Below are 72,089 nucleotides of genomic sequence, written 5' to 3'. Positions count from 1 at the left end.
CACAGTGTTGCTTTGTGGATTAAATGCTAAATACTAAGTGAGTATTTGAAAAGCATCTTCTTTCCTTCCTTCCTTCTTTCCTTCCGTCCTTTCTTCTTTCCTTCCTTCCTCCCTTTTTCTTTCTTCCTTCCCTCCCTCCCTCCTTCCTTCTCCTTAACCTTACTTTCCTTTTAAAAAACACTCCAGAAAAAAAAAAAAAAGAAACTCCCCATAAAGGGAGATTATTTGGGCACAGACTCAACAACTTTTAGCAGTGACTTCTCTTCCATGGGACTGGGGCAGCCATGGAACAATCATCTTGGAGGCCTCAGTGAAGGGAATGTGTGCAGGGCTGGTGTGGCCACCCAGAGGATGCAGGGCTGAGATAGGTGGAGGGTGGAGGTTAAGGGAGCAGATCTTTTTTTTTTTTTTTTTTTTTTTTTGTGAGGAGATCAGCCCTGAGCTAACATCCGCCAATCCTCCTCTTTTTTTTGCTGAGGAAGATGGCCCTGGGCTAACATCGGTGCCCATCTTCCTCCACTTTATATGGGACGCCGCCACAGCATGGCTTACCAAGCAGTGCGTCGGTGCGCGCCCGGGATCCGAACCAGCGAACCCCGGGCCGCCGCAGCGGAGCGCGCGCACTTAACCGCTTGCGCCACCGGGCCGGCCCCAGGGAGCAGATCTTTGTTGACCATAAGGAAGAAACTTCTAACCAAAGAGCTTTACAATAAAGGCAATGGAATCTTAGAGGGTGGTGAGTGTCTAGTCCTGGGGTCATCCAGCCAAAGATGGATAGCCATCTATCAGGGTTACAATAGAGGAGACTTAAGTGCAGGGGAGCAGTTTGGACTAAGCTTCCAATATGGCTTTTGGCTTGCAAACTATGATCTCTGATTTGTTATCTAATGCTGGGACAAGGCACTCCCTTCCAGCTGGACTGAGAAAAATATCAGGTACTAAAGGTATTGTTTCCCTATGGCAGTGGTTCTCAAACTCTTCAGTGCATCAGAATCACCTGGAGGACTTGCTAAAAACACAAATTGTTGGGTCACATTTCCAGAGTTTCTGATTCAGCAAGTCTGGGATGGGTCCCCAAATTTGGGTTTCTAACAAGTTTCCAGGGGATGCTGCTGCTGCTGGTCCAGGGACCACACTTTGAGTACTGTTCTCCGATGGATTCACTAATTTTATGAATGATAACTGGTGTATTGTTGAAAAAGCACCAGGCTAGGAGACAGGAGACCTGAGTTCTTGCTACTTGCTACTCTATCTAGCTGTGAGTCTTTGGGAAAGTAACCTCCTGTCCCTGGGCCTCACTTTCCTCATCCCTAAAAAGAGACAAGTTCAACTAGATCATTGGTGTTCATATTTTCAGCACAATGAGCCTCCTTCAATCAACTTTCCTTTATTGTGGGCACCATGTTTTGAGAGATTATTTTTTCCCCAGAAATATAAGGTATAATTAAATAATAGCCTGGCTGTAATTTAATTAAATTAGCCTTATTTTTTGGCAAATACCTGATTTTCTTTGGTCTTTTTGACCAAAGACAGTAGCTCTTGGACGGTAGCCCAGGGACCGCTGGGTCCATTGCCACTGAGTTAAGAGATATTTAAGGTCTCTCCTCATAGCTCAAAGGTGTGACATTCCAGGATATTAAGGACACAGTGCCAAACCTTGAGTTACCTTTTGGGAAGGCGGTGAGCCTGGGCTCCTACTGTTGGGCAACAGATCATTGAGGATGTAGCTGGGAGCTTTCAGGCATCAATGGGAAGTTTGAATGGGTAGCTTGGAAAGCCTCTTCCCCATTCTCAGACTATAATTTTAGGTCCCTATGACCCTCTCCCAGGTCATCTCTTGGGGCCTCACAATTGAGAGTTTGGGGCTGATTCTGACTCAAAGATTTTGGGGTTCATGGCCCAGGCACTTTCTCTAGGAGAGCCATCAGTTTTCAAGAGATTAGTGACTTAAATGGGTTTAGATGTTTCTGGTTAGTGTTGATTTTGATTCTCATTAAGCTGAATGAGTGCAGACAGGTCTTATGTTGATAAGTATATCATCTATGCCTCACACACCCAGAAAGGATGGCTGCTGAAAGGTTGGGCTTCTGCTAGCTGCTGCCAACACTGCCTATACTGCTTGGCAACACCTCTGTACCCACATCTTTGCCAGCTAAGTGAACTGTTAGCTGATGCTAAAAGCATGCGTGAGCTTGATTATTTGCATGTAGTGCCTGGAGCCAAACTGCTCCCCTTCCATTGGTGGGGGAAGGAGGCTTGCTGTTTTGAATATCTTTGTCTCTTTGGGAGCACGTAAAACAAATTTGTCTGTGTGAACTGGACTGATTTTTAGAGGCTTTCCTCATACGCTCAAGCTGATAAGATGATTTTTTATGCAAGTATTTTCTAAGCACTAACTCCTTCCCAGGCTCTCTTTGAGGTCCTGAGAACATCCTGCTTTGTCCCCCTTCCCCTAGTTCCTCACGGTTGGGCAGGGCAGCCAGTCTCTAGACAGACATTAAGGGAAACACAGAAGGCTAAGTGGGGACTGATGAGGAAGAAAATGACCTCCCTGGGGCTCTCAGGAAAGGCTGCTCTCCAGACCAGCTGAATAGCTAAGTTGGAGAATGATGCAGAGTAGAAGCTTGACCCTTCAAATGAGAAAATAAATTGATGTTTTAATGCAGGATCTTTGAAGGATGGAGTGCTCACCAAGCAGAAGGGGGAGGCCTTCCCAGCAGACAGAACATCACATGCCAACGCGCAGGCTTTTTGGATGGGTCACAAGATGGAAGTAGAGATGGAAGGGAGGTGGGGTAGGAAACCAGGAAGATCAAGGCCAGACTGCAGACTTTCTCTTGTGCCATGCTAGAGATCAGTGGTTCTCAAACCTGGGCGTGCATCAGAATCACCTAGAGGTCAAAACTCAGATGGCTAGGCCCCTCCTCGAGAGTTTCTGATTTGGTAGGTCTGGCTGGGGCCTGGAAACGTGCATTTCTAACAAGTGCCCTGGTGATGTTGCGGTCTAGGGGCCACACGTGGAGAATCACTGTTACGGAGTTTGGATCTTTGAGCAATGGGGTGCTTCTGAAAATGTTCTCAGGAGAGTGTCAAAGTCAGACTTGCATTTTGGAAGGAGCTTTCTGACAGAGATTGTGGAGACCATGTTGGAGTGGGTAGTCGGGGGACAAGGCAGTGGCTGAAGCAGTTGAAGCAACAGATGGTGGGCGAGGCCTGAACAGGTGGGTTTAAGGGGTGGACATGAGGGAAGTGGGAGGTGGTGACAGGCTTTCAGCCTGGAATACGGGCTCCATGTCATCAGCCCCCTGTGGGCATTGAGTCCCGTCCTCCTTGCCCGATGAGTCATTCTGCAGGTGGGATCACTGAGGCTCTGACTCATGGACCAGGTCCATCCAGGGCTGCACAAAGGGCACACTGCTGCCTCTCAATGACAGGAGATAGATATTATTTCTAGCCAAATTCTGCAGAATGATCTATTGCGGTTTTCATTTTATCAGCACATTTTATTCAATTTTATTAGGTCATTTAGCAAATAATTTTAATTTTCTGCTTAGATCAGAATTTCAGAAAGTAATGTACTGTTGTACTGTTAATGAGTCCCCTAATAAGCTCCAGGAGAATGTGATTTGCAAATCATTCCCGAACATAACTGTCATTCAGCCCGGTTGCCAATTAGCACACTCCTCAGCTATTCTCCCTGAGAAGGCCCAGAGATTTCTGGAAGATTACTGTATCTGGCTGGGCCTCCCGTGAAGCCTCTGTGGGAGGGGAGGCAGATAAGGGAGTCAGAGCTCATTTCAGTGCTAAGCGGTGGCACCTGCTGTATTCTTGTTCCCTCCGCAGGCAGCTGGTTCATAATCTCAAAACCGAATGGCACCCTGGGTCGCATGGATCAAGTAATTGTAACAGCTTGGCAGGTTAACCATGAAGGCATTCTGGAATTTCAGCTGCAGGAGGGTGGTGGACAGAGAAGGGGATAGGACGCAAAATTTATTGAACGTGGCTTTATGCTGGACGCTGGATTAGAACACTCTGTTAATATTATTTTTAATACAAATAACATATTAATATGGATTTTTTTGTAAACTACTTTTGCAATAAATAATTCACTCCTTACTCAGCTAACAGTTTAGGACAAGGGTTGGCAAACTATGGCCCACAGGCCAAATCTATCCTGCAGACTGTTTTTGTGAATAAAGTTTTACTGAAACACATCCATGCCGTTTCAGGTACGTATTGCCTAAGGCAGTTTTCATGCTACAATGGCAGGTTGAATAGTTGTGACAGAGATCTGATGGCCTGCAAAGCTGAAAATATTTGCTATCAGGACCTTACAGAAGAAGTTCGCTGACTCTTGATTTAGAGTATGGCCTCTCATGCCTTTTTCTATTCATTTATGTACCAGGCATGTTCATAGGCTCTATTTAATTTTGTACTTAATTGAGATTGCACCATATGCATTGTTCTGACACTTGACTTTTTTTTCTCTTGATTATATGTCTTGGGGATCATTCCGTGGCAGAACATTATTTTATTGATTTATATTTTGTGGCTATGTAGTAATCTATGATATAAATATCTTGTAATTTATTTATGCTTTCTTTTTTTTTGTATTTCAGTCAACTATCTTCATTATTTTTTCTAAATAAAATTTTTATTTTGGAATAATTTTATATTTTACAGCAAAGTTGCAAAGATAATACAGAGACTTCCTGTATACTTGTCACTCAGTTTCCCCTGATGTTAACATCTTACATTTCCATGGTATATTTGTCAAACTAAGAAACCAACATGAGTGCTACTTATTAATTTTTAGTTACACCAGTAATGCATAAAAAAATCTCCTCCTTATAAAAATAAAACAGTCTAGATTAGGATAAAGTTCTCTTTGACCTTCCATCCTAATCACAAGAAGTTGACCCCAATTCCTGCCAGCACTCTCTTTTGTATTTACCCTTCAAGACTTTTCTATATGTAGTCACTGCACACAAACACACACAGGTAAGACTGAAAGTATTATACTGTTTTGTGGTTTAAAAATATAAATAACGTCATACCATGCTTATCACTCTTAAACCTTTTTTTTTTTTCCTCTCAAAAGGTCTTGGACATCTATTCACGGTCATGGACAGAGACTGGCCTCATTCTTTTACTTGCTGTGTAGCTTCTCCGTCATATGAACACAACATAGTCTATTGAGTCATTTCCCTATTGATGGCCATTTAGGTTGTTTCTATTTTTCACTGTTATGAACAATGCTGCAATCAGCATCCTTGTACATTCAGCTTTTTTTTGCACGTGTGTAATTATTTTTTTTGAGAGATAGATTCCTGTAATTAAAATCACTGGGTCAATGAGCATGTATGTACATTTTTCAGTAGATAACTACCAAATTGTCATCTAAAAAGCTTTATTATCATATATCTCCACCACAATGTGTGAGAGTGCCTTTTCCTATAATTGTCACCAATGACAATTTGATTTTTTTTGCCAGGTTGAGAAATGCTATATTAATATCAGATAAAGTTGATGTCAGATTAAAGAAAACTACCAGAGACAGAAAGGGATATTATAGAATGATAAAAGGGTCGGTACACTGAGAACACACAGCAGAGGGCACAGCCATGTTGTACAGACATGGCTACAAAGGTATAAAGCACAACAGCAAAACTGTATCTACTAAGGCTAAACATCTGCCTGCTCCATGAGCCAACATTTCCAGTCCTGGGTACGTACCTGAGAGAAATGAGTGCATATGTGCACCATAAACCAATGGCAAGGACAAATATGAGTATGTTCATGGAAGCATTATTCACAATAGCCAGAAACTAGAAAAAACCCAAATGTCTATCAACATAGAATGGATATGTAAACTGTAGAGTATTCATGCACTGGAATACTACACAGCAATGAAAAAGAATGAAATACTGTTACATGCAACAACATGGGTGGATATCAGATGTTATGTTGAATGAAAAAAGCTGGGCCGGCCCCGTGGCTTAGCGGTTAAGTGCGCGCGCTCCGCTGCTGGCGGCCCGGGTTCGGATCCCGGGCGGGCACGGACGCACCGCTTCTCCGGCCATGCTGAGGCCACGTCCCATGTACAGCAACTAGAAGGATGTGCAGCTATGACATACAACTATCTACTGGGGCTTTGGGGGGAAAATAAATAAATAAAATCTTAAAAAAAAAAAAAAAAAAGCTAGTACCAAAGAGTACTTACTGTATGATGCCATTTATATGAAGTTCAAAAACAAGGAGGGCAAATTAATCTGTGGTGTAGAAGTCAGTATAGTGGTTCCTTTGTGATTGGGAATGGGCATGAGAAACCTGGGATAGTATACTATATCTAGAAATATACAATATCTTGATCAGAGTAGTAGTGACATGGGTATACACACACATAAAAATTCATTGACCCTTAAGATTTGTGCCCTTTATGTGTGTACACCTTAATAAAAATGTAAAAAAAATATAATACGTGACAGATTCTGACTTGAACAACATTATTAATTACTTCCTTTATGCCAGACTCTGTTGTCATCTCCTGAGCTGCAGTCTTCCCTCAGCCATAGCACTGGGCACCTGCCTCAATTTCCCTTCTACATTCTAATTCCTTGATGGATCTGAATGTCTCTCTGAACTTCAGCCACACGGCTGGGCTCGGATATCCAGCCCCTGCTAGCGCCCCTTCCTGGGGAGGGTCTCTGTACCTCTGGTCATTTGCTGGGCTCCATTCCTGGTCAGCCCTTCATGGATATCCTGTTTGCTCCTTTTTGACCATGAATATTATCTCTGTTTGAGGTCTGCTGCCAACTGCAGCCCCAGAATTGGGCTCCTTAGCAATCACTAGCTTGCACAGACCACCTGGGCCATTGGCCTCTTTGCTGAGGGCCCCCAACGGAGCTTGCTGTTTCCACTATCTCCGTGCTCAACCTTCTCTGCCTTGGGAACCTCCCGGCCTATTCCCTGCACACACCATTGCAGGATGCCCCTGTAGATGATTCTAAACACCTACGATACTTTGCAGAGCTGCTGTCTCAGTCACAGGCGTCAGCTTGAGTACAGCTGAGAGCTGAGACAGTCCCTCTCATGTCCCCTCTAACTTCCCCTCTAATGAGCCTCACTGATTTTAAAGGTGCTATTTCCTGGGTAGTTAAAGGAAGGCAAGATTTTTATCCAGGGATGTGTCTGAGCATCATCATTGCCAGCAAATCCACCCGGGAGTTTTTGCTGCAAATGTGCCTATTTGTCATTTCACGCCTTGCTTGGAGCACCAACTTTGCTGCCAGCAATGATTAAATCTCTTCTTGCAAAGCCACTGCCGGAACAGATAGCTGGGAAGATGACCCCACTGACAGCCCATTAATATACAAATTCAAAAATGATTCAGCAGTTCGGGGACAAGAGCTCCACGTGGGCCCAAAGTGTTCTCAGGCTTGGCTGTGGCATGGGATGGGAGCCTTGGTCGTTGTCTGGCAACGCCAGGTGCTTTGTTCCTGACACAAGTGGATCTGCAAGCCAGTCATCTCTAACAAAACGCTAACAGGGTCCATTTGTGGGCTAGCCCAGCATCTCTGGGTCAAGGGGCCCAGTTTCCTTGTTCTTTTTTTTTTGTGTGTGTGAGAAAGATCAGCCCTGAGCTAACATCCGATGCCAGTCCTCCTCTTTTTGCTGAGGAAGATTGGCCCTGGGCTAACATCCATGCCCATTTTCCTCTACTTTGTACGGGACGCCGCCACAGCATGGTTTGACAAGCGGTGCGTCGGTGCGCGCCCAGGATCCGAACCTGTGAGCCCCGGGACTTTGCAGCGAAGTGCGCGCACTTAACCACAGCACCACTGGGCCGGCCCCAACCAGTTTCTTTGTTCTTAATTGCTTTTTCTTGCTTTTCATATGGAAAGAGAGTAAGTAGCCGGTTCACTTTGACCAGTTTCCCTTCCTTCACCAACCTGCAATAATTTGCAGTATTTCTGGAACAAAAGTAGCAGAGGGCTCCTCCGGAGTTAATACTGGTGAATCAAGTGTCCAAGAAAGAATGGTTATCAGTTACGCAAGGTAAGAAGTAAGCCTTACACGCTCCCTGGGCTTAGCTGTTCCTTCTTTGGGTGGGCTGGGTGTCAATGAATGCCTGTGTCCTGGCAGTAATCTGTTCCCTGCCACCAAGATCCCAGGGCACTGGGCCTGGCTGCAGGAGACCCGGGTTCCAGTCTCAGCTCTGTCATTTTCCAGTCTTACAAACTTGAACAAGTCACATTTGTAGAGTTGGAACAGCTTCTCTGTGGCTCACTCCCTGTATCGGCTTTGCTGGCCCATCCTATTTCTGCTGGGATGTTTCCAATACTAGAGCACTCACTACGTCTTGAGAGGAGCCTATTTCAGTAGCCAAAATGTCTGGATATCAAACATAAAGTGAAGTTCATTCATTCCTTTATCCATTGGATGTTGACTGTATTTGTATCCACATCTCCAGGTTCGCTGACCTGTGGGTACATGAACTGTCACATCTTCTCCATTGCAGGAAGGCAGTCCCCTGTGGAATCCTCCTAGGGTTGTGACATGTCCACAGATTAGACCTGGTCAGTGTAGCTGTCAGGGCCAGCCAAGCTGGAACTCTGTCTTGGTGCATTGCAGGAGGGGAAGCAGGACCTCTACCCTGCCCTCCCCCAAACTGCCTCAAAGTGCCGGGTCACGTGTAGGAAATGGGGAGAGTGACCCTCTTCCCAATTCCGTGCTGCACCTTGTTGTTTGAGTCTCAAAGAGGCACTGCCTGTGCCCAGTCTCACAACGTGTTCAATGGGAGCATCTCTTTTATCTTCTGACCTTGCTGCTTCTCCCTACAGGTCCTCTGGCCCACACCCAACACACCTTTGCCCATCTCTTCCCTTTGCTCCAACTAAACAAAATTCTTCCCTTCAGTCAGAACAAAGCCACTATACAAGAGACTTGGGCAAGTAGAGTCTTGGAGTGGAGGGAATATTATCTAAGCCCCGCTCACAAGAAACAATCGAGTGCCAGCTCTGGCTTGGCCTGGACACTGTGGTCCTAAGCAGAGTACCTAGTACAGTGTTTAGCATAGTAGGCCCCCAATAGGTCAGAGCCAATATGACAGCCTTAGTCCAATGTGAGATAATATAGATGCTGGGATATGGACAGGATGGAAGGTGGAAGGAAGCCTGAGAACATGAGGCGGGCATGAGATTGGAGCAGCACGGAGGAGGGGGAGGGCTCACATTCTTGGTAGCTCCAGCTTACCTGGTTCCCAGCAAAGGCAGCGGGCGGAGCAATCTGCAAAGATCAGTTCGCTTTCTCTCCACGCAGATCTTCCCTCCAGGAACCATTACAATTTCCAAATCTGAGTCCAGCAAGAATGACGCTCAAGCTTGGGCTGGGATCATCCCAAAAGACTGAAGAAATTGGCTTCACGGAAGATGCGGCACTGCACATCCTCTGGGCATGGGTGGGCCGTGTTGGGGCTTGTTGACTCCAGGTAAGACATCAAACTCTGATGGCCTCGTGCCCTACCTCACTGTATCTCACTCCATCCCTGTTCGAGTTCCTCTTGAAGGACCAGGTCAAGACGCCCAGAGGCACTGACCATAGGGGGCTGGTGCTGGGTTGGAAGGCTGTGGGGATTTTTCAGGGCAGTCTTTAGGTGGGGAGGCCAGAGGGAGAATCTGACGCTTAGACAGAAAGGAAGCAAAGCCTGTGTGGGAGATGGGGTGCAGATCAAGTGACTGGAAGTTCGGCGGAATTGAGAGCAGATTGGGTTGTGGCAGGCACAGCGGATCAGGGCAAGCAGTCCAGGATGAAGGCAGCGAAGGGGACAGGGTGGTGTTGGAGGCCTCCTTTCATGCTTTGTGGGCAGGAGTCTGGCTCAGCCTGAATGGTTATTGGAGCCGTGCTGGGATGAGCACTCTCATTTTATTTCATGCCAATCAGTTGGGTTCAATTCTGTACGTTTCCAAAGACCTGTTGGACACCTCCACATGCATAGCCCATTGCCACTTCAATCTTACATCCCAATAGAATCCAATATTCCCTTTCTCACATTTCCTGTCCTGGGAATGGCACTACCATTCATCTAATCCCCCAAGGCAAGAAACTTTCCTACTCGTGATCTCTTGCTAAGTCTGTTGAAAACCATCTCCTGCCCTCACTGCCTCGCTGTCAGCCAGTTCTAGTGTTGCTCCCCGGGGCACGTCCACAGCCTCCAAGATCCTTCTGCTTCTGCTCTCTTTCTTGCAAATCTACCTTCCACGTGGTCACCTTTCTGTGCCCAAACCTTAAGCATGTCACTTCCTCACCCAGAATGAATCCTTGCTGCCTTCAGGGTCATGTCCAGACCTTGCATGACTCATGAGACCCTTCACGAGTTGCTGAAGCGTCTGGCTCTAACTTCCTCCACTTTCCCATAAGCACTTCTCCTCCTCCTCATTGCTAAAATTTATTCAGCACTTAATATGTGTTGGGTCCTACGATGGGAGCTTTTCATATATTATCTCAGTGATTCCAGGAACCACCCCATTTGTAGGTCTGCCTGTGCTTTGACTACCACATGGAACCACTTCCCTCTTCTCCAGCTATGAGTTCCCCCAACAATCCATGTTTTTTGGGAAGCAATACATTTATACAGACTTATTGGGTTTGAATCCTGATTCTTCCACCTAGGAGCTGAGTTACCTTGGGCATATTATTCAAACTTTCAATGCCTCAGTTTCCTCATCTGTATAATAGAGTAATGATAGTCCCTACCTTGTAGTAGAGCCCACTGCATGGTGTCACTCTGAGGACTGAATGAAAAAATAGCTGTAAAGTGCTTCGCATAGTGAGAGGAATGCCAGAAGTACCCCAAAAATGCCAGGCGTGACTCTATATGTTTCTTATACCTATTCTTCCTCTGGAAGTGTTCTATACCACCTGGACAGTCTGGCTCATTGCTCATTCTTCAAGATCATCCCTTTCCCCCAGAGACCCTGCATGACCCCGTCAGGCTGGGAGAGAAGCCTTCTATAATGGTCTCAGAGTCTCCTGTGCCTACCTCCAACACAGCACTTATCTCCCTGGGGCAATTGTGGTTTTCTGGTCTCTCTGATATTTGAGCTCCTCAAGACAAGCATCTGTCCTTGGTCATTTGAGTGCCCAGGGGCCGAGCATCTGACACAGAACAGACCCTCGGTGAGTGCTTCCCAATAGACAGAAAGAACAAGCAAGCACTTGCACGATCCTGGACGGAGGAGGAATGCCTTCCATGTCGGCTGTTTCATTGAGTGCTGTGTCCTGCAACCTGACGTATGACGGAACTTAGGAAGCCTGTCACACCTCTGACCTCTTGACAAATTTAATGTAGGTTTGTGGCTGTCTTCATCCTGGATCCCCCTCACCCAACGCCCAGCAGTAGAACCACATTTGCATACTGCAGCCATGATCAAGTTAAAAGAACAGTGGAGATGAAAGGAGCCAAAAGCCAGGTCTCTTGGGCAATTTCCCTGGTAACGCAGGAACAGAATTATCCAAGGAGTGACTGACAAATTAGAAGCACTTTGCACCTAATTTTAATGCATTTGGCTCCTTGAGAGGAGGAATATGTTAAACTTAAAATTATTCACCTTGTAGTAGCTTCTGTCTTTCAAATCAAAATCAATCTTCACGTGGGGTACTAAATCTTAGGAAACAAATTGCTTTCTATGGTACATTGCACTCTTTAAATGGCTTTATTTGGAGGGCCAGCTGAGCAAGTTAATTTCAGTGGCACTGCTGGCTGGCAGTTGTAGAGTGGGCACTCTCACATGTAGTTGGAGAGAGCCTGGTCTGGTGCTCATTAACCATCCTTGGATTAAAGAAACAGTGAGAGTAATTGGCATATGCACTGGACCACAGGGTGGAAATTAAAATGGAGTTTCAAGACCCAAGTTGATGTGTTGATATACAAGATTGTGAGTTTGGTCCTTGGAGTGCCCTTTCTCTCTCTCTCTTAGTAGCTCCCAAATATGGCTGCTTTCATAGCTCAGGACCATATTATCTCTCTTGTCAATCACCATGGAAACCTATTCCTGGGAAAGGACCACATAGACTCATTCACATGGAGGTGATCATAACTGATAACAACTTAAAGTATAGTTTTTATCTCAAATGGTATTTTAATATCAAAAGAAGATGAAGTCAAAGGAGTTAATCTCTAATTACAGAATTTTTGGGCAAGAATTGGTGAGTAGGGACTTGCTGCTATCCCCCCACGGGGCTGCCTACTCAAGAATCATAACATTTTTGAGCTGGAAAGAAATATAGAGGTTTTTCTAGTCTAATTTCCCATAGAATGCAGAAATTCCATTACGGAATACTTTAATAGATAGTTACCCATTCTTTGCTTGAATGTCTTCGGTGATGGAGAACTCACTGCATTATAAGGCAGCCCATCCCATTTTGGGTAGTTTTAATTAAAAAAAAATTCCACTTTATTTTCAACTTAAATTGGTCTCCCTGGAACTTCCACCCATTAGGTGTAGCTCTGCATTCTAGAGCAAATGTCTTCTGAATGACAGTTCTTCAAATATTTGAGGGTAGCTCCCATGTAGCTTCCTCATCGCTCACATGTCATCTCCTCTCTGGGTTAAACACTCCCTATTCCTTCAGCTGTCTGTCTCACTACATGTCTTCCAGCTGTCTCTGGGCCCAACCCTTTTTCTTAGGATATAGTCCAGTTTGTTCGTGTCCTCCTTAAAATGCAGTTAATGTAATCTCTCTAAATGTAGCCTGGCTTCGAGGGAGATTCTCTCATCCACGAAGCTCTGAGGCTGAGCCTACCCATTCTGAAGCCGTGCAGACAGCTTTCCGTGGTCTCCCAGGCAGACTCTGTCCTGAGACCTGTTAAATTTGATTTGGTCTATTCTGGCCATCATCCTCTGCCACCCTCTGTCTCTGCTAGCCCTCCCAGCGACTTGCCATCCTCACATTTGACGAGCTTTCTTCCTGCCAGTCTCTCTGATGAGATATGAAAAGCCATTAAGGATAATTTACTCAGTAGCAAGAGGTGGTGGCAGCGGAAGCAGCAATTGAAAAAAAAGCTCCTTCTTTTTAAAAGTTATATATATTTATTTAAACACAAAGAAAATAACAATTATGTATAAAAAGGCCATTTTTGTGCATGTTTTTACAAGACACATTTATCCAATGGGTTCACATATTTTTGCTTTTTCACTTATTATGAATGTTTTCCCATGTTATTAAGCAATCTTCCATAAAACCATTTTAATGTCCCTGTCATATGGCTAAACTAGAAATTAATTAATCCCCTATTGTTGGGCATTCAGGTTGTTTTCTAATTTTTCCCTCTTGTGAACTGTGCTGCTAGGTTTTTGCACTTATCCATGATAAATTTCTAGAAAGAGAATTGTTGAAGGCAATGGGTAGGCAAAACTATTTTTTTTTTTTGAGGAAGATTGGCCCTGAGCTGACATCTGTTGCCAATCTTCCTTCCTCTTTTTTTTTTCTTTTTTTTTCCCCCAAAGCCCCAGTACCTAGTTGTATACCTTAGTTGTAGGTCCTTCTAGTGCCTCTATGTGGGATGCTGCCTCAGCATGGCCTGACGAGCAGTGCGTACGTCCACGGCCAGGATCTGAACTGGTGAACCCCGGGCCGCCAAAGTGGAACGTGTGAACTTAACTGCTACTCCACTGGGCCGGCCCCAACAAAACTTTGTTTGTTTGTTGCCAAATTGCGCTTCAGAAAGATTGTGCCATTTTAAACGTACTATTTTATATTTTAAAAAGCGGGAGCAGAACTAAATGCCTGGCTTAAAATTCTTGCCTTAAATATTCTCTGTTTTTTTTACTTTAATTGTTATAAAATATCCTTATTATTTTATGCTGCCATTTTAATGAATTTTATTTCTTTAAAGAAAAACAAAAAGGCCTGTGGGGGCTTCAGAAACAGACACTTAATTACATATGTAATTCACAATGATAAGATATTTTCAAACGTTAGGCCCTAGATTCTAGGGGCTTTGAGGAAGTAACTTGGAAGATTCACTTTATCTAAATAACACCAATATATCTGGCCAATTTTACCCAACGCAGGTGCTAATTTCTGGCTGTATTTGTAGTAGAATCAGCTTGGATAGTTTTTGGATTCTTGAGCTACAGCATAGTTAAGTGAATCCTCCAAACTGGAATCTGATTTTTTATTATTTTTGCAAAAGATATGGAATATACCGATTCCAACTAAATATAGTTGGTCCAATGTCTCAAAGAATGAATGTAAGGCAATCAGACATCTGCTGACTGTCAAAGGCACTGATGCTTGTAAAGTTCCAAAGTCAATTGCTAAAGTGTAAATCACTTCTTTACACATATACAAAACTATAAACTTCCATGGGGAAACAAACCTTTATTTTAGCCATGAAACTCGGAAGACGTTTCTAATTTGTTGTCCATCTGACCACGGAGGGGCCGTATAGCAGCTGAGACAGCAGTTGGCTGCATGTAACAGAAACCTGGCTACAGTGGTTTAACCAAGCTGGAGTTCATTTCTTGCACATACTAAGAAGTCCTGAGCTGGTGCAGCTGCTCAAAGAGATTACCGAAAACCCAAACACCATCTAACTGCTTTGTCCACCATCTTTGTTATGAAATTTTTATCCTCTGGGTTGAAAGATGTCAAGAAGAAAGGGAGAAGCTAAAGCTGTGTACAAGCTAATTATGTCCCTTTTGGTTAGAAAAATGATAATCCGTTTCCATCTTATTGCCTCAAACAGGGTCTACATGGCAACCCCCTAGCTGCAAGGGAGTCTGGAAATGTGAAATGTGAGTATTTTCCAATCAAGGTTATTATTAAGGATGAAAGGGGAGAATATGTTGGAAAAGCATTAGCTTGAGGACTTGAAGTCTTAATTTCCTGAGTTTTAATTTCAGCTCCACCTCTTGCAGGCTCTGCACATGTGGATGAGGCCGGTTTCCTTTGGCTTTAGTTGTATCATCTGTGAAATGAGGAGGTTGAAGAAAGTGGTCTCCAGGGCAACAGTGTCCTAGAGCTGGTTCATACTGACTCATGGGAGCTGGTTGTGTCTTCTGAACCATGGGTTCAGTGACATCATGTTGGTAGCCTGAAATTGGCCTCAGTGGGAGTATTTACACCATAGAAAGGGCAAATGCTGCAAATCAGGGTCTTCCCACCCACCTCCTCCCAAGCAGGTTGTTAAACATTTACTGCTGTCTGAGAGGCCTTCCAGTGTTAACAGCTTCTGAAACTATTATTTCAATTCTATAGATCAGAGTCTCAAAGGGCAGTGAGACCTCACCTCAGCAACCTCTAAACCTCATCCACTCATTTTTCTCTTCTGTCTCTATGGGTCTCTCTCATGTAATCTTTTCACTTCCTTCCATCCTTCCTTTCTGACTTTTTCTCTTTTCCTCAGCTCTTTCTTTCAGCACCCATGTTATGAAATTGAGAAAATGTATTTGCTGTGATTATACGCCAGACTTTTGTGTTTTCTCATTGTAAAATGAGATTGACATGTTTTTAAATCTAAATATTTAAAATACAAACCCATTCCTTTCCTTCCATGATTACACCTAAAGCTTATTTTTACTTAAGTACAACTCTGAATCCCTTTTTCTCTTCAGAGCTTTTTTTCAATCATCAAAAGTTACTTTTAATGATCTGCTAATCAACAACTCAATTAAGTACTTTTTCAATTTTGTTGAAAGCATAGAATTGGAAACTGTGACTTAGCAAAGAATTGGATACCATATCGTTAGAGTCATTCACTTTTTTTATTGTGGATTTTTTAAGTTAAATTTTTTATTTTGAGATAATTATAGATTCACATTCAATTGCAAGAAACGATACAGTGTTGTAAGAATAATACACGGGTAACATCTTGCAAAACTATAGTACAATATCATAACAAAGATATTGACATTCGTACATCCTAGTGCATTTTTAATTTTCAACCAAATATTTAAGATTCCATGGCTTGGTTTTGGATATGAAGGGGAGGGGTATGCCTTCCACTATTAGTGCCTAACCACTATTAAGGTTAAAGAAACAGTTATTGGGCCCAGAGCAGATACCAGCGCCTCAGCCATCCCTGTTTTTTCTTTCTGTTGCCACCCTTTCTTGCCCTAGCGCTTCCACAGCTGGGTCCTTTCTCGTTTGAGTAGCATGAAAAAAACAAGGAGTGTCTCATATCTTGCTCCTCAAAAACGTGGTTTTTGACCTAGCAGCATGGGTATCACCAGGGAGCTTGTTACAAAAGCAGAATCCTGAGCTCCCCAGTCCTACTGAATCAGAATTTGCATTGTAACAAGCTCTTCATGTGATTCACATGACTTTAAAGTTTGAGAAGTTCTGGTGTAGCAGATTGTTGGACAATCTTCCAAGCCAGGCATGTCCTTCTCTTGGTCCTCTCTAAAGAGACCCACCTGCAGTCTGAACACGTCCTTGCCATAAGGAGCTAGACCATCTATGGGGTGGGGCATACAGTCAGTAGACCTAGATTACCAGAGTCTTCCATCTGACCTCTCTCCCCTCACTGAGCCCAGGGAATGTAAAGATAAGGAATTCCCTCCTTGGGACTGATCCATATTCCACTAAGCCCAGGGTTCTGTCTCTAAAGGGGTAATTAAGGCAGGAATCCTGACAACCTGTGACAGTTGTTCATAGCAACCTTAAAGTCTGGAGAAATTGTCCTCATTCTTGCCTTGTCCTTCATGACTTGATCAAGCTCTCCCAGCTCCATGAAGCTATCCCTTGTTCTAGCCTTCCCTTTTCTAACTCTTGCGAAAAGAAAGTGAATGAGAATAAACCGTTGATGCTTACCTGCTTTGTGTCAAGTACCAGGTGCTTTATTTATGTGATCTCATTTAAGCATTGCCTCCTCTTGTGTAAGGTAAACTTTATCACACTCCTTTTACAGGCTTGAAAAAAATCAAGGCTCACAAAATAAGTAACTTGCTAAAGATCATACTTAAGTGAGAAGAAGATAATTGTTCTGGGTGGTAGACCCTGAAAAATTTTCCCTCACTGGACAGAAATAACTGACTCAAAGAGCTTTTCCTCACTCTGGTCTGGGTCTTTTTAACTTTTCACCTGATTATAGCTGCTGGGATTTCATTAATGATCTCGTCCCTGCCCACAATGCTTGGGTTAAACTAAGTACTTTCCATGTTGCATTTAATTTAATCTTCATAGGAACCCTGTGACATTGCTTTTATTACCTCATTTTACAGATAAGGAAACTGAGAGCTGTCAGAAGTGTAAGAAGTTATTGAAGGTCTCACAGAAACTATGTGTGCAATACCCAGTAGGACAGCTGTAATAAAAATGGCAGATAATAACAAGAGTGTTGGAGGGGATGTGGAAAAATTAGAACCCTCGTACTCTGTCAATGTGAATGTGAAATGGTGCAGCCACTTTGGAAAATAGTCTGGCAGTTCCTCACATTGTTATACATAGAGTTACCATATGACCCAGCAATTCCAGACCTAGGTATATACTCAAGGAAATGAAAACACATGTCCACACAAAAACTTGTACATGGATGCTCGTAGCAGGATTATTCATAATAGCCAAAAACTGGAAACAACCTAGTATCCATCAATGGATAAATGGTTAAACAAACTGTGGTATATCCATACAATGGAATATTAATCAGCCATAAAAAAGAATAAAATACTGATATATGCTACAACATAGATGAACCTTGAAAACACTAAGTGAAAGAAGCCAGCTACCAAGGACCACATATTAAATGATTCCATTTATAAGAAATTCCCAGAATAGGCAAATCTATAGACACAGCAAATGGAGTAATGGATGCCTAGGGCTTGAGGAGTGATGGGGAGAGTGAGGGAGGGTGAAAGCTAAGGGATATAGGGCTGTTTTTGGGGTAAAGAAATGTCCTAAAATTGATTGTGGTGATGGTTATACAACTCTGTGACTCTAATAAAATAAAAATAAATATATAAAAAAATAAATAAGTTGTACATTTTAAGTGAGTGAATTGTACAGGAAGTGAATATCTCAATTAAAAAAACCAACAAAAAAAATCATAAAAACTATGTGGCAGAGTCAACAGTCCAAGCCAGGGATTCCCTGTCTAGGTCCTGCACCCCTTCTACCACACCCCACAAACTATTAAATCAGTGGCTCCTACCTCAGGCTCTGCACTGACATCCTGATGCCCAGCATCCCTGATCAGTTACATTAGAAGCTCTGGAGTGAGCATCACTACCTGGGCATCAGTAGATTTTAAAGCTCCCAGGTGATTTCCAATGTGCAGCCATGTTTTGGATGGAGAAACTTCTCTTAAGCTTGGCTTTGTGGGCTCTGGTAACACACATCTCTGTTCAGAGGCTGTGATCTACATGGAATCTAAAATATTTGGCATGAAATTTTGATCAAAGCAATTACCTATATGCTTTTTCAGTGGAGGTTGTCTGAGGCATAGCAGTCAGAGAAATTGAACTGTCAGAAGCTAATATAAGAATAATAAGGGAATATTTCTTCTTCATTGGACACCCAAGATGAATAGCAGGTAAAATAAAATTTTAAATTAAATTGAATTTATATACGACTTTACTTTTTTGTTAAAGGACTATAACATGAATAATGAACATATTAAAAGGAGACGACCAGACCTTCAATTTCTTTCAATAATGTTAGTGTTGTATATTCTAGCCTGAATAAAACACATTTCATAAAACACCTACACAGTTCTGCAATGCATTATGGATGGACTCTCTGGAGAAATCTTACATGCCTTTCAATTTTGACGCAGCGATACGGTAATAATAGAAGTCTTTGGCATATAATTCTGCAGGCATTTTTATAATTTTTAGCTTTATTGATTGACAGCCAGATTACCTCACCTGGGTACTCACCTGCAGTAGATTAGAAGAAGTAAATGGGGCAGGAAGGACCTTCTTTATTCCCCATATTGGTGGGGCTGTGGAGTCAAAAGCTAAATAGAGGGCCGGCCCCGTGGCTTAGCGGTTAAGTGCGCGTGCTCTGCTACTGGTGGCCCGGGTTCGGATCCCGGGCGCGCACCGACGCACCGCTTCTCTGGCCATGCTGAGGCCGCGTCCCACATACAGCAACTAGAAGGCTGTGCAACTATGACATACAACTATCTACTGGGGCTTTGGGGGAAAAAAATAAAATAAATAAAAATTAAAAAAAAAGCTAAATGGAAATATATTTGAAATTGCATTACTTGGGATAGTTTCAGCTGCTCTAAAAGAAGCTCAAAATGACAGTAGCTTACTAATGAGAAGCTTATTTCTCTCTCACCTTAAAGTCCAGGATGGTTGGCGGCTCCGTCCTTTGGTAGTGCTCAGGGACTCGGCTGCTCCTATACTTGTTGTTCCTCCATTCCCAGGATATTGCCTCTCTCCGTATAATCTGGCACGGCCCACCATCACCACCGCATCGGCTGTGGGAAGAGAGAAAGGAAAGAGCACAGCCTGCCTCTTCCTTCTAAGGACGGGAACCAGAGCTTCCATATATCACTTGTGCTTGTACCCTATTGGCCAGAACTTAACCATCTTAACTGAATGACCATATCCAGCTACAACGGAGGCTAGGAATTGCAATATTTGTTTTGGTTGGCTAAATGCCAAACTAAGAGTCCAGGGTTTCTATTACTATAGAAAAGGAGAAATTGGGTATTGGGGCATAACTAGCAGTTTCTGATAAAGGGAAACTAAAGGGCTTGAAATCATGGAGATTATAAAGGTAAAGTGAATTTTTTCCTTGGAATCATCTACTATCATCTCTCCGTTTTCTAATGAAGAAACAGATCTATTTAGCTCTTTCCCTCCTCCAATCCTAATTGTCTCAGGGTCTTACTGAAATTCAGGTTCAACAAAAACTTACTGAGGGCCCACTGTGTTGAGTGCATAATGAGCCTTCAGTGACTCACGACAATCCCATGAAAAGGTACTATATCCATTTACCAATGAAGAGTAGGTGATTCAGAGAGGTTAAGTGACGTTCCTGAAGCCACACAGCTGACTGAGATTCTACTAAATTGGCGAGTCTAGATTAGGGAGTTCCTAACTCACTCTGAGACAGGAGGAGTGGCAAGAAGGGCTTCCCAGATGACTATGAGTTAGAGCTTTAAGAAGACCACACCTGGGAGATGGGGGGCAGTGGGCTTCAGGAAGAGGAAACAGCAGGTATTCAGGGCAGGGGTAGCAAGACAGTAGAATTACAAGAACTTCCATAGGGCAGAAATTTAGGGTGTGTGTGCGAGTGATGGGAGATGAAAGCAGAGGGGCAGGCAGGGGCGAGTTAAGGAGGACATCTAAATGGCCTTTTGTAGGCGAAGGGGGAGCCCTGATGGGTTTTAAGCAGGAAAATGACATGTTCAGATTTGCCTTTTAGAAATCTGCTCTGGGAACAAGGAGATCAGCTGGGACCTGGGAGAAAAGATCTAAGCAAGAGAGGAACTAACACCTTAACAGTGCAAATGGCAGCTTAGGGACAGAGTCAATAGATGTCAAAGAGGTAAAACTACAGTTCTGATTGAATCTGGGGGTGAGGGAGAGAGAGAATTACAGGACAATTCCTAGTATGACCCTAGGTCTATGGTGTGGATGATTGGGTGGATGGTGGTTCTATTCACGAAGTAAGGTTCAACTAGTTTCTCTCCAACTGCAAAAATAACAGTTCCAAACACCCTCATGGTAGGATACTGTACAATTAAGAAATTTACTGGAAAAATAGGATCAGGGGACCAGGGTGGTTACAAAGTTATGAAAGCCCACATGAATACATTTTACCCCCACAAAATCAAGGCAATAATAGCATCATGAATAAAGATGATGTCAATGACATTTTTCACATCTTGCATTAATAAAATAGCAATAGTAGGTACTGTACTATTAACTTCCACTTACTATGGCTCTTTGGAAATTTTTGGTGTCGTCCTTCCTTACAGTTTCAATGGAATGCGTGTACATCCGTTTTGCTCTGCTGAAGATAATAAGCATGTTCAGAAGCACTTGCTTTTAGTGCCCGATCCTCCATCCTGATGTTTAATGCCGGTCTGGTTTTATGATTTGGACTGCCTAAGTCACCCTATCTAAGTCATGACTCAAAAGTAGCTGCCAAGTCACATATAAACTTGATCCAAACTTCTCACTGGTGCAGGAGAGGCAGAAAGAAGTCCATCCATGTACACTGGAATTTTGAGTAAGGGGAGGTTGCTGCAGGGGACGGATTGCCACATTTTTAAGCCAGTTGGGAGTACCCTAGATTGTAAAGGTAGGAGTCAACCTTCAGTTCATCTCCGGTTTCTTGCAATTTATGCACCTGCTTCTGTCCACTTGACTCCAGCTGCAGGCTCAGCCTGGGCACAGTCCTTCAACAAGGTCCCACTGAGACGGACCCAGGCAGAGAGACCCATTCTCAGGGTCTCAGCGCCAAATCCTGTTGTGGCCGAGCTGGCCTTGGTCTGACGTTCAAGCTCTAATAATGACTCATCTGCCTTGTTCTTGAGAAGCAGAGCTACTTAAGGAAAGAGAAGAACTCAGGCTCTGCTGTTTACCGACTGTATGATCCTGGGTGAGTTATTCAACTGCACAGTCTCAGTTTTGGGGGCCGATAGTATAGCCACAGCTGTAGAATATCTCTGTAAAAGTTGCTCAGGGATGAAATCTTCTGGGAATTAGCAAGGGGGCTAGTGGACTTGTCTTGGAGCTACATTTACATGGAAAACTCTCCATTTTTAGTTTCCTTATATGTATATACAGTTCAAATAAAAACACCAAAGTTTTCCAAAGATGCATTTATTCACAATTCATATGAAATTAAGGAAAATTCACTTGTCTGTACCAAAGAATAAGAAAAAAAAACTGTATGAGGTTATATCAATAGATAATCCATCAAAATAGCAATGTTTGTCTTGGTTTTATAATGGGATGATATATGGCAATAAATACAATACATTCATTCTACCTTCCAAAGGCCCACGGAGTCTGAGGAGTTACAACAGTGTGATTCTTTGGTTATGAGTGGAAGCAAATGCGTCACTGATCCCAGTGTATGCTCTTCTCTCCTTTTGAATTTATAACTAAATCAGTTTGTTCTGACACCACTACAGCTGCTCTTCAAGAAAGTTTCTGAAAGTCGCAGGCAGGAGAAAAATTTGTTTTACATGCTATAGAAATAATTGGAAAAGCCATACTGATGCAGCATGGCAGAAAGGAGCAGAGAGTGAGGTTGGTGGGAGAGTGAATGCTCCCTAACCCACAGGGCTGTTGGGAGGATTAAATGAGATGGTGCGTGTGAAATGTCTAACATGGTACATAGCAGTGGCTCAGGAAATGGTACCTACATTAGAATTAATTTTTCAAGATTCATTCCTCATTTCATTCCCCAATTCAATACTTAGTCTTGTCTCCTATTGATAGAAATAGACATAAGCAGGATCCCAAACCCCACATTCTTGGCCAATTTCCTACAAAAGCATACTTTAGCCCCACTTTTGAAGATTAGCAGTGCATATCTGAATAATAAAGGCTCTAAGAAGTACTGCAGGAAAGAAACTCATTGACCTTTGTTTAACTCAGTGTTTTCCAACCCTTTTGGACCACAAATTCATTTTTTATGTCTTATTATTTTTCCATGGGCCACAAGTTAGCATTTTTTGGGACAAAATTTCTGTGGAACACCCTATGGCAAAATGACAATTTCATGATCAGCAGTTCATCAAGCTAGGGAATTCTAGGAAATGAGTCACTGCAAACTTTTGGGAGAAAGATTAAGCTCTCTTTTCCTCATCAATCAAATGAAGATTGCTTGACTGTGTGAGTAGCAGTTTATGACAGCTGAAGTGGCATAGTTGGACTTGACTGATGTTGCTCTTTTCCAGCCCTGGAGGTCAAGGGGGAGGGGAGGTGGTGAGACACCAAGCTACACAGTGGTCTTGGCATTGCTTGGCAATTATCCTGAAATCGTCCTTCACACCTGAACAGAGGTCCAAAGTCACATTTACTCAAACTCACCTTCTTTGACCCTAACAACAGCCTTAGGAAGTAGGCAGATGTTAGGGCTGAATGTTTATGTCCCCTCAAAATTCATATGTTGAAGCCTTCACCCCAGTGTAATGGGATTTGGAAGTGGGGCCTTTGGGAGGTAATTCGGTTTAGATGAGGTCATCAGGGTGGGGCCCTCAGGATGGGATTGTTGCCCTTATAAGAAGAGGAAGATGCATCTCTCCAAGTGCATGCACTGAGGAAAGGCCATGTGAGCACACAGTGAGAAGACGGCCATCTACAAGCGAGGAAGAGAGCCCCACCAGGAACTGAATCTGCCGGTGCCTTGATCTTGGACTTCCCAGCCTCGAGAACTGAGAAAAATAAATGTCTGTCTAAGCCGTGCAGTCTATGGTATTTTGTTATAGCAGCCCGAGCTGACTAAGACAGCAGGGTAGGAAATGGCTGGTCTCATTTCATACCCAAGGAAATAGAGATGCCCACAGGTGAAGCTATTTAAGGATAAAGAGCTAGAACTAGAGCCCAAGCCCCCAATTCGATTGAATTCAACAAGCATTTATTTGGCACCTACTATGTGCCAGGTACCGTGCTAGGTTCTGGGAGTGTAGGGTGACAAAATGAAAGATTCTGCAGAGTTTGAAAAGAGCAACAATAGACTCAAAGGGGATCCGAAGGGTTAGGGAAGAACACAAAGAAAAGGTAGTTTATGAATTGAGGTTTGAAGGATAAATTAGAGTTTTCCCAAGGGAAACAAGCAGGGAAAGACAGAGGATATTTCTATAATTTTGCTATAGTCCCCCTTCCCTCCACCCCCACGTAGCAGGAGGCTGGACCTTAGAGGATATTAGTTATGTGTGTGTGTGTGTGTGTGTGTCTCTAGTCTCCAAGACAACAAAATTCTGAGGATTTCCCCTTCATCCCTTTCTACTTATTTTTGAACAAAGTTGCAGGCATAAGTGCTTTGCAAGAGCCACGTCACATTAAAGCATGATGACGGATGGGAGAAATCCATCAATGTTGGCTGAGAAATTCATCTGTGAGGTTAAAGTTTAATAACTTTAATAAACCAAATCTCTTAAATCTGGGATTGAAAAACCAACGAAAGGGATGACACCCTGGCTTTGGGTTGCACACAGTTCCAGTTCATTTGCTGGGGGAAAGGCCTTTTCCCCAGGGCCCGCTTTGCAGTGACTCCGGCAACGTTTCGGTCCAAACTTCCCTTTCCTTGATTAATGTGATTTTCTGTGTTTTCTTGGTAACTCGGAACCAATGGGAAGCAATGATCTGGGAAACCGCCCCCTGCAGTTCCTTCTGATGGGGTCCTCAGTGGAACAGGACAACTAATTATGGTTGGCACCCAGGGAGGACGCTTTTAAACAGCAGTGTGGCAGCAGCCACAGCAGCCTGCTATCACCTCCACCTGCGCCTTCCTGCAACATGGGAGGCTGTGTGGTGTCAGGGTTGTGGATGAGACAGACCTAGAGCATCCCTGGCCAAACTGGGTTCTATTTTTAAGATGCCTCCTGGGTGAAATCAGAAGCTCAAGGCAGTGGGAAAATGATCCACGTATCTGGGGATTATTAAAGGCTGATGTGTACAACCTCAAGTTGCTCATGGATATTTGTTTGTCTCCCCTGAAAGGGGCAGGTGCACAGAGAACCAGAGGTCTCCAGGTGCCAGGCAGCACCAGCTGTCCTTTGTTTCTCTGTAGGTGAAAAGCATTCTGTAACTCAGGGAGGCAGTCAGAGACCAAAAGACTGCCTTTAATTAAAGCTCTCTCTGCTTCGTGGCAGTGGCTAAGAGGTCAGCTTCTGAGAGTTCTGTCCTCTGGCTTTTTAGAAAGGACTCTCAGTCTTGGCCGGGTTTGAGAAATGTTTCCTTCTGAGCACATCTTCCTTCGTAAACTTCGAAGGGGGATTTATTCAGCTTTTGAAAGAAACTGACTAAAATGTGGTCAGACTGTCCCCCCACACCAGCCAGCCTGGATGTGCTGGTTACTCCGTGTTTGCTCACCCACTCCCTCAGATCCATTCTGTATACGTTTCCACCCTGCTCTGTGCTGTGCGAGGCTGCCATCTATGGATTGCCCTTCCTGGGCTCCCTTACCCTCTGGCTTCTGCGTGGGTTTGGCCAATGAGAGGAGATCAGACAGTGGGAAGGGAGAGATTTGGGTCTTTATCCCCCCTCCCCCTCCCTCCCTGCATAGGTGCCATGTCTCTGACATTCGCTGCGCCCTTTCTTTGTCTACCGCTCACTGGGAGATCCCTCCTCTATGGTTCCATGTCTTACTGGGCTTTACTATTACTGTACCTATACCCTCCCCTCGTTTCCTCAGGCCTAGGGTAGCCACAGTTCCTGTTATTGCTAGTTTCTGGTCTTTCCAGACTTTTTCCCTCTCCTTAACTCTTTTTTTTTTAAGTTGGGGTGAAATCCACATAACATACAATTAACCATTTTAAAGTGTACAATTCAGTGGCATTTAGTGCATTCACGATGTTGTGCAACCACCACCTTTCTCTGGTTTCAAAACTTTTCATCCCCCCAGAAGAACACCCTGTACCCATTAAGTACATTTCCCCCTTTCCGCATCTCCTGGTAACCACTAACCTGCTTTCTGTCCCTATAGATTTCCCTATTCTGGGTATTTCATATAAAAGGACTCATACAATATGTGACCTTTTGTGTCTGGCCTCTTTCACTTACCATAATGTTTCCTGGGTTCATCTATGCCTCATACTTGAGCACGCATCAAGATCACCTGGAGGGCTTGTTTAAAACCAGATTGTGGGGCTTCCCTGATGGGGTGGGTGGGCCCAAGAATTTGCATCTCCCACAAGTTCCCAGGGACTGCTGCTGCTGCTGGTCTGGAGGCTACATTTTGAGCATCACCAGTTTACAAAGGTGAGGATTAAGGGGGTTGTGGTATATCCACACAATAGAATATTATTCAGACATAAAAACAAATGAAACACTGATGTAAAGGAGTCTCTTTATTAAGGTCTCTTCATTTGAACCATCTGGCGTGAATTTATTTCCTGCTGAGACTCTGACTGATATACCCCACTCCTCCAGCTGGGGTCACTGACATCCTTCCTCACATGTTTGTTCTGCGCACAGCCTGAGCAGGGTGATGGGGTCTCAACAGCCTCAGTCTTAGAAATGGAGATGAGTTACCTGGATTCCCTCTTCCCGCCTGGTGTGCTCAGGGGAGCCTGGGGGCCTGCACTTGCCCCAGACCAACCCTTCCATGGGGTAAGCTATAGGCATTGCTCTGGGGGTTAGCCCATGTTCAGTGACCAGAAGCCCATTCTGGAGCCAGCTGTCTGACCAGAGGCTGGACTTGAAGCCCAGAGAGGAAAGACTCTCATTTCCTCAGAGACCAAAAGGAAGCTGGGGTGGGGGGATGGAGGTAGGGAATTCTGACTGGTCAGAAGAACTCTAGCCTGGAGAAAAATGCTCTTGTGTGTTGGATAACAATTCATAGAAAAACACCCTCATGTGATCCATACATTTTGGGTGACTGTGGTCTCAGCTGGGTCAGACCTGAGGCTGAAACATACTTGGCTTGCAGAAATAGGTAACTGAGACCATTCGTCCCCCTCTCTCTTCTGTATTCTCATCCGCTAATTTCATGCATGTTAAGAGGCTCCTGCAAAAGGAATTGAACGTGGTTCACATTTGGGGTTCAAATACATCTGATGATCCAGAGGCAGGCCTGAAAGAAGCTAAATTTTTTAGGCAGGAGCATCTGGATGCCTGGGAGAGAATTCAGCACATAGCCAACTTGTTAATCTCTGCCATAGGACAGGGGACTAGGGATCCCAGGTAGAATATGACTTGACTCCTGTCCTCACCCAGTCATTTGTTAGCATGTATGTTTTCTGGAAGAGGAGAGGGCTATGTGCATAAAAAAATACCTGGAAGAATGCTAGCCCTTAGGAGTCCAACTGTCTCTCCTGTGGGATCCCCCCTACAAGAGGAGAGAATAAAGAAAGAGAAGCGGCTTCCCTTCTGGCAGGAGAAGGGACACACATGAAACACAAAACCTAAAGGAAGTCCAGAGTTGTGTCAGAAGCAGGGCAGATGTGACCTGAGGGGTGTTCAGGTCAGCCACCTGGATTAGTCATAGGGGAGGAAGGGTCAGGTGGGGATCTGGGATACTCCCAGATACTCCCTGGGGAGTCTCAGAGAGGGAGGAGGAATGTCAAGGAGTGTGAGTGTGTGTTTGTGTGTATGTCTGTATGGGGTGTTGGAGATGAGGGCCTGATTTCATACAGATGAGAGCAGTGAAATTCTGATTTCACTGATATGGTGACCTCCCTTATGCCCTCCAAATGGAGAGGGCTGGAGGACATCTGAATTATATATGAGCTAATATATAACCTCACTAGTAATCAACGAGATTCAAGTTAAAGCACAAGTGAGATGTTTGCATATCCAATTGGCAAATATTAAAAGAATAATATATTAATTAAAGTAATGCTAGCTGCTGTAACAAACACAGCAAAAGTATATAATGGCTCAGAAATTAGCTTCAGTTCTCTTTCACAAACTCCCCAATTGGTGGGGAGTTCTTCTCCAAGTGATGATTCAGGGGCCCAGCTTCCTTTGATCTCAGGGTTCTTCCTTCTTCAACTCGTGGCTTCTGTAGTCACCCAGAGTTACTTCTGTTCTAGCCATCTAGAAAGGGAAAAGCATATGGAGAATAGGGCAGGGGAGGATTTCCTGTGCCGGGGTCGGAAGTGATGCATATCACTCCTGCTTCCATTTCATTGGCTACTTTGCGAGTGTGGAGGTGCCAGAGAATTAACACCTCTCAGGAGCAGCCTTCAACCATGACTGATAGTTGGTGGATAAATACCCCAGCTCCCTCACACCTTGGGCAGGATGACTCTGAAGCACATGTTCTAAACTGGCTCCCAGGGTTCCCCAGTGGGACTACGTGCTAGTTCCCCAGAGTGGAAACTTGCTCTAAGACACACCCTTTATTAGTTCCCTTTCCTGTTTTACTTCTCCACTGCCCTACTGGTACTTCCTGGGGTCACTCCCTCCCTCTTTCCCAAATTAATTACTTGCACTTGAGCCCTTATCTCAGGGTACTCCAACCAAGACACCACCTAATTGGCCATCCTGAAAGAATGGCCATTGTAAACATGGGTAAGAGATCTTAGGATTCAGAAAACACTTGTGCTGTTACAGCCCTGAACTGATCAAAGAGGAAGATTGTCTTTGGACTAAAGTGGGTTAACAATGGAATTTAATCCTTTAAATAACTGTCTGCTCCCAGCTTCTTGGCGAAGGAAAGCGCATGGTCCTGTTTGGGATTCACCTTGAATGTGTGTCTAACTTTGCTTGTTCTGGGTTGCTACCATAGTAACAAGAATAATTAACTTTAATTACTACATCTCTCTCTCTTTTTTTGCTCACCACTTCCCTCCACACCAGTTCATTCTTTTAAGTATTTTAGTGAATCAGTCAGAACTCCTATCTACCTTCATCTGCACACTGATAATATCTTTTTTTTTGATTTTATCAGCCTACATGTTCCTGCTTCTGTACATCCATTTCTTTGGTGATAAAGCACATGCATATTATAGCTCAGGTCTTTAAACAGCGTTCAGCAATTAGAAAACACAGAAGCTATAGCAACTGGGGCAATGTTTGGTCTCCTTTGTCAACTCAGAACATCTGTTTGGCTGATGGGGGCACCTTGGTTTATTGCTGTCATTAGGAGCTGTCAGTCAGAGCAATTGAGAACTGCATTTCCCCACAGAAGTGTCGAATATTGAAAACCTACATTTCCTGCCAAGACCTCAGTCCTACTTCACATTTTTTCAAAGAAGAAAGCTCTCAATTTCTGTTCTTAAGTGTGTATTGAGTTTTACGAGTCGTTGAAAAGGCAAATGATGGTCCTCTTTGATAGACAGCTCTCACCAAAAAGAAATAGAAATGATAAATGTAGCAGGTTCTTGTGACATTCTATGCTACATCCTCTCAGCCTATCTAATTTCAGAACTGCTGGGGTAGACAGCTCCATGTTGGTACATCTATACAATGGAATACTATGCAACTTAAAAGAAAATGGGTAAGTCTTCTCATCCACTCAATAGCACCTGGCCATATGATAGGTTCTTGGAAATAAAAATGAGTCAGACATGATCCCTGATATGATGTAGTTCACAGTCTCATGGTGGTTGATGAACACAGAGAAAGATAATTAAAATATACCCTGACAAGTTCATGGAAATATAGAAATTAAGGCAGGTTGGGGTGATGGGAATATTTTGGGCAGATAGCCCAGATCACAGTATGTAAGTTGTGGCAAATATTATCAGAGAGCAGACCTGAAGTGCTATAAGATTAGCCTCAGAGGAGACAAATGAATTGCCTGTAGTTCGTAGGACTTGGAGCATTGTAGGACCTTGAATGTCAGCCAGTCCAACCTTTACTTGGCTCCTCTCCACAGAATCCTTGCAAAGTGATCATCCAGTCTCTGTTCGGCACTTCCTAGTGCTACATCTGGTGATGGTCTGTACACTGACTGGGGAGTGCAGACAGGAGGGAGCACTTCCTTGTGACTTTGCCTGTTGACTCTGGTTTTAACCAAGCATTTCTGCTTCTTGCACACAGCAACCCTTCCTATTTGGGCTGACACTTTGCATCTTCCTCTCCAGAATGAACAAACCTTGGTTTCTTTAGCTTTTCATCAAATGGACATTTTGCAATCCAATCAATTCTTCCTCTAAATATCTCTTGAATCTGGTTTCTTCTCTTCACCCAAATTAATAACTAATTGGCATAGAAAATAAGACAAAAAGGCGTGTGGCCATTACCACCAGTTACTCTATTTTGGACCTCCCTCTTCTCTGGCTTAGACAATGCAGCAGTCTCCTAGCTGGCTTCTCAGCTTCCATTTTTTCCTTTCAACTTCATTTTTCCTATAGGCAGAGCAAGTCTTCCAAAATGAAAACACGACTATGCCATTTCCCTGTTTAAAACCATTCAGTGGATTCCTCGTGCTCTTCACATAAAGGACCAAAATCCTTATCATGCCCCTCAAGGTTTGCAGTGTCTGGCCCTTTCCAATCACAGCTCTCAGCACTTCCCTTGGCAGCTGACATGCTAGCCTTTTAGAAAGAGTTGTAGCATCTTTTTGTGTGCCAACTTCTCTGGTCTCCCAGTGTTCACATAGATGTGTTCCTCTGCCTGCAACGTGTTGCTCTGATCCTCCTGGATAACTTTTGCTCATTTTTCAGGTCTGAGTTTATAAGTAACTTCCTTTGGCAAGCTTTCACTGAGATGACCCACCTCTCCAAGTTGGGGGTCTATAGTACACATCTTTCCTTTTTTTAAATTAAGATAATTAACATACACTTAAGTGGACCCATTTTAAGTATAAGCCACTCAAATAAAGATATAAAACATCTCCAGCACCCCAAAGACTCCTTCACGTTTCCTTTAGTAGATACTTCTCAAAATAATTGCTGTTCTGACCTCTATCGCAATAGAAGAGTGTTGCCTTCTTTTAAACTTCATATAAAGGGAATCACGCTGTATCCACTTTTTGTATTTGGTTCCTTGTACTCATCTATGTTGTTGCGTGTGGCAGCTCACTTTTGTCTTTCCTGTGTGTTATTCTGCTGTATGACCATTCCATAATTTTTTGATCCATTCTACTCTTGATGGGCATTTCAGTTGTTTCCAGTTTTTGTCTATTAGGAATATTGTGACCATGAACATGAGTGCTTTTGCTGAACATAGACATTCATTTTTTAAAATTATATTATATATAAGAATATTTCTTTCTTATACTGATAGATTTCATTATTTTTTCGAAATATTTGTTGCCTCTTCCTTCCAAGCTTTTCCCCTTGGGCCCATCCTTGCAAGAGGATTTTATTCTCCAACCAATTGCCACAAGGGCTGGCCTTGTGACCTACTTTGTTCAATGAACTATGATAGAATGTATGTCACTTCTGATCAGAAGCTTCAAGAACGATTGCATGGTTCTGTCATTGTGCTTTTTCTCTGATATGAGATCGGATAGAGACTGGTCCTCTATTCCGGGTCCTAGAATGGAGAGCAGGTGTAGCAGAGCCACAGCTGACCCACAATGGACATCAGTAAGAGCAAGAACTACACATTTACGGTTGCAAGCCATTGGAATCTAGGGATTGTTTGTTACTACAGCAAAACATCGTCTAAGTTGACTGATACAATGCCTCTCCTTCAGCTCCTATAGCACCTTATAAATTCCTCTGTCATAAAATGGCACACATTCCAATGAAGTGTTGTTTATCTTTCTCCACATTTGCCCCCTTCTGCCACACCCCAACCTGTAAGGGTGGAGATTATGCATGTCTTGATCATCACTGTAAATCTGGCACCTAAAACTTTGACGAACAAGCAGTAGGTTTACAATACATGTTCGCTCAATAGGAATGGCTTTTAACCTTTTGTTGATGGGAAAGGCAATTTTCCTAGGTGTTCTCCCCATAGTGGGAGGCTTGGAATGGAGCACTGTTTCCAAGCCAGACCTAATTAATGAGGAGAGGATAACAGCTCTAATCTCCTTTCCTGTGGTATGCTACTCCTAATGATGTGTTTCAAGGTGGCTTTAGCCTGTTTACTACTGACATCCCACTGTTAGTTCATGTTGATTTCACTGTTGACTCAAACTCTGGAGTTTCTCCTTATGGCACTACTGCTAAGCCGGTTTCCGCATCCTGGGTTGGGGCAGAGATGCCCCTGCCGAGCTAATTGATCCTCATATGCCTCTGTCAATAAGCTCCCTCTCACCTGAAATTTATACAATGTTATAAACCAATGTTACCTCAATAAACAAACAAACAAACAAACAAAACATAAGCCCACTCTCTCATCTTTCCCTGGAGTCTGAGTTTACTTGTTTGTTTGTTTATTTTAACCATGCCTACCTCACTGCTGTCTCATTTCCCGTATCTAGTTGTTCTATCTCACCCTGTCCTCCAGCAACACCAAATTACTCCATTTCTAATCTTATCGCAAGGCTCTGTCCACTTCTGATTGATGTGGGCATTTATCAGCTTCCAGCAAATTGAGCTTCATTGTGCTGGAGTATAAAGGTGCTGGAGTAAGAAATAACTTGGTCAAAAATTAGCACCTGCAATTTTGGGCACTTGGTATTTTAACTTTTGATTTCAGGATCCTATTTGAAGTCTCTGTATTTTATTATTGATTTGTAGATGTTCTTTACATACTCTGGAAATTAATTCTTGGTTGGCTAGATGCATTATAAACAGCTGTACCCACTTTGTCTAGTCTTTTCACTTTGTTTTTTTCATAGAGAAGATTTTAATTTTATTTATTTATTTTTTTAATTTTTTGTTTATTGCAGTAACATTGGTTTATAACATTGCAAAAATTTCAGGTGTACATCATTGTACTTCTATTTCTGCATGGACTACATCATGTTCACCACCAAAATACTAATTACAACCCATCACCACACACATGTACCGAATTATCCCTTTTACCCTCCTCCCTCCCCCCTTCCCCTCTGGTAACCACCAATCCAATCTCTGTCCCTATGTGTTTGTTTATTGTTGTTATTATCTACTACTTAATGAAGGAAATCATATGGTATTTGACCTTCTTCCTCTGACTTATTTCACTTTGCGTTATACCCTCAATGTCCATCCATGTTGTCACAAATGGCTGGATTTCGTCGTTTCTTATGGCTGAGTAGTATTCCATTGTGTATATATACCACAGCTTCTTTATCCATTCGTCCCTTGATGGGCACTTAGGTTGCTTCCAAGTCTTGGCTATGGTGAATAACGCTGCAATGAACACAGGGGTGCATGTACCTTTGCAAATTGGTGTTTTCAAGTTCTTTGGATAAATAGCCAACAGTGGAATAGCTGGATCATATGGTAGTTCTATCGTTGATTTTTTGAGGAATCTCCATACTGTTTTCCATAGTGGCTGCACCAGTCTGCACTCCCACCAGCAGTGTATGAGAGTTCCCTTCTCTTCACATCCTCTCCAACACATGTTGTTTCCTGTCTTGTTAATTATAGCCATTCTGACGGGCGTGAGGTGATATCTCATTGTAGTTTTGATTTGCATTTTCCTGATAGTTAGTGATTTTGAACATCTTTTCATGTGTCTGTTGGCCATCTGTATATCTTCTTTGGAGAAATGTCTGTTCACGTCTTTTGCCCATTTTTTAATTGGGTTGGTATTTTTTTTGTTGTTGAGATGCATGAGTTCTTTATATATTTTGGAGATTAAGCCCTTATCAGATGTATGGTTTGCAAATATCTTCTCCCAATTGTTAGGTTGTCTTTTCGTTTTGTTGATGGTTTCCTTTGCTGTGCAGAAGCTTTTTAGTTTGATGTAGTCCCATTTGTTTATTTTTTCTATTGTTTCTCTTGCCCGGTCAGATGTGGTGTTTGAAAAGATGTTGCTAAGATCGATGTCGAAGAGCGTACTGCCTATGTTTTCTTCTAGAACTTTCACAGTTTCAGGTCTTACATTCAAGTCTTTAATCCATTTGGAGTTAATTTTTGTGTATGGTGTAAGGTAAGGATCTACTTTCATTTTTTTGCATATGGCTATCCAGTTTTCCCAACACCATTTGTTGAAGAGACTTTCTTTTCCCCATTGTATGTTCTTGGCTCCTTTGTCAAAGATTAGCTGTCCATAGATGTGTGGGTTTATTTCTGGGCTTTCGATTCTATTCCATTGATCTGTGTGTCTGTTTTTGTGCCAGTACCATGCTGTTTTGGTTACTATAGCTTTGTAGTATATTTTGAAATCAGGGAGTATGATACCTCCAGCTTTGTTCTTTTTTCTCAGGATTCCTTTAGCTATTCGGGGTCTTTTGTTGTTCCGTATGAATTTTAGGATTCTTTGTTCTATTTCTGTGAAAAATGTTGTTGGAACTTTGATAGGGATTGCATTGAATCTATAGATGGCTTTAGGAAGTATGGACATCTTAACTATGTTAATTCTTCCAATTCAAGAGCACGGAATATCTTTCCATTTCTTTGTGTCTTCTTCAATTTCTTTCAGAAATGTTTTATAGTTTTCGGTGTACAGATCTTTCAAAGATTTTAATTTTAATTTGTCAATCTTTCCTTTATGGTTTGTGCTTTTTATCTCTTGTTTAAGAAATTCTTCCCAACCATGAGTTGACAAAGAAAGTGTACATTTTCTTCTAAAAATTATTTTTTACCTTTAGGTCTCTAATCCATCTGCAATTTTTAAAATTATATGTGGCATAAAGCAAAGGTATAATTTTATTTTTCATATAGAAGCCAAATTGTTCCCAAACTGTTGAATAGCTACACAGATATGTAATGCTCCATCTACATCATTCGTTTACATAAATAGGTCTGCTTTTATGCTCTCTATTCTGTTCGAAGGACTATGGTTTTATTCCTGCACCAATACCATACTGCCCCAGTTACTATAGCTTAACCATATTGTTCCTATCTTGTAAGGTAAACCACTCCCCTCACTTGTTCTTCTTTTTCAGAATTGCCTTGGCTATTCTTGGATTTTTGCTCTAACATGTGAATTTTGGAAATAGCACAACTTCCATGAAAAGCCCTGTTTAGATTTTGAGTAGAATTGTATGGAATTTATATATTAATTTGTAGAGAATTGGCATCCTTATGATAGACCTTTCTTCCTATCTTTAATATAACTTTCCATTTATTCAGACCTTCAAAAAGTGTTTCAATATGTTTTGTAGTTTTTTTCCTAAAGGCTCCAACTTTTTTTGGTTAGATTTATTCCCAGTTATCTTATGGTTTTTGACTAATGTAAATACCATTTAAAAAAAATTCTCTATACATTTTCCAATTGGCTATATTTGGTGTATAAAAATAACTGTTGGGGGGCCGACCCCGTGGCGTAGTGGTTAAGTGCGCGTGCTCCGCTGCTGGCGGCCTGGGTTCTGATCCCAGGCACGCACCGATGCACCGCATGTCAGGCCATGTTGTGGTGGAGTCTCATGTAGAGTAGAGGAAGATGGGCACGGATGTTGGCTCAGGGCCAGTCTTCCTCAGCAAAAAGAGGAGCATTGGCATGAATGTTAGCTCAGGGCTGATCTTCTGGACAAAAAAGAAAAAAAAAACACTAAAAAAAAAACTATTGGGATTTTTAAAAATTTGGACTCAAATTAAGCAACTGAATTCAAATATATTATTTGTTCTAGTATTTTTTAGATTCTCTGGGATTTTCAGGGTAGCAATCAAATTGTAGACAAATAATGACAATTTCGCCTTTTGCTTTTTCAATCCTTGTACTAATCCTTGTATATCTTCTTTTTTTGCTTGAATTGACTAGGATCTTCAGAAGAACAGGAGGGGAAATATCAGGCATTTGTGTGTTGTTTCTAATTTTAATGGAAATTCTCTTGAAATCTAACCATGAAGTATTATGTTTATTATAGCTTTTATTATTATTATTTTAGATACATTTTTAGGTTAAAAAACTTATTTCTCATTTGCTAAAATTGTAGGAATGTCTGTTGAATTTTATTGACTACTTTTTCTGTGACTATTGAGATAATAATATGTTTCTATCTTTTAATATGCCAATGTGGTACACCACATTGTCAAATTTTCTGACTTTTAACCATCCTTGCATAAATTCTTGGCATAAATTCTATTTGACTATATTTTATAATTTAAAAAGAATTGGATTCAATTGACTGTTTCATTTGGGATATTCATATTCATATTTATAAGTGAACTTGGTCTATAATTTTCTTTTCTTATACTGTCTGTGGAAGATTGTATTATTGTTAATAGTCATTTAATTCTACCTTCCCTGTAAGAGGATTATACATTTTCTTTTTTTTTTTTTTTTAAATTTTTTGTTTATTGCAGTAACACTGGTTTATAACATTGTAAAAATTTCAGGTGTACATCGTTATACTTCTATTTCTGCATAGATTACATCATGTTCACCACCAAAATACTAATTACAACCCATCACCACACACATGAACCGAATTATCCCTTTAACCCTCCTCCCTCCCCGCTTCCCCTCTGGTAACCACCAATCCAATCTCTGTCCCTATGTGTTTGTTTATTGTTGTTATTATCTACTACTTAATGAAGGAAATCACACGGTATTTGACCTTCTCCCTCTGACATTGAGGATTATACATTTTCAATATGACATGTATTGCATCTTGTGGCTGGAGTATACTTCCATGCCCCTTTGTCAAGTTTGATCAGATGACAGGCTGGGACCAATGAGTGTAGAAGTGAATCTATGTCAGTTCCAAGCTTAAACTAAGAGATTTTAAGAGGCATTACAATTATTTACTACCTCTCTGGCTTTTTTTCTCTGCCCCTGGAATGAGCATGTCCCACATAGGGGATATTCCTTTAGCTTGGGCCTCTGAATGCAAAAACATATGGAACAGAGATGCAGCCTGGAGCACGGCCTCAGCGCCCACATGTCATACGAATGAGGAATAAATCTCTGTTTTTGTAAGCCATGGAGATCTTTGGGTTATCACTGCAGTAAAGCTGACTAATTAATTATCCATATCTGCTTTTAGAATCAAGGTTAATCTAACCTGGCAAAATGGGCCGCTGTCTTTCTTTCTTCTTCCCTGAAAGAATTTGCGTAATGCAGAAATATTCTGTTCCTTGAATGTTTGGTAAAATCTGATTATAAAACTGCCTGGGCTTGGTTTATTTTTTTGGGTGTAGAAGAATTCTGACAAATGGTTCAATTTTAAAAAATAGCTATTTATATATTCAGGTTTTTAATTGTTTTCTTTGTGTCAGTTTTGGTATTTTATATTTTTATAGAAAAAGTCTCCTGGTATCTATGTTTTATGTCAAGATAAAGTTGTTTGTAACCATATCTTATGATTAAAAAACAAATTTTTTCTGTATTTTAATTATGAAATAATAAGAATATTATTTGTACCTTATCTCTTTTTTTCTTGATCAATCTTGTAATAAGTTTGTCTACATAATTAATATTTTCAGAGAACCAGCTTGTTCTTTGTCAAAACTTTTTGTCAAAAACCTCTTGTCAGAACTTCTACTTTTGCCTATTTCATTAATTTCTGCTGTTATTTTTATTTCCTTCTTTCTACTCTTTAAAGTTTTCTTTCTAGCTTTAAAAGTGAATACATAATTCATTTATTCTCAATATTTCTTATATTAGTTAACATTATAGAGTTGACTGCACATAGCAGAGACCAGTAGCTTCAATAAGACACACATGAAAATTTGGAAGGTAGGACATCCAGGGCTGGCGTGGTAACTGTGTTTTGCAAAAGCCTTAGGGACTCAGGAGCCTTCTATTTTGTTGTTTGCAGGGCATTGCTTTTGTCTACCTGATGCAAGATAATTTATCTCTGTGCTTATGTTTCGGCCAGCATGATGGAGAAAGGGAATGAGAAAGGATTCTCTCCCTTGAAGATATGACCTAGAAGTTACATGCATCAGTTCTGCTCATACCCCATTGGCAAGAAGTCAGCATTCCACTTTAAGGTAGCAAAATTAGATGTGTCTGTGTTTAACAGAAATAGTGGCTTTAACAAGATAAATGTTTATTTCTCATATCAAATACTGGAGGTAGGCAGTCCAGGCCTATGAGGAGGAGGTTCTACTCCATGAAATCCTTAGGAACTCAGCATCTTTCTGTCTTTTTGCTCCACCAATCCTTAAGGTATTGCCCTTGTCCTTATGACGCTAGAAGCACCACGGTCATGGGATAATTTGTTCTGCTTTGCCTGGGATTTTCCTGGTTTTGACACTGAAAGTCCCATGTCCTGGGAAACCCCTCAATGCTGGGCAAACCTCTCTGTTTCCATCCCAGTTGGGTGCACTGCAATGCAATTCTGATGCTAACCACTCAGAGTTAGTGTCAGATCCCAACAGGTTAAGGGCTCACTCCTTCACAAGACTGCCCCCACTTCAGACACCAGCTACAAGTGGGGTCCCCTGGCCACCTGAACTTCTGACCATTGGCTACCAATCCAGGAGGTTTCTACAACCCCACTCAGGTTTGATAATTCGCTAGAAGAATCCACAGAACTCACTGAAAGTGTTGTACTTATGATTACAGTTTTATTACAACGGATAGACACAGGGAGAGATCTAGGAGGGTCCTCATGCAGAGCTTCCATGCCCAATGCCTATGGAATCAGGTTGCATCACCCTCCCGGCACATCAATGTGTGCACCAATCAGGGAGCTCCTCTGAGCTTTGGCGTCCAGAGTTTTTATTACAGTTTCATTACATAGGCACGATGGATTAAGTCATTGGCCACACGATTAAACTCAGTATTCAGCCCACCCTCCCCTCCCCAGAGGTTGGGTGTTTGAAAGTCCCAGCCTTCTAATCACGTGCTTGTCTTTCTGGAGACAAACCCCCATCCTGAAGCTATCTAGGGTCCCACCATGAGTCATTTCATTAGTATAATAAAGATGCTCTCATCACTCAGGGAATTCCCAGGGATTTTGAAGCTCTGTCGCAGGAACCCAGGACAAAGATCAGACAAATTATTTATTATACCACAGTCAACCTACTGCCATCATGTCTAGATTTTGGTCAGTAGGAAGGTGAAAAGTGTCAAGAAAGTCACTTTGAAGACACGATCAAAAAACTGGACACATTATTTCTGTTCACAGTCTATTGGCCAGAACTTCAAACTGGCCATTCTAACTGCAACGGAGGCTGGAAAATGTAGTCTTCATTCTGAGCAGCCCCGAGCCTAGCTAGAAAGAAGTTTTATTATTATAGGAAAGAGGGAGAATAGATATTGAGGTATAGTCACTAGTCTAAGCCACATTCCTTTCTTTGATAATTTATTAAGACTGTACATTTTCTTTGATGTCCTGCTTTAGCTCTATTCTACCAGATTGGTGTGCAGTATTTTCGTTGCTTTTCTGTTCTAAATATTTTGTAATTTTCCTTGTGATTTCTTCTATATTCCATGGGTCACGTAAAAGTGTTTTTAAATTCACCAAATGATGTTTTCCTTTTTAGTAGGCATTTTGTTGATTTCCAATTTAACTCTTCTGTTATCATATAACATGGACATATGATATCAGTTCTTTGAAATTTCTTAAGACTATCTTTGTGACTTACAGCATGATCAGATTTTGTAAATTTTTGATGTGTGCTAAAAAAAGAATATAGTCTCTATTGTCTGATACAAGTTCAAAATATGAACTCTCACCACTATATAGATGGAAAGTCTTTTAGATCAATAACTTTTTCCAAAAATGTAGGATCATATTGTATATATTACCTTGCAAGTTTCTTTTAAAAATGTAATGATACATTATGGAAATATTTCCATGCAAATAAATACGACTTGGTACACATCCTTAACTATTTTATCAGGATAAATTCCACGGGTGGGATTGCTCCTTCAAAGGATATGATTTTTAAGATGGCTTCTTCTAAATTATTGCCATGATTGTCAGTTTGCCCCATAGAGAGGTCGAGCCAATTTTTACTTCTTTTAGTCGTGTAAGACATTGCCCATTTCTTGTACCTTCTCAAGCATTGTGTATCATCATGTTTTTGTCTTTGTTGATGCAAACTGCCTACTTTTGCTGATGAGGAGAGATGGCTTGGAGATGTACAGCAGTTGGCAAAATAAAACAGAGGGAGCTCCAAGAGTGGATTCTGCCTTTCATTTCCTGCCCAGGACACAGAGTGGAAAAATGACAAAATCCAGCTGTGCCTCTCTTTCACATCCAGAATTGTGAATTCTAAAATTCTTTTACTCTGTCCAGCACCAACTGGGCTGAAATTTTGTGAAAGAGTTGTCTTTCTCCTGAGGGATGAATCAAACCTGCCAACATCTATGCCTCATCCAGGATGCAGAATGTGACAAATATGTTTCAGTCGAGTGTGTTTTCTTAGCTGGAAGCTGGAAAACAATCAAGGTTCTCCTTTGCTGGCTGGGTAGCTCACTAGGTCCTAGTAGCTCTGGTCTCTGCCCAAATGTTTTTAGGACTTGCCTTCAGAAGCTAGCAGCACTGGGGCCACCCACCTATCCCAGTTAAGGTTATTGGTCCTTTGGAAACAAAGAGATGTAGCCACTTGAATGCAGATACCAAAATAACAATTGAACTTTTATACCTCTGAGCCCATTTGAGCCTCACACCACCCTGTGAGCTAAGAACAATCATTGTTCCTCTTTTATAGATGATATACTGAGGGTTTAAAAAGGGTAGGGAACTTTTGTTGGCTTACACAGCAAGAAAGAGGCCTTCCCTGAGCACCTTCACTGTGTAACCTGCCGGTCGCTATCAACATTACCCTATTTTCTTAACGTCACTGATCACAATGTGTAATTATTGCCTTCTTTATTTGCTTACTCATTGTGGTAGACAGCTTCCAAGATGGCGCCCAATGATCCTCACCTCCCAGTATTCATGCCATTGTGTAGTCTTCTCCCACATGGAATCATGCTGGTCTGTGTGACTAATAGAGTGTAGCAGAAATGATGACATATGACCTTCGAGGCTAGGTTATAAAGGGCATAGATCTGCCCTGCTTAGGGAAGCCAGCTGCTTTGCCATGGGGACCCTCAAGCATCCCATGGAGAAGCCCACATGAAGAGTAACTGGGGCTTCCTACTAACAACCAGCATCAACTTGCCAGCTATGTGAATGAGCCACCTTGGTAGTGGATCCATCACCCCAGTCAAGCCTTCAGATGATGGCAGCCCAGATGGCTCTAACTGTAATCTCAGAAGAGACCTTCAGCCAGATCTGCCCAGCCAAGCCACTCCTGAGTTCCTGATCCACTTGTGATCTCATTTGAGACATTGGAATTGAAAATGTGAGAGATGATAAATATTTATCATGGTTTGAAGCAAGTATTGGGTAATTTGTTATGCAGCAACAGATAGCTAAGACACTTACTGTCTATTTCCCTGGTAGACTGTAAACTCTGTGAGGGCAGGGCTTATGTCTCTCTGATTCACCACCCCCACACCTCAAACAATGCCCAGCACACAACAGCAACTTACAAATATTTAATGAATAAAAAAAAAATCACCGAAAGCAGTAGTGAGAGGATTAAAATCTTTATGCTCTCACCTCACCTTCAGGCCCTTTCCCACAGCACTCTCTATGACTTCTCTTTCCTCACAGAGCTGAGCCACACAGCCACTTGGGGGGGGTGGGCTTTTCCTGTTGCCTACACAGCAATTCATAGTTAATTAAACCTTTGCATAAACAGAACATGGAGGGATGTAAAAGTAATGAGCTGACAGCCCAGTGTGTATTATGTGGGGCTGAGAAGAGAATTTAATTTAGAGAAGAATTATGCACAGGCAGAAGAGCAGTCCATTAAAACAAGCCAACTGTCTGGAAAGAGATAAAAATGGATTCTGCATCCTGTGAAATAAATAGCGAAGCTGCACATTTGGGGTGCTTTGGACTCTTCAGCGCTGAGACCCCATGATGTGTGGGAAAGGGAAGCAGTGGGTTATGTAGGTGAGAGGGCAGAAGGGGGCCTCTCCAATTCTCCTGAGTGGGTTGCAAGATGTGTCTTGTTGGAGCATAGTTCTTGTCCAAGGATTGCTTTGCTCAAAACCCATCTGTCCCAGTGTGGGGTGCCCCTGGAGCAGACCCTGAGCCAAGGATGTAAGGGCAAGTGTTTTATTGGGAGGTGCCAGCAATACGAGTAGGTAAGGAGGGAGGTAATCTAAGGAAGGAAAGGCAGCAAATAAGGAATGAGTTATTTATACAGCTACCAGTGGGCAACTGGAAATTAATCCCATGGGGGACAACTTTGAGAGACCTCAAAAAATGCACACCTCCTATTTATCCCATAAAAAGGGTGAGGGAGCTGGGATAGTTAGACCTCCGTACCCAGCAATTGTTAGTTAAGGGCTGCTCCAGGGGGATGTTAACTTTCAGGCCCCAGAGGGGTGGGCACAATGGCAATGCCTGAAGGCAAGATCATTTCTTTGGAGAAAGCATCCCTGATGCCCCCAGAGGAGATTAGATCACCCTGTTATAAACCCTTCCCCCTAGCACTTACCATAATTGTGATTAAAAATTATGTAATTTGTTTGATATCTACCATATCTCACTGGAAGCTCCATGAGGGCAGATACCATGCCTGTCTTCTCCAGTCTGGTAGCCCTAGCACAGTGCTTGGCACACAGAGGGCTCTCAATAAATATTTGTTATGTTTATGATACAGTCTAACTCCTACTTGGAAAAAAAGTTACATACTATGTTACTTAGGGTAGGCTAGGCTGCAGTAATGGTTCAACACAATAGAATGTTTGTCTTTTAAAAATTTTAAAGTAATTTTAAATTTATAGAAAATTTGCAAGAATTGAACAAAGGAATCCTACGTAGTCTTAACTCAGATTCTCTAATTGTTAACATTTTATCATATTGGCCTTATTCTGTCTCTCTCTGTCTGTGTCTCTCTCTCTCTCTGTACTTTTTCTGAATCATTTGAGAGTAAGCTGCAGATATCATGACTAATTACACCTAGATACTTCAGTGTGTATTTTCCCAAAACGAAGACTCTTTCACATAACCCTAGTACAGTTATAAAAGTGAGGACATTAACATTGATTTAGTAATACTATCCAATCCACAGATCCATTAGAATCTTGCCAATGACCTCAATAAATGTCTTTTATAATCACCCTTGTTTTTCTGGTGCAGGATTTATCCAGGATCCTGAATTGCACTTAGTTGTCATATCTCTTTAGTCTTCTCCAATTTGGAAGAGTTCCTCAGTTTTTCCATGCTGTCGTGACTTCGAAATTTTTGAGGAGGATACTTTCTAGTATGTTTCTCAAATTTTCTCATTTGTCTGCTGTTTCTTCATGATTAAATTCTGGTTATACGTGCATTTGTATTTATTAAAACCATGAGTTCACACTGATGCCTCCAGTCCCAATCCAACTCCTAGCCTCCCTCCTTGTTGTATTTGTATCTCTCTTCTTTGATAGAGAGAAACCTGGCTTCCATTATGCTCAATCTAGTCACCTCTGTTCTCAGTTTCCTCATATGTAACCAATCTGCTGATTATGCAGACAGGCTCCTCTGCCTTGATCCCTACACAGTTGTCACCCTCATGGGCTGTGTCCTCTCCCACTTCACTGTGGCCTTGCTGGACAAGCTCCAACCCCCACAGCCCCCACAGTCCCACAGGCATGGTGGGCCCAGACCCCAATTTCTCTGTGGTTGTGAAGGCTAATCAAGGACCAACCCTGACTCCAGGCCCCATTGCTGGTACAACTAGATGTTTATTTTTGCTCACATTACAGTTGTGGGCAGATGAAGAGTTCTATGGTGCTGAAGGAGATCATCAAAATGATGTGACTGCTGGTTGACACGCAAGCTGGACCTGCAATCAGAGGCTTCTCACCTCCTCCCCTATCCTTTAAATATATGTTCTGCTCACCATTCCCATAGCTGGAGCTATTTCAAGGACACATCCTTGAGAGAGGAAGGTGCTATTGAAACCATCTGGACTTAATATGCGACTGAACCCTGTTAAAGCCTCTGTATAAACTGTTAAGATTCTGGTCAGTGGATGTGGAGATCTCATCTTACGGTGTCCAAGACAAACCTCGTAGGTAAATTCCCTTGCTTATTAAACCTTCCACCTACCAATCTGGAGTGGTCTCTTTCTTCAGTCTCTCCTTGCCCTCAGTGTGCAGGGACCAGTTTCAGATTTCACCTGGGGAACTCCCAGGTTGTGAACCAACAGAAGTCATACATATAGCTTAAGTTTAACAGGTAAAATTACAGTATATTCTCTACCTCTCCATCCTGAACTTTCCTATCTATAGTCTTATTCTGATCAGAGGAACTCTACCTTGATGAGACTGAGGTTTTAGGGTGGTCCCTGTCACTTATTGCAAACTTGCAACCTTTTCCTGTCACTGTCTCCTTCAAGAGGAGAGACTCTTTAATCTGATGAATCCTCTGTGTTAGGTGGTTGTGCAGAGACTGGTACCTTTGGAATTGCATTTTTACTTTCCCTTCCAGGTTTAGGAGGCATGGAACTATCAACAATATGGGATTTGGAGTCACAGAGTTCAGAGCTCTGGGTTCAAATTCCAGCAGCAATGCTTACTGGCTATATGACCCTGGGTGAGTTACTTCATTTTTCTGAAATTTATTTCTTTACCTGTAAAAAATAGTCCCACTTCATAGGGTTGTGGTGAGGATTAGAGGACATAATTCGCGTAAAGTGCCTGGCACAGTGCTTGGCACACACTAAGCACTCAATTAAATGGTGGTAGTTGCTGTTCTCACTCCTCTTTTCATCCATTTGTTCTAATAAGGACATTGGAATGTGCAATCCACACAGTAAGCGTCTTAACATGTTGTCCAAATGCAATAGATAAAAAATTTTGCGGAAAGCCATACCTTAAGCCCTGGCTGGCAGTAAATGACTGTCCACACCTGTGGCACATGTGTGCATGCACTCACCTGAGCATTGGCAGGGGTCTTCACCAGGACACCCTCCTTTCTGAACATCACACCTGCAGGCACCACAGATGTTGGCTGCAGACCAGTGAGGCAACCAACGTCTCCAGGACATCCCTGCAGGCCAGTGCCAGAGATGAAGGGTCTTCTAATTGAGGCTCAGGCAATGGAGAGGCTCTCGTTGTCCATCCATAGTGCTGGCTCATTATAAGGCAGACCTTCGAGGAAGTGTGAGAGGGTTCAGGCAGGGCAGAGTCCTCCTATTGGGCAGACCACTATTGCCTCCTTGGACTGGGCTCTGACAAATCCCAAGGAGGTTGTCAAAACTGCCTCTGAACTGGGAGCTGACCACAGGGACCATCAGACCCTCATGCAGGTCCTCCTCCCTGACTTCCTCCTTGGAGCTGGTGTCTATGTCTCCCCTTCCTGTCTGCCTCCACTTTAACCCACAGTGAGGGCTGACAGAGAGGACTTGGAGAGCACCAGCCCCTGCTGTAGTGTGCATTAGCACATGCTGGCTAATGCTGGAAGTTTCCATGCACCCTCAGTTGCTGCCCAAGTGATATTCAGAGATCATGGGCTGATTATTAGATGATGTGCCATTTAACTAGGCTGGCCTCCTCAGGTTTGAGTGGGAAACTCAGGACCACTGGATTTGGTACTAGCTTGATGGTGTGTGGTTGGGCTGATGACTCACCTTTCTTCCATGCTGGGGGCTTTTGTGCAGAGAAAGCTGCAGACAAATTAACCTTGTAGGCTGACTTGAAATCGCCTTGGCCACTGACAGTTACACAGAGCTGACTACAAAGGCAGGACCTTGTTGCCTTGTGAACCTGGCCGTGTTGCTATGGAAACCAGAATTCTGCTATCCCTCTGGCTCTCCAGGGTCAGGAAGTGTCCACTGGGAGTAGAGGGGGCAGGATAAGCAGGGGAGGTGGGTAGGGAGATGGAAAACTCAGGATTTGGTAGGTGAGGTTAGGAGATGGGCTGGGAAAATCCCATTTCCTGAGGTTGGGATGGAGTCTCCATTCTCAGCTGGACTCAGAACTGAGACCCCAGGAACCCTTCCTTCTGGAGACACTCCCCTCCCTGGGCTTCAGAGCTGGCTGGGACCAAGGTAGTGTCTTGCTATTCCCTTAGCAGAAATCATCAGTTTAGCAGAGCAGAATGGGGTCCTGGCTGACTTCAGCCCTGAAATAAGTCCCCAGCAACACAGAGCATCAGACTGTGGGCTGTGAGATAGTTCTGTTCTGACTTGTACAAATTTGGACTCTCTGTGCTCCCATTCCCTTACATGAAAAATGGCATGAATGATGATAGTACTATTTCCATTTACCTATAAGGTTGTTGTGGAGGTGAAAAGTAATAATGGCCTGTGAAAATAGTTCATAAACTTTGCCGCCTTCAGACCTGGGAGGCTTGGCAAATCTCCACTTCAGGGAACAGTGGTTGGTGGTGGCCCCTGCCCCTACTGTGAACGCACGTGCCTAATCTGGAGACCCAAGTTTGGCTTGATGCATCCTTTGTTTCCTGCTTTCCCCGTCTCTATTCTTCTGTGTTATCATGGGCCAGCTCCCCTGCCCCCGACTAAACAGTCAGCTCTGTCCAAGGTGGGCACCATATCTCATTCATTCCTGCAGCTTGGTTCCTCCCCCTGCTCCCCACTCTGTCCTACTGTGCCCTTTCTGGGACTAACACAGAACTTATCCCTGGTAGGAATGCAATAATTATTCCTTACATATAGCATTTTAAAACATAAAACCAATATTTATCATTATCTCAATGTCTCTGGCTTTTGTCTGTTTCCAGGGGGCCTCCCAGGAGTAGACCTTGAGACAAGGATTCAAGGGCAAATAGTGTATTTGGGAGGCCATCTCAGGGAGCAGCAGTGTGTGTGTGTATGTGTGTGTGGGGGGGGCGGACGGGGAAGTGAGTCTGGGAGGGGAAGGAAGCCAGTAAAGTCTGAATGGTCGAGAAAGTTACCACTGTGGACAACTGGGGCTCAGCCCTGCTGGGGATCTCTGGGGGCCAATGCAGAACGTGACTCATTGTTACCCCACCCAAGAAACAAGGGGGCCAGGTGGATATCTCTCCATGCCCATCAGTGCTGGAGGAGGACACTGAAAGGACGTGACCACCTGTTGACCTGAGAGCTGGACCTGGGCAATTGGAGGCTCCTCACTCCCTTCCCTGTCCTTGGATTGTACATTCTACCCACTGTTCCCACAGTGGGAGCTGTTTTCAAGGACACAGCCTTGAGGAGCAACGTGTTGTTGAGACCATCTGGACAGTGTACGTGACTGAACCCAGTTAAGGCCTCTATATGAACTGTTAAGATTCAAGCAGGCAGATGTGGGGATCTACTCATTTTGCAGTGCCCAAGGCAAGCCTTGTATGTAAGTTTCCTTGCCTATTAAACCTGCCACCTACCAATCTGGAGTGGTCTGCCTCTTTCTTTGGTCTCTCTTTGCCCTCCGTGTACAGGCGCTGGTTTCAGATTTCACACAGGCTGTTCCCCAGTTTGAGAACCAACAATCAGGTTGAGGGCTGTTGGGGACATTAAGTCCCTGGGTTGGACTATGGTTCATAAACTTTGGTGACTGTCAGAAGCACTTGGTGGTGGTGGGGAGTGTGTGTTAAAAATTTGGATTCAGGCCTCCAAATTGCAAGAGTCTAACTTGGTAGGCATGAGGATGGCCTGGAAACCTGCATTTCTAAGAAGCCTTCTCCCTCCCCTGCCAGTGATTCTGAGGACCTCTCTTTAAGACCGAGTGGTCATTTGTTAGAGCTCTTTCTTTGGAGCAGGGACCAGCAAACGTTCTCTGTAAAGGAGCAAATAGTAAAGATTTTAGGCTTAGTGGGCCGTGTGGTCTCTGTCGCAATTAGTTGTTGTTGCAGTGTGAAAGCAGCCACAGACAATGTGTAAACAAATGAGCATGGCTGGGCTCCAAAAAGACTTTATTACAAAATCAGGTGGCAGGCTGGATTGGCCCATGGGTCATAGTTTGCCAACCCTTGTCTAGAGGGAAGTACATGGGCTCCAGAATTAGACTCATGTTTGTATCCTGGCTTGGCTGCTGATCAGTTGTGTGATTTCTAGGTGAGCCACTGTTTCTCTAACCCTCATTTTCCAAATCTGGATAATGCAGATAACAATTTCCATCTCTCACAGGATAAATTTTTGAGGATGAATAGCATATAGATAGTCCATGACACATTGAGGGGCTTAACCCATGCCATATTTCCCTACTCCCTGCACCTCTTCCATCAAGCATGGAAGCCCATGGCTGATTTTCTTGGTGGTTAACTTACCAGGTGAATAACACTGAATTTATAAACTTAGACCCATGCGACTCCTCATAACTCTGCCTGCCTCCAGGGCAACCGAGAAGTTCCCCTGGTCCAGGCCATCAGCTCAGCTTTGGAGTGAATGGCAGGCAGAGAAACTACAGGTGAGAAGAGCCCAGCTTGGAGTCTGATGATGCCTAGCTCTGAGTCACACATTGTTCTACAAAAGTCTCAACTGCTCAGTTTGGCTCCGAGCTGCCAAGATAAGTGGGAAAACATGTCAGTGACATGATTCACAGGGGCCATGTAGGAAACACAAACCAGCTGCTTAGGAGAGTTATGCTACTTATCCTGATAATCAAAACACAGAAAGAGTTCTCCCATAGGCTTTCATTGTGGATAAGGTTCTTAGGCCTATCATCAGAGCAAAGACAATATTGGGTTTCATGGGGCTTTTTCTTAAGTCCCATAGGATGCTAAAGTGCATTCAATAAAAGCAGTTTGATGAAGGCCAAAACAATGTGGTCCTTTCATTCTCTGATGGTGTGGTCTAACTCAGGGACAGCACTTAGAATACCTGGAGGAATGGTGGGTGCTGTAGCCTTCAGAAACTCCTCCACAAATATTGAGCTCTTGAAAAGGATTGAGGGGCAGTGAGTTGGAGATCAATTACCCAGGATGCAGCTATTCTATGAAGCTCATTAAAGACAGAGCTGTGTGCTTTTGACTGTCCACTGGGCTGCGGTAGCACTGATGGCCTCTAATGAATGTTGATGATCTTATCAAGGATCTATACCTGAATACAATACCACCACCCCATCTCCCTAATGAGATAAGCCTAGTGCACACCTATGAGCAGGATCAAGGGTCTTACACCACTCTTATAAGTTTAGCCTAGATTATTTAAAAATGGGGCTTATTAAATGTCCAATTCAAACATAAAAGATTTCAAAACGTCTATCTTTAAACAAAATAACTTTCTAGGGAAACTTCCAAGGTAAATTGGTTTCAAAATCTGTAAATGTGTTGACTTATATCAGTTCACTTTTACCGTGTAACAAATCACCCAATACTTTAGCATCTAAAATCAGCAACTATTTAATTAGCTCACAATTTCCAGGTATGCAGGGCCAAGGTGGGTGTTTCTTCTGGTCTCGGCTGGGCTCAGTCGTGTGTCTGTAGTTGATTGCCAGGTTGCCTGGGAGCTGGCTGGTCTAGAATGGCTTCAGTTGGGTTGGTTTGTCTTGCTTTGCGTGGTCTCTCATCCTCCAGCAGGCGAACCCAGGCTTGTTCACATGGTGTCTGGGTAGGGTTCCAACTAAGGAACTGGTGAGGGCTTCTTGAGACCTTGGCTTGAAGTTGGCACCACATCACTTCTGCCACTTTCTTTTATTTTACTTTTTAAATTAAAAGGTTTATTTGGAGATGACTGTAGATTCACGTGCAGTTGCGAGAAATAATACAGAGAGATCCTGCGTACACTTTACCCAGCTTCCTTCTATGGTAATATTTTCCAAAACTATAGTATAATACCACAACCAGGATACTGACATTGATATAGTCAAGGTATAGAACATGTCCATTACTGCAAAGATCCATCCATTTTATAACCACATCCACTTCCCTCCTTTCCTCACCCTCTCCTTAATCCCTGGTAATCACTAATCTGTTCTCGATTTCTATAATTTTGTCATTTTGAGAATGTCATATAAATGAAATCATAAATTATGTAACTCTTTGGGATTGGCTTTTTTCACTCAGCATAATTTCCTGGAGATTCATCTAGGTTGTTGCATGACTTAATAGTTTGTTGTTTGTTATTGTTGAGTAGCATTCCCTGGTATGGATGTATCACAGTTTGTGTAACCATTGACCCATTGAAGGACATCTGGATTGCTTCCAATATTTGGCTGTTATGAATAAAACCTCTATAAACATTTGTGTATGGATTTTTTTGTGAACGTGTGTTCATTTCCCTTGGATAAATGCCCAGGAGGATAATTGCTGGGTTGTATGGCAGTTACAGGTTTAGTTTTTTTTTTTTTTAAGAAACTGCCAAATTGTTTTCCAAAGTGGCTGGATCATTTTGCACTACCACCAGCAATGTATGAGTGACCCAGTTTCTTTCCATGCTCCCCAGAATTTGGTGATATCGCTTAAGAAAAAATTTGAGCCATTGTGATAGATGTGTAGTGATAGCTTATTGTGGTTTTAATTTGTGCTTCCCTAATAGCCAATGATGTTGAACATCTCTTTATTGGTTTTGCCTATTTTCTAATTGCATTGCTTTTTTTTTTTTAACTGTTGATTTTTAAAGAATTCTTTATAATGTCTAGAGATTAGTCCTCTGCTGGATGTGATTTGCAAATGTTTTTTCCCACCCTGTGGCTTGTGTTTTTATCATCTTCACATGGTTTTTCAAAGAGCAAAAGTTTTTAATTTTGATGAAGTCCAACTTATCAATTTTTCCTTTTATGGATCATACTTTTGATGTTAATCTAAGAACTCTGCCTATCTGTAGATCCTGAAGATTTTCTTCTATTTTTTCTAAAAGTTCTATAGTTTTATGTTTTATATTTATGTCTATTCTTCATTTTAAGTTAATTTTTATGTAAGTTGTGAGAATTAGGTCAAGATTCATTTTTCTTTTGTCTATGGATGTCCAATTGCTCCAGAATAATTTGTTGAAAAGTCTATATTTCTTTTATTGAATTGCTTTTACGCTTTGTCAAAAATCAGTTGGGCATATTTGTGTGGGTCTATTTTTGGGTTCTCTGTTCTACCCTTTGATCCGTGTTGTCTACCCCTCTGCCAATACCACACTGTCTTGACTTATTATAACTATATAATAAGTCTTGAAATTGGGTAGACTGATTCATCTCAGTTTATTCTTCTTTTTCAAAATTATTTTAGTTATTATTATACCTTCACATTTTCATATAAATTTTAGAATAATATTGTCTATTTATACCAAAAAATCTTGTTGGATTTTGATACGAATTGCATTAAATCTGTATATCAATTTGGGGAGAATTGACATCTTTACTACGTAGAGTCTTCCAATCCAACGTGACATATTTCTCCATTTATTTAGGTCTGCTTTGTTTTCCTTCATCAGGAGTTTGTGGTTTTTGTCATACAAGTCCTGTTTATGTTTTTTTATACTTTTTCCTTCAACCATCAAACATATCTAGAAAACTCAAGAGGAAAAGGAAAGTCCATTGTAATTACTCACATTCTTTCTTCCTTGCTGATATTTGAAGACTCCTTTTTTTAATCATTTCATTTCTACCTACAGAACTTCCTTTAGCTGTTCTCTTTTTTTTTTCTTTTGGTGAGGAAGATTAGCCCTGAGCTAACATCTGTTGCCAATCCTCCTCTTTTTGCTGAGGAAGATTGGCCCTGGGCTAACATCCGTGCCCATCTTCGTCTATAGCTGTTCTTTTTGGGTAGGTCTGCTGGTGAGAAATTCGTAGTTTTCCTTCATCTGAGAAGCCTTGATTTCCCCTTCATTCTTGAAGTATATTTTCACTGAATAAAAATCTTTCAGTACTTGAAAAATGTGCCCCTTCCTTCTGGCATCTATTGTTTCTGATGGGAAATCCACTGTTATTTAAATTGTTTAGTGTTTGCTCAGCTTCTTGAATCTGTAGGTTTATGTCTTTTGCCATATTTGGGAAGTTTTCAGCTATTATTTCTTTGAGTTCTTTTCCAGCCCTGCTCTTTCAGCTCTCTTTCCTGGACTCAAATAACATGAATGTTAGATCTTTTGTTATAGTCCCAAAAGTCTCTGAGGCTCTATTTTTTTTCTAGTTTGTTTGGCTCTCTGTTGTCCAGATTGGGTAATTTCTATTTTTATATTTTTCAGTTCACTAATTCTTTTTTTTTTTGCCTTTCTATTCTGCTGTTGAGCCCATCTATTGAGTTTTTAAAATCTCAGTTATTCTATTTTTCAGTTCTAAAATATCCATTTGGTTCATCCTTATATCTTTTATTTTTTGTTGAGACTTTCTATTTTTTCATTCCTTTCAAGTATGTTTGTAATTGCCCACTGAAGCATTTTTTATAATGGTTGCTTTAAAATTCTTGTTAGATAATTCTAAAACCTCTGTCATTTCATTGCTGGTATATATCGTTTGTCTTTTTGCATTCAGTTTGAGAGAGTCCTGGGTTTTGGTATGATGAGTTATTTTCTACTGAAACCAGGACATTTTGGGTATCACAAGACTCTGAATCTTATTTTTTTTTTTTGTGAGGAAGATCAGCCCTGAGCTAACATTCATGCTAATCCTCCTCTTTTTGCTGAGAAAGACCAGCTCTGAGCTAACATCTATTGCCAATCCTCCTCCTTTTTTTTTTTTCCCCAAAGCCCCAGTAGATAGTTGTATGTCATAGTTGCACATCCTTCTAGTTGCTGTATGTGGGACGCAGCCTCAGCATGGCCGGAGAAGCGGCGCGTCAGTGCGCGCCCGGTATCCGAACCTGGGCCGCCAGTAGCGGAGCCCGGGCACTTAACCGCTAAACCACGGGGCCGGCTAGATCTTATTTAACTCTCTGTTTTAGCTGGCTTTCTCTGACACCACACCATCAGGGGGAGGGGGATGCTGCCTTGTTAATAGCAGGTGGGGGTAGACATCTAGGGTTCTAGCTTAGACTTCATTGACACCTGAGTTCTTTTCCCACATTCTTTTGATCAATGGCAGTTACAAGGCATTGTAACTCACCAAATCTTCCTCACCAAAAGAATCAAAGAGTGAAAGAAGGACTCTACTTCTTGATGATAGAGCTTCAAAGTCACATTGAAGAAGAACATGGACACAGGAAGGGAAATAATTGTGGTCACTTGTTATGGCTATTAGTAGGTAATATTTGGAAACCAAAAGAATGGCTTTGGTTTGGAATAGTTTATCCTAAGTTATTTTTTTCTGTTAGTGATTTCATAGCAGGGACAGCTGTACAATAAGGACTCTTTTAGAATGTGACAACAAAGCTATGTTATCACTTTATAAGAGAATGTTTGTCTTTTTGCCCTCTGTAGCTGGTAGATACATGCCTATCTCACCCAAAGGCAGATTTGAATTACTGAAACACAAGTTAAAGAGAGAGATGGCTAGAACACATCCTGTTTTGTTCCCCACTGAGAATTGTATATTACCTGTCAAGACTCTTTCTATTGACCCTGGCACTCATATCAGTATTAGGGACTGATTCTACATCAGCATAAATAACCAGGGAAGAACACGGATCTTTATGTAGCCCATGACCAATTTCTATCTACAGAGGAAAGGGCAGTGAAAGCTGCAAACAATTATATATTGTATTACCAGATTTCTCTATAAGATTGTCTTACCAGATTTCTGTGCAAGGTGTTAAAGAGAATGTAAGAATAGTCAATAGTAGAATGAATGGGCTCGGTGATTATGTGTCATATAAAATATTGGCCTATAAAGATGAGAGGGGCTCATAGCTTCAAGGATGATAAAAAAGGAAAGCAGATTGGTAAGAGTTAGTTTTCTAATCGGAGAAGTCTCAAATCATCCTGGAAGCAAGAGGTATTCCAAAGTGTTTCTCAGAGTTTGAGCTTTTAAATGAATTTTATTTTGTGAAGGAGCATCATGAGGAGGCAGGCAGAAAGTGAAAAGTTCAAGGTACTTAACTTTGTTTTTAAAGGAAAGCATGAACCACTGTTTTGACTTCCTCATCTCCTTGCGTTGGAATCCAAATTTGGGTCACTGGGACCCAGGCTTCTCACATTGTCTCATAAAACTCCCCATGATCTTATTCTTTTCTGCTCTCTAAACCTACCTCTCATCTCTTCCCTGTACACAGGCACCTCCGGGAATGTGTTCTTATACTTTGGAATGTTTTCCCCCCATTTTTCTCCTTTGCTAAATCCTATGCACTTTCGAGACTCAGTTCATGAGTCAGACCCTAACGGACGTTTACTGACCCACCATGTGGAATTAATCCACTTATTCTTTGTGTCCACTGTCGGGGGAAGAGGGAGAATCTCCCTCTGCCCTTTCCCTTAAGGTTCTTCTGGCTGGCCAAATAATCAACAAGACAGGTTAGCAGGAGAAAATAATACCAAGTTTAATAACATGTATACATGGGAGAAACTCAGAAATGAGCAACTCGTCCCTCTGTCTAAGCTGCTTGCTTAAGTATTGCAGCTAAAGGCGAGGAGCGTGTTGGGGATGGGTAGTGGCCTGGGACTTCAGAGGGCAGGAGGACAATTCTTTTCGGGGTCATCTATAGATAATGTGGTCAGGGAGAGACAGAGTTTTTGATAAAAGGGGCTTGGTGCCCCTCCCATTGTAACATCTATTTTACATTATCTTTATAGCCATCATGATAGAAGATCTGTTCCAGGAAGGAGCCACCATGTCAAATTCCTTAGGCAGTTAGTGGGGGCGGTCAAATGTCCTTCAGAGAAAACAATCAAGGTAAAGAGATATATTTCAGGGTGGCCAAATCTTGATCTCCCACACCACTCATCTTGATTTTCCGCCATTGCTCCTATAACAGATTGTATACTTTTTCTTTTCATTGCCTGTGTCTCCTTTTATAAAGTGAACATCTCTAGGGCAAGAATAGGGTCTTCACGTTCCTAGTGCAGTAATGGCCACATGTTTATTGAATAGCCAAGGATCTCTTGGCCTCCTCTGCAACAGATCTGGACCCTCCACTACACAGCATCCTGGAACTGTTCGTTGTGGTACCCCATCCGATCCTAGGCTTCACAACCAGCCTTCCTTCCACCCCAATATATTTCCCAAGAAGGGGTAAGTGCCTTTTAACTTGTAGCAAAGCCTTGCACATATTCTTAATTAATTTTCAGATCAGTTCCTAGCAGTAAAATTAATGGTTCAAAATGTCTGATGAATTTTACAGCTTTTGAAGTGTATTGTCAAATCGCCCTTCAGAAAAGTTATCCACTCCTTCCATTTCCTTCAACACTTGCTATCACTCAATATTATCATTAAAAAGGCCCTTTCCAATTTGTTAGGCAAAACAGTGTTCTCTTATTTCCTTACTATATTCATATAGGTTTTAATCCATGCTACTATTTTTATGCCCTAAATTTCCATTCATAGGTCTTCCCAGAGGATCAACAGATATTTATTTAAGTAACTTCTTCCCTCCTCCTGAGTTTTTCTGGACATCTCAGAGTTTTGTGGGGCAGGTATGAAGATTGGGCTTCACACCAGGTTCAGTGTGTGTGTGCAGTTCTGTTTTAATCCTCCACTCAATCCTGAATTGTTGTGCAGTGTTGAGGGGGATCTCTTCCCTCTATGTTCATGGTTTTCTGGACACAAGTACTGGGAATTCCTCCATGTCCTGTAATTGTCATGCACCAAGTCTGCTCTGGGCTGAGCTCTCTTGTCTTGTTTGGTATTAGGGGGAGATTAGAAGTGGCCTCCACAGGTGGCGAACAGAGCAATAACTGGGAAAACAAGCAAGATCAATATCTAATCCTGCGCAGCCAGCCAACCTTTTCAAAGCTTCATCTGTATTGATTTCTGTGGGCGACACTTCCCTTTCTTGGGTAATCAGTCCCTTTGCTCAGCAGGTGAACAAGTGAGCAGTAGTTATTCCTGCTTTTGTAGGAGCAAGAATGGCCGCTTAACTGAGCTGCTGGAGAGGAGGGAGTGAGGCGCAGAGTGGCCTCCTTTGGATTAAATTCTCTGTGCAGTGGCCTGGGTGACAGGGGTATTTATCTGTCATCCTTGTCCTAGATAAAAGGCGCACAAGTCCAAGGCGGGCAGAGAGATGTGGCTTAGCAGCAACATGATGAGGAAAAGGTCAGTAAGTTCATTGGAAGAGAATGAACTTGATTACATGCCCACTGTAGCTTCCAATGAGCTAAGCATTATGACTCTCATTCTATAGATGACGAGAGTGTGGTTTGGGGAAGACAAGTTACTTACCCTAAATCACACAACTGGTAGTGTCAAAATTTGAACCCAGGTCTGGAGGACACCAAAGTTACTACACAACACTGTATCCTACACCCTTGATCTGAGGACACAAAATCTAACACCACATGGTTACAAAAATGCCTGGATGAAACTCTTCAGTCTGGGACATTGACAAGAAACTAGGGATATATAAGTTTGGGAAAAGGGGACGTGTCATCAAGTATCTGAAAGACTATGATATGAAAGAGAAGTTAGAGTTCTTATTATTGCTTCAAAATGCAAAAGTAGGATGAGAGTGGAATTTCCTGGACGGCAGATAATGCCTCCATAGAAGAAAACACGTTCTAAGCAGCTATAAATTTCAAACAAAATAGTGGATTGCCCTGAGAGCTTCCCCAACACAGAGGCATACTTTTTTTTTTTTAATAGTATATATATTTTTTTATTGATGTTTTAATGGTTTCTAACATTGTCAAATTTTGGGTTGTACATTTTTGTTTGTCCATCACCATATATATGACTCCCTTCACCCCTTGTGCCCACCCCCCACCCCCACTGCCCCTGGTAACCACAGTCCAGTTTTCTCTGTCCATGTGTTGGTTTATATTCCACATATGAGTGAGATCATACAGTGTTTGTCTTTCTCTTTCTGGCTTATTTCACTTAACATAATACGCTCCAGGCCCATCCATGTTGTTGCAAATGGGAGGATTTTGTGTTTTTTATGGCTGAGTAGTATTCCATTGTATATATATATACACCACATTTTCTTAATCCAATCGTCAGTCGAGGGACACTTAGGTTGCTTCCACTTCTTGGCTATGGTGAATAATGCTGCAATGAACATAGGGGTGCATAAGCCTTTTTGGATTGTTGATTTCAGGTGCGTTGGATAGATTCCCAGTAGTGGGAGGGCTGGATCATAGGGCATCTCTATTTTTAATTCTTTGAGGAATCTCCATACCGTTTTCCATAGAGGCTGCACCAATTTGCATTCCCACCAGCTGTGTATGAGGGTTCCTGTTTCTCCACATCCTCTCCAACATTTGTTGTTTTTTGTCTTGGTGATTACAGCCATTCTAACAGGCGTGAGGTGGTATCTTAGTGTTGTTTTGATTTGCATTTCCCTGATGATTAGTGATGTTGAGCATCTTTTCATGTGCCTATTGGCCATCTGTATATCTTCCTTGGAGAAGTGTCTCTTCATTTCAGAGGCATACTTTTGCATGTCTCTGTACTTTTGAGTATGCTGTTCTTTTGTTCTGGAGTACCTGGTGAACTCCTACTCATCCTTCAAGACTCAGTGCGAATGCCATCCATCCATCCTCCATCCATCCATCTATCCAAAAGTATTCATTGAATGCTTACTATGGCCAGCAAATGTATTAGGAACTGGGGAAATGTGATGAAGAAGATAGATACAGTCCCTGGCCTCACGTAGTTTATGTTGTGGAGTGAATCTTCTCTCTGTGGCTTTGTTTGACATGTACTTAAGAGCTCTCAGTTGAGCTTCCTCTGCGCCCCCACTTCCAACTGCTTGAGGCTTTCTCTGGCAGCCTGAACTCACTCTGCTGGCAAAGCTCAGCAGGTCAGAAGAGCCAGAGAATTAACACCCTCTGGGATCAACCCTCAACCAGTACCTAATGAGAGTTGGTATATTAAATACTCAGGATCTCTCGTCCCTCAGGTGAGATGACTCTAAAGTGTGTGCTATACACTGACTCACAGAGTTCCCCAGTACAGTTAAGATCCAGTTGCTCACAGTGATAACTGGTTGATAATACACCCTACATTGGCTGTCTTCTTTTCTCTGTCTCACTTTTCCTCTTCTCTATTGGATTTTCCTGAGATCACCTTCCAAATAAACTCCTTGCCCTTGAATTCTCTCGTTGACTACTGCTGGGAAGACACAAACTAAGACACTGTTGATGGGTAATAGTGGTTAGGAGGAAAATGAGTCACATTAGAATAAACATATTTATAGTCTAAGGCAGTGCTTTTTGCATGTGAGGCATGTATATGGTACAAGATTTTGTAGAGGTGATAATGTAGTTTGTGTTTTAGTTTAGTTTGTAATAAAATGTGTGTACATTGATGGTTTTCCTTTCCTCTTGTTACCATAAAGAAAGATCAAGCCCACTCAAAGAAGTAAAGTGAGGCAGGGCAGGGAATCAACATTTACTTTGGTGTCTGGCTGTTGTGAGCTCCGTGGGGCAGTGGTCATATTTTCTTCACTGCTGTAATTCATGGACCTGCAAATGACTTTGATTCAGAGCAGGCAGCAGCACTGTGGAATTGACTTGTAAATTCAAATACTCTCTTTGTGAGTTGCAGTTTTTCACCACCGTATTTAACAGGAACAACCACTGCGATCACCACCACAAAAATTTATAGGTGATTTTTCACAGACCAGGCATGGTGGTTTGTGTTCTATATATATTTTCTCATTTAGTAGTTGGGACTTCTCTGTGGGGTGGTTCTGTGGTATAGGTGTTGCTCTTGTAGCAGATGCTGGTGATGCCTCACTCTATCTCCCCTTGGCCCACCTGGATGCACCTGCAGCTTTGACTCCTGTCAGTATAACCCCTCTCTAGCTCAGGAGCCTGAGGGGTTTATCTGGCACCATGGAAACTTGCTCTACGGCACATAGAACCTGGGAGTAGAAGTAAAGACCTCAGGGGTAGCCCTTAACCAGTGAGAGAATGGAATAGGCTGATAATCTGCTCCAGCCTCTCTGACCTGTGTGAAGATTCTGGAGGCATGATTTACACCATCTCTCAGAGCTCCCCCTGTAGGATTGAGCTCTAGTGGCCCATAGCAGTAACCTGCTCATTAACACATGCTTAATTGACTCTTCTCCCTTCTCTGTCTCCAGTTCTCCACTTCCTCATCTGCCACAGAGAATCCCCTGCATCCAAATCCTTATCTCAAGGTCCACTTTGAGGAACCCAAGCTAAGATAACCATTATTTTGCAATTAAGGAAATTGATATTCAGAGAGGTCCAGTGACTTGATCCTGGTTGCTCAGTTAATAAGTGGTAGACCAAGATTTGAACTCATCTGTCTTTTCTGAATCTGATCATTCAGTTCTATATTGTATCCCAAAATAAAGACAAAGATTGTATTCACCCACAAAGGTAGGTTCCTTCATTCATTCACAAGCACCTAGTTTGTGCCAGGGTCTTCCTTAGGTACTAGAAATAAAGAGTGAATAATGGCAGTGTTCAATTTAGAGTCTAGTAGGGGAGTGTCTTAGTCAGCTCAGGCTGCTGTAACAATATACTATAGATTGAGTGGCTTAAACAACAAACATCTATTTCTTACAGTTATGGAGGCTGGGAGGTCTAAGATCAAGGTGCTGGCAGATTCAGCTCCTATTGTGGGCTCTCTTCCTGGCTTGTAGATGGCTATGTGCTCACATGGCCTTTCCTTGGTGTGTGCACATAGGTGAGAAAGAGAGAGAAAGAGAAAGAAAGAGAAAGAGAAAGGGAAAGGGAAAGGGAAAAGGAAAGGGAAAGGGAAAAGGAAAAGGAAAGGGAAAAGGAAAGGGAAAGGGAAAGAGAGAGAGAGAGAGATCGTGTTACAAGAGCACTAAACCTATCATGGAGGCAGGCTCCACCCTCATGACCTCATATAACCTAACCATCTCCCAAAGGCTCCACCTCCACACACCATCACATTGGGGATTACAGCTTCAATATATGAATATTGGGGGAAGACAAATATTCAGTCCATAACAGGGAGGCAAGTTGGAAGTACCCACAAATACTATAAATAGCAGAAAAAGCCTACAGAGGGGAACTCATCAGAAATATTTCAGTTCAATAACTCAAGAGCACAGTGGAAAAGTCAATGATATCATTATTAATCACCTCTACAAGAGCAATAACTTGGTAATTACATTTTCATACATTCATTAAGCATTTAAACCTAATTTTTATACACAATGGGGTTATAACAAGGCAGTGGTAGCTGGTTCATTTTATATTCAGTTTCCAAAGATGTTAACTGACATTTAATAGTTTGGTAATTGATCTATGTCATCTTAAATTATTGGTACGACCTTCAATGGAGGAAGGGAAAGTATTTCTGGAAGTCCAGTGCACCTTCAATGTCTAATTTCTGTCACTTATAGATAAAAATTGGGTCACTCTAAACTGCCACAGTCTAGGGCGATATATGCACCTTCACTTTTTCATGAGATAGTATCAAAAGTCTCCAGGTGGTAGGTCACTTCACCAGTTCTTCAAAATGGCCCTATTGGTTATCATGTGGTTTTTGTCATTTTCCTCCTTTCTTATCTCAGTTCATTGTGATGTTTCCCAGCTCTAACGATGCCCAAAGAGCACAGACCTCACCGCATCAAAGCCCCGCACACTGACACCTGCTGATGCATTGTTGATGTGTAAACCTGGGGACCAATGTATAGACTGCCAGTATCTCCCATGGCTGCCAAAGCAGCTGACAACTGTGACTTCCATGTCCCTGTCTCTTGAAAGAGTCTTGTCTGCTTGCTCCTGACTGGCCTGCCTCCAAGAGGGGAATACCAGCCAGCACTTTCTACTTGAAGAGCGAGCCCCACATGTCTCCTCATTCGTAAAGTGGTGTAGTGGTAGGATCTACCTTAAGGGCTGTGGAAGACACTCTTTGTGCTCTGCCCGTATCTCTTTGGCTCTTCCCATTTCTGGGCATATTGGCCTAACTTCACTGCCAGCACCTGCATTTCTTTTCCTGGGGGATCTCTCAGGCTGCCAAAGACTGTTCTGCTCACAAGCGTGGCAGCTGGAAATGCCAAGGAGAGAAGCTTTGAGCCAACGACTAAAGGGAGCTGTTGTGTAAATATCCCAGCTCCTTCACTCCTTGAGTGAGTAACTGAAGTGCATATCCCAGAGCTCCCTAGTGGTATTGAGATCCAATTGTCCGTGGTGGTAACTGCTTGTGATAGCACATCCTTTTCTGGCTTCCTTCCTTTCTCTGTCTCACTTCTCCACTCCCCTACCAGTGTTTCTTGAAATTACCTTTCAAATAAACACTTGCACTCAAATTTTTGTCTCAGATTCTGCTTCTTCAGGAACCCAAACTAAGACATTAGGTTGCCATAAAGATTAGATAACATAAGCTTGTGTACCTCTCAGCATGGTGTGTGTACATATTTGTTGCCTAGTCAATATTTTCTTGAGTAAATAAATAGATGTACCTAACTGCTTGAAATAATATGTTATTATTTCTTTGAGGTCCCAGTTCTGCATTTCTGTGGTTCCTGAATTCAACATCTCCACTTATCTCAATTTATAAAGAATAATTTCTATAGTTAAATAATTCAGAATCATCTTGTTACATGTTTTCTTCTGATAACATTAGATTATTGAAAGTTTATGATATCCAAAAGGCAGTGTCCTGTGGTTTATGTGAGGGGTCTATTAACAGAACATTCACACATTTAACATAGGCAGAGCCCTGATTAACATATAGCAACGACACATCCCAGTAACAACAGCTGCACATCTGCACTGAAGAAAGGGCTTTGGACGATCTCATCAAGTCTGGGCCTTGGCTCATGTTTGCACGAGGACCCATGGACCATGTCCTGATTGCCATGGCCACCACATTGCCATGGGTCTTTAAATGCCTTACAACTAGACTTTTATCATGAGTCCAAACTGGTGATCCACAGGCTAACTCTGAATGGCAGATATATTTTGTTGGGTATAGAGTATAATAAGAAAATTCAGTGAGCCTTTAAAAATTGGGATATTTCATTGAAAATCTGGATTTACGCCTTCTCTTGAAAATATTGGAAGATCTACTGACCCTGGGCCTGAATTTCCACATGGCAGCAATTAGCTGGTGCTAAATAGCCACCGTTCCTTCTCAATGGGGCATCTGGGCACAGCTTTTTAGTCTGCTCCAGTCCCTACCACTCCCTATTCTCATCCGTCCCACATCTTTCAATTACATTAACTGTCTTCATAGTTATCTTAGTTGGTGATCATGGCTTTTAAGAGATGAAAAGAGAAAAGAACTCTTGCTTTATTTGTTTATCTTTTCTTTTCTTTATATTTTAAGGCTCAAAAAAAAAAAAGCAACAAAACAAAAGAAAAAAAAGAAAGAAAATCTACCTGCTAAAACAGGGCTACAGATTTATAGATCTTAAAAGAGAATTACATTAAACAAATTAACATTTTAACACCCAAAGAATAAAATATGATTATGTTCTTCACAACCTAATTACAGGATTAATTCATGGTGCATTACAGGTGGTGGGACCTGATAACGAGACAAAAATTGCAGCCATATGATGAACATTTGTCAATTTGCTCTGTGACTGGATATATAAGCAGTCAATTGAAAATAATGCAAAAGTCTGTTTGAGGTCTTTTGGAAATGGAGAGGCTGGGAACAATGGCCCTCTTGTCCTGCCCACTAATAGTCCTTGTTTTAAATACCTGGTTTGCAGTCACCAATTTAATGTCACTATTCCTTGCCTTTAATTCTGCTATGCCTCCTACTCTCCTTGGTCCTTGGATAAATCCAGTATAAAAATCTCTTTGGATAGACTTATTGCTAACAAAGTAAAAAAGGGGAGGAGTCTCTGAGTGTATCTGTTAGAAGAGCACATGCTCCTGCTGTTTGGGTGGAAAGATGTTGTATATAATTTTCCTTCCAAGCAGCTGTATCCTCAATAATGCACAAAGGTTTGGTCTAGTCAGGAATGTTAAACACTTGTTTATCCGTCTCTCTATTCCCCACATCCACAGGGGATCGAGACAAAAACAAACACTCTGCTTTAGGAAATTAAATCCACTCAGATTAGTGTAAAATTCTTTAACGTCAGGTAGTCTCAATAAAACTACGTTCTCTCCATTTATGCATACTCTTTCCAACTAGCATGATCCTAAAATATACAATATTAATGATCTTTAGACATAGTAATTCTCAGCAAATGCCATTGTGTTCTGGGTGAAACTGATCAGATCCTGCACATGAATTAGGTATGCTGTGTCCCTCTCTCTTAATTTTACATTCCGTGGAGATTTGGCTCCCAAATCATGAGCACATTGTCAGATTTAGTGACCTCATTTCTCATCCACGACAGCCTTAATGACACTCAAATATATCATTCACTTTTCCCCCATTCCAAAATATACCAACATAGTATACCATCATTCACCCAACTTGACTTATAGGCTATTTTTTTTTTTGTCATTCTCATTCTGTCCAGACAAAGTTGATAATTCAACTGGAACTTATATCCACAGAATTCAATGATTATCAAATTTGGAGGAAAAATTAATTCCCTACTTGGTCTTTTCCTATTTTAATACTGGCCAGTTTTTCTGAAATTTGTCTGTGACTTTTCTTTTTAACAGATAGAATGGATTTTAGACCCAATTTAACTTTCAATTTATCAGCATACTGTTCAAAGGAAATGAATGTAATTTCCAAGTTCAAATTAATTCCTAATACACTAGAGTGCAGATTTAAACAGTAGGCAGATACAGCACTAATAAAAACAACAATTTTCCCTCAGCTCTATGCCAGCTCTTTAGCTTTGTGAAGGGACCACAGATGTCACCATTCTCTGCCTCATGCCTGGGTTAGCTCTCCCAAGAACGAGGGCACGGGGCGAGGCCCTGCAGCTCTGAGCACGACCCCAGGAAACTTCATTTCTTCCCCTGCTGTCTCTAGACTTTCTTTGAACCAGACTTCTGCATCTTCATTCTCTTTCCTTTATGGGGAGCTTTTCAGTTCCTTCATAGTCCTTGTGAAAGCACCAAGCAATACATAAAAATATACACAGGAACAAAATAAAATTCCTTTCTAGCATCGCTCCTCCCACTCCTACTTTTCTCCCTAAAGGAAACCATGGTTAACAATTTTATGTGTAAATTTCCAATCAAGACAAGTTCCCTATCCTTCCTTATCATGTTCCATTTAGATGCTGCTAATTATTAGCAAATTGGAAAGTGATGCCGATATAAAAGTCAAAGGATCAATTATTTGGTGTGTAAGTAGCCAGTCCACTGTTGACTTGTTTTGAGATGATATAGACCCAACTTAATAGTGTGCATATTGTTTTATCTTGAGGATCCATATGCCTACCACAACCATTCTCACCTCATATGCTCCTTTTGGGATCTCGATCATAATACTACGTTCCTCTGGACATCATAAATGTGATACAATCCAGGGCCAATTGGAGCTCTTCTATGTGACTGATCGATAAATATGGGGAAAAGAGGACCTCTTCCTTTTGGGCCAAAGGGATAAATAGGGATGAGGTTGCCAGTGGTCATCTTTCCCACCATGAAGAAAGAACTTGCCTGAGAAAGAAGGCGAAACCCTGATGATTTGGTGCCAGAACCACTGTCTTACTTTCCGAGTTGCACAAGCCAATATGTTCCCTTTATTCCAATTTAAGCCAGTTTGAGCTGGTTGTCTGTCACTTATAATTGAAATTGTCCTGATGCCTATGCTGAGTGTGCCATGTTTCTTGCTAGCATCTAATTGTAAAATCTTTCCAAACATGTGAATGAGACTGAAGCATCTACACAGAAGATATGGCTTTGTGTGTACGGCTTCTGTATAACATGGAGGTAACTGCTAAAATAAAGAGATAATATACCCACACATCCAATTCATGGTATTATGACAGCACATAGAAGAATACCTAGCCCAGAGGTGTCCTAGGAAGATGCCCTAGAGATGGGGAAAAACGAGAAGCTCCCCAGAGAAGGGAAAGCGAGGCCACAGGTGAGAGCTAAGTTTACCTTAGTGCAGAATGTGAAGGAGAGTTTGAGGATGTAGAAGCATTTTCCACGGCTTAGAGGGCTCTGATTTATTGGGTGGAAAGGTTTGGGTAAGGTGAGAGCAATGTGGGTTTAGGGCAGGGGAAAGGAAGTCCAGAGCAGCATGGGAATATTAGTGTGGGAGAAGACAGCTGAGAGGAGAAACTGACCAAGATCACTGGACATGTGAGATATGGAGAGAGATAACTAGCCATGAGGTTTTAAAAATATTTAATTTGGGGGAAGGGAGTAGTGGTTGGCTCAATCTGTAGGCATTAAGGGTACCTATGTGATCTTGGGACAGTTAGGTGTTCATTTCTAAGGTAGTAATCTATTGATCCCTTGTCCATTGATCCACCCATTGATCTATTGACCAATTGATCCATCCATCTGCCCATCCATCCATCCATCCATCCATCCATCCATCCATCCATCCAGCAAGCCAGTTAGCCGTTATCTAACCATCTATCCTCCCATCCATACATCCAACCGTTATCCATGCATCCCCAAACACTTATTGGGCTTCCATCATGTGCCATGGCCTCTGTTACTTGTCAAGGAGAAGGAGGAAAAGACATGATTCTTATCTTTGGAGGTCCTTCAGTCTAAGGTGGGAAAAAGATATGCAAACGGATCATTGCAAGACAGTTAGCTAAGTGCAATAATGAAGGCTTTTGCAAAGTGCCAAAGGAAGGCATGCTGGTTGTGAAGATTAAGTGAGATTATGTGTGAAAAGCACTTTGTGAGTTATTCAAATATTAGTCATCATTATAATCTTCATAACAACTCTGAGAGAAAGGCTTGGATTATTATCCCCTTAAATTTTTTTTTTGTGTTATAAAAGCTAGTTAAGTACTTTACTACAAGTTACAAAATAGAGAAAATAAGAACTCACCCACAATTCAGCTGCTTTAACACTGACATTGTTTTACAATTTGCAAAGTTTCATTAGTGTCTTTATTCCTGAAATTTTATTTTGTTTTTCCATGTAGTAATCATGCTGCATATATCGTGATACTGATTTTTTTCTCTTTAAGTTAAATTATCTGCATTTTCCCATGTGTAAACCCATTTCTTGGGTCATCTAAGGGGAGGGAGAGTTGCCATAGTAAGAGTTGACTCTGGCTCAGTCCTGGCCCAAACCCTACCGTCCTGATTCCTTATGAATTACTGGGACCCTTCCTAAGAATGGCCACAGAGCTTCCCTGTCTCTGCCATGGTCCTCTCTGCCACTGCAGGCATGGAGCTATGCCTGGTATCTATGTCATTTTCTTCTATGGTTTCTTGCTGACTCTGAAAAGCCTCTCGATGACTGCAGATGAGAAGCTACCTCTCTGTTCTGAGCTCTGTATCACCACAGTAAAGGGTAAAGTGGCCTCTGTCCCCACCTGAGTCACATTGATGGACCAATTTGTACCAACGGTAGACACCTGAGATTGAGGGATATTCATGCTCACCCTACTTCCTCTCCTTTTGTTCTCTCTTAAATCCGATCCTATCAGGCTTTCATTCCCATCACTCCACCAATATAACTCTTATCAAGGTCACCAATGACTTCCATGTTCCCAAGTCCAGTGGCCAGTTCTCAGCCATTATCTTACTTGACTTATTAGCAATATTTGACACCGTTGATTGTGTTTTCCTCCTTGAAGTGCTTTCTTCATTTAATTTGCAGGATACCACACTCCTAGTAGCTCCTTTTCAGCCCCCTTGGCTGGTTCTTCCTCATTTCCTTGACTTCTAAATATTGGATTGCCCCAGGACTCAACCTGTAGACATTTCTCTATTGATACTCACTACTAAGGTGATCTCACCTAGTCTTGTGGCTTTAAATACTACCTATAGGCTGATGACTCCCAAATTTATCAATCCAACTTGGATCTCTCCTCTAAACTCCAGATTCATATATTCAACCGACTATTCAACATTTTCACATGGATGTCTAGTAGGCATCTCAAACATTACTTGACCAAAATCCAACTCATGGTTTCCTCCTCCCCCAACCTGCTCCTCCCGTAGTCTTCCCCATTTTAGTAAGTGACATGTCTATTCTTCCACTTGCTTTGGCTAAAAATCTTGGAGTTATCTTGACTCTCTTTCTTCTATATCCTGGATCCAAGCCATCAACAAATCCTGTTGTCTCTCCTTTAAAATATATCCTGAATCCAACCACTTCTTGCTACTTCTACTGCTATCATCCTAATCTAAGCCACCGGCATCTGTCACTGGATTACTGAAGTAGCCTCTTTTTTTTAAAAAAAAATTATTTTATCTAAGTCACCTTGGTTTATAACATTGTGTAAATTTCAGATGTACATCATTATATTTCGGCTTCTGTATAGACTGCACCGTGTTCACCACTAAAAGTCTAGTTTCCATCTGTCACCATACATATGTGCCCCTTTACCCCCTTTGCCCTCCTCCCATCCCCTTCCCCTCTGGTAATCACCAATCAATTCTTATCTATGTGTTTGTTTATCTTCTGCATATCAGTGAAATCATACTGTATTTGTCTTTCTCTGTCTGACTTGTGAGATAGCCTCTTAACTGGTCTCCCTGCATCAGCCACTGCAGTCTATTCTCAACATGGCAGCCAGATTGATTTTTTTTTTATAACCCAAGTCACATTGTATTACTCCTTTGCCCTAAACCTTCCATTGATCCCGTATCATTCATATTAAAAGCCAAAACCTTGCTGTGCCTACAAGAGCCTACACAATTTGGGCCACTGACCTCATCTCCTATTGTTCTCTCTCTAAGTCACTTCATTTTAGTGCCACTAGTATCCTTGTTGTTTCTCAAATACGCTGGCACACTCCTATCTCAGGGCCTCAGGATTTGCTGTTTCCTTCTGCCTGGAATGCTCTTTCCATTTGTGTGGCCCATTCCTGTACTTCCTTTGGGTCTCTGCTCAAATGTCACCTGATCAAAGAAGACATCTCTGATCACCCCGTGTACCGTAACAATTCTGTCCCATGCCTAGAATGCTCTATCCTTTCTATTTGTCTTTCTTTTATTGCACTAATCACCAGCTGACTACATATATATATGTACATATATACATAATCATGTGTTGCATGATGTTTTGGTCAACGATGGACCGCATATTTGATGGTGGTCCCACAAGATTAGTATCATATAGCCTAGGTGTGTAGTAGGCTATACTATCTAGGCTTGTGTAAGTACACTCTATGATGTTTGCACAACAATGAAATTGTCTAAAGACACACTTCTCAGAATGCATCCTCATCATTAAGTGACATGTTACTGTATATGTATACACACACACATATATATGTATGTATATGTATGTATGCATATGTCTATATATGTTTGTTTATTACCCAACCTCCTGAAGACTCTAAATCCTATGCCATGAGATCAAGGGCTTTGTCTTTGTGCCCATAGCACATATCTAGCACATTAGTTCATGTTCTACATATATATATATATGTGTGTGTATATATATATATTTTTCTTTTTTTTCCTGTCTGCCAACTCTTTCTTATGATCTCCTCTTCCTATGACTTACGATTACATTCTACTCCTTTCCTCCAATGAGATAAAATAATATAATGGCCTACTTACTTACTCTCTGAACCTCAGTTTCCTTATTCATAAAATGGATCTGATAATAGTACACACTTTACAGGATTGCTAGAAATAAACAACATATTGCAGCTGAAGTCCATGATACAGTACCTGGCTCACAGAGTCGTTTTTAATGAAGTTTTGAGCATCGTGGAGTCATACAAATCAGGATTTAAGTAAATTATTATCTGCAAAGCACTTAGAACAGTACCTAGCACATAGTAAATGCTATATAAGTGTGAGGTATAATAATAATAAAAACATTATTTGATTCACCATTAAGAGATATGCAATCTAGGGAAAATGACCTAACTTCTCTTAGTCTTAATTTTTCATCTCTACTGTGGGGATAAAGTGGTTATTGTGGCAATTGAATAAGTGTGTAACATGCCTGCAATGCAAAACGTTGTTAACCATTTCTCTATGGTGGGGCAATCAGGTTATTTCATTTTTTAAACCATTAGACAATGCTGTGATGAACATCTTTGTGCATAATAGTTTTCACACATTCCAGATTATTTCTTTACCTTGGAATAACAGAATTGGCATTACTGAATAAAAATGTATAAATATTTTCATGGCTCTTGTTACATATGCCAGATGGATTTCCTATCCTCGTTTTGCAGGCAGTAACTCTGAGTCTTCAGGTTACTTGGCTAGGAAGTGTTAGAATCGAGTTTGGTGCTCAGAATGTGCTGTATTTTGCTGCCTCTCACTAGTGTTCCCCTCTCTTCCTGACTGGGCCGTTAAACAAATCATGAGGCCATCTACCGCATGACAAATCACTCCATTCACAGTTCCCATGAGTCAGGCTTAGCTCTGGGTGGTTCTTGCTCTGAGTCTTCAAGAGGCTGCAACCATCTTGAGGCTGGACAAGGGCTGGAGAATCATCTTCCAAACTCACTCATGTGGTTGTTGGCAGGAGGCTTCAGGTCCTCACGCTGCAGACCTGTCCATTGGCTGCCTGAGTGTCCTCACACATGGCAGCTGGCCTGCCCCAGAGCAAGAGATCCAAGGGAGAGAGCAAGAGAGCCTGAGATAGAAGACATAGACTTATAACTAATCTCAGAAGTAACATACCATCAATCCTGCTCTATTCTATTGGTCACACAGCTCAACCCTGGTGAATGTGGGAGGGTGGGGATCAGAGGGGGGCACCTTGGAGGGTGGCTACCACAAGGGTGGACTGTGGGATTGTAGTTGCATCATCTTGATGTCTCTCTCTCTCCTCATTCCTTAGTCACACTCTGCCTTGCTTTGTAACTGCTTTCTGACATGATCAGACATTTAAGTACCTATTATGTGTCAGGCACTGTGCTAGTTGCTTTCACAGATACATTTAACTCTCACCACAACCAGTGTCAGGTGAATATTGTTACTCCATCCTGCAGAGAGGAAAGCTGATGCACACTGAGACAAAGTAATTTGCCAAAATAAGATCACACGGTGAGCTAGAATCAGAGTTGAGATTCACACTCAGGACTGTGACTGCGGAATCCTGTCCTCTCAGCTACACCAGGGGACCTTCCTGGCAGATGCTCAGTCTCTCTTACTACCATTTTAGCTCTTGGAAGCACTAAGAGCTGACATTTAGGGAACAATGCCTAGCTGGTCTTCCTTTGACTGGAACCCACTGAAGTCCCTTTCTATCCAGACAGTGAGAATGTAGTGAGGAGTCAATTTGCTCGTGGCTGGAGTCTGCCCCCAATTTGCTCGTGGCTGGAGTCTTCTCCAGCGAGATGCCCAACATCAGTACCGAAGTATGATTGAGAGAACAATTCCAGATTTTGATGTGCGCTTTATGGATTTCTGAATTCTCTTAATTCTTGTATTTTTGGGGGTGGTTTTATTACCTGTGATTACCTGTGTTAAGAGTTCTCTGTAACAGCTGCTCAGATTTAGAGAGGTATCTTAGTCATTTCAGAATCAGGCAGGATTCCCAGGGCTTCTCTGCCTGTCAGTTTTGATAGAATTTTCTTATCCTCATCTACCAGTTTTCTAAGAATTTCTGTAGCTTTCTGAAGAAGCAACAAAAGGAAGTGTTTATTGTTATTATTTTTTTGCTGATTAAAAAAAAAGCAGAGGAGTGTGGTGGACATGAAAATGCACCTTTCAGATCTCCTGCTTCAGGGAGTGCACCTGACCGAAGTCTCTAGCTGCTTCGCTCTGTGTCCATCACTGTGTGTGCATCAAGGCTGTCCTCCCCATGGGCTGCTTCTAGCCAATGACTGAGCACAGCAGGGTATAAGGCAGGCTCATTCCTCCAAGAAATAGGACTCCTCTCATGACCAACTTTAGCTCAAGGACTCCTATGGCAGGCAGAATAATAGCCTCCCAAAGATGTCCACGTCCTCATCTCTGGATACTGTGAATATGTTATCTTACATGGCAATAGGGAATTAAGGTTGCAGATGGAATTAAGATTGCTAATCAGATGACCTTGAAATGAGGAGAGTAGTGGGGATTATCCTAGTGGGCCCAATCGAATCATATGACTCCTTAAAAGTGGAGAACCTTTCCCAGTTGTGGTCAAAGAGAGAGTTACAAAGATGGAAGAAGGGTCAGAGAAATGGGACATGAAATGTGACATGAAAAGGATTTGAGGGGCTGGCCCAGTGGCATAGTGGTTAAGTTCACGTGTTCTGCTTCAACGTACTGGGGTTTGCAGTTCAGATCCCGGGTATGCATCTATGAGCTGCTTATCACACCATGCTGTGGCAGGCGTCCCACATATAAAGCGTAGGAAGATGGGCATGGATGTTAGCTCAGGGCTAATCTTCCTTACAAACAAAAGGACTTGACCTGCTGTTTCTGCTGGCCTTGACAATGGAGGAAGGGACCATGAGCCAAGGAATGCAGATGGCCTCTAGTATTTGGAAAAGGAAAGGAAAGAGAGTCTCCTCAAGGGTTTGCAGAAAGGAACACAGCACTGTCGACACCCTGATTTTAGCCTGGTGAGACCTGTGTCAGCCTTGTGACCTAAAGACTTATAATATAATACATTTGTGTTGGTTTAAGGAGCTAGGTTTGTGGCAATTTGTTCCAGCAGCAATAGAAAATGAACACAATTCCCCATCAGCTTTGCTGAGACTTTCTTAGAGCTGCACTGGTCTAAGGAGCTGCCTACCAACCCTCTTTCCTTCCCTCTGTCCTTCAAGATGTCAGACCAGCTCTCCCAGCCTCCTCTAGCTCCTCCCACAATTTCCCTCAGAGATTTTTCCGCAATAAATCCCTTGCATGTTTAATACCATTTCAGCATCTGCTTCTCTGAACACCGGAACTAACAGGAGTAATCAAGAAACCAATAAACTCTTAAAATAAATTGAGTTCTAGATCTAATGCTGCCCCAATATGATAACCATGAACAACACATTGCTATTAAAATGTGGCTGGTGCAAATGAAGAAATGAATTTTGAATTCTAATTAATTTAAATTTTAAAAAGGATACTCAATTTAGTTATTGGAAAACTTTTAACTACGTTTGGAATAATTTGGGTGTGTGAATCTACTTTTTCAACTGTCCATCTCATGAACTCTAAACACAGATCAAGTCTTTTTGATGAAAATTTAGTAACTGAATTGAGATGTATTCTAAGTGTAAAATACACACTGGGTTTCAAAGACTTAGAATGAAAAAAGAATGTAAACATTTCATTAACAATTTTTTTGCATTGATTACATGTTGAAATGATAATATTTTAGATATATTGGGTTAAATAACAAATATTATTAAAATTATTTTCTCTAGTTTCTTTTAATTTTTTTTTCTTTGATGAGGAAGATTAGCCCTGAGCTAACATCTGTTGCCAATCCTCCTCTTTTTGCTGAGGAAGATTGGCCCTCGGTTAACACCTGTGTTCATATTTCTCGACTTTATATGTGGGTTGCGTGCCACAGCATGGCTTGACAAGCGGTGCGTTGGTCCGCGCCCGGGATCCGAACCTGTGAACCCCGGGCTGCTGAAGCGGAGCACGTGAACTTAACCACTACACCACTGGGCCAGCCCCCAGTTTCTTTTAATTTTTAAAATGTGGCTAC

This window comes from Diceros bicornis, chromosome 19 (assembly GCF_020826845.1).
Source record: "Diceros bicornis minor isolate mBicDic1 chromosome 19, mDicBic1.mat.cur, whole genome shotgun sequence".
Lineage (NCBI taxonomy): Eukaryota > Metazoa > Chordata > Mammalia > Perissodactyla > Rhinocerotidae > Diceros > Diceros bicornis.
Note: the sequence above shows the minus strand (reverse complement) of the source record.